Raw genomic sequence first — 70997 nt, forward strand, 5'->3', positions numbered from 1 at the left:
TTTACCACACACAGCACATGTGTCATCTTCTTCGTTAAATTTTTTTTCTGTAGCTGCGCGTTCTAAGACACCCTGACCTAGCTTGAAATAGGAGGGTACTGCCTCTTGAGCTATAAAACGTTTCCTTCCTGATCTGCCTTTTCCAGCATCGATATAGTTCTACACTATGCTTCTTTTCCATTGAATCTATCCAATTTTTACCTTCGACTTTTTTAACCTGTCGTTTAATGCTCTTTATTTCTCCTTCCTCGTCTCTGGCAAACTTACTGGCCAGCTTTCTAGTTCGTTTCCTCCACTGTGTGTCAACGCTCTTTCTGTACAGGTATTTAAATACCTTAGCTGCCCACCTGTTATCATCCAATTTCCTCAGGCGTTCCTCGCTGAGCTTCCTGTGCTTCGAACGTTGCCCAGCCCATATCCCCCTGTACTGCCTCGTTTGTGGTTTTCCCGTGGGCACCTAGTGCTAATCTTCCGACAGTGTGGCGAGCGCCGCGGCGCGGCCGGAACGAGAAAGGGCGACCCTCCTCCAGACCCAGCTTTCAAACTGAAGCTGATCTAACGACGTTGTCCCGACCCTTGTAGACGCGAACTCAACTTAACCCAGCCCTTTCGGGTTCAAGTGGCTGGAGAGCCTCCTTTGAGGTGTATTTGTCACTATTCTTGATATACCTTCACCTGAGTCATTGCACCCCAGCACGGGGGAGGAACAATGCTGTTCTCCCTCGTGGTACTGAAGGGGGTCCATCTTCCTGTGAGTCACCTGTATTTTGGTGCGAACAATGTCTTATTGTGCGCTGTAGGCAGGGGTGAGGGGGGCTTTTGGGTGTGACCTTGAATTCCACTTCCTTTTTGTGGAGCAGAAAAAAGAAAAGTAGAAATACTACAGAAATACAGCCCAAGCAAGCAAAAAGGAAAGAAGTCAAGGTCGTCCAAATTGTAAGAAAAAAAATTGGCGGTTTTTTAGCTCTGGTTAATTCTGGAGTGACGCAATAGCTACAGCTGGCCGAGTGCAACTTGTTCAGTTGAATTGCAAAGTCAGTCTTTTGCCGCTCCATTATGCTGGGCGTTCCTTCATCTTCGACCCACTTGACACGCCGCATGCCATAGCCTCCTCTATTTTTTCATGCACGCTCAACCGCGGGGAACGCCGTTGTTAGGCGCCGTTCGTGCTAGTACGCGAAGTTGCCGACGAGTGGCGCGCACAGCCTGGATGGAGCAAACGACGCGGCAGGAGTTGCACGCAGCGTAAAAGGCGGCGCGCAATTCTGCTACTTTGTATACTCCTCTCATTTTAGTAAGAGTGATATGCGGGAACGATCATTAAAGTGTTAAGTTGTTTTTGTTAAGCCATGTGCACATGTACCCTAATAAAAGCTGCTCATCAAGGAAATTATGAAAGTGGCGGCGGCCGGACATACGGATCGAACTTTGCTGCAGTACCGCGATGAATTCCTCAGTTTTCAGCTCTATCGACGGTAATTATTAGTGTGCTTCTCTGTACAAAGCACGCATTCTCAGCACAAGTCGTGTCTGATCCAATATATAAGCAGAAACATTAAAGAAGCCACCTTTTTTTTTTCTGAATAATACTGTCGTAGTTAGAATAAAACATACATGCACAAAAAAGTTTTCACTACTTGAACAGCTTTCTAGATAGAGGCTTTGATGTGAGCGGCTTCACTACGTCGTTCCTGTCAGTCATTGATAACGCATAGATCACAAAAACAGGCAGGAAAAACTTTGTGCAGATGAGTTTCAGAAGCTGGCCGTGGTGATCACTGCTAGCAAGTTCACATTTCAAAGCTCCATGTTCTGCAAGAGCATCGACTGCATTGTTGACTGCAGATTGCAGGGGTTTTGCTAAACACCTTCTTTTGTTGAGCAACACCTCGACGTAGTTCCTCAGGGCCTACAGAACTTACACAAACTGCGTTCAAGGATAAAGGAGGCCTCCTCTGTCCTGATGACGGATCAAACTCTCACTGGGCGCAGATGAGGCTGGTCGAGTAAGAGCAGTTCAGCTGCTGCAATCAATTTTTTTTTGAACAACGCGAGCTAAATAACTTCCTAACATCGCAAGTGCTGCAGTGTCTGGCGATGGCAGCAACGTTTCCTTTGTCCTGAGAAGGTCTTCGATGAGACTTTTCGCCAGAATTCGAGGAAGCGCGTTTTTGCTAACTTGTTCCGGCTCCGAACATGCTGGTTTCGTCGAAATTGATTGTCTGTCTTGGGGAGGTTTCCCTTTGTGCGGCTGACGTTGTTCAGGGTCGTTTGAATGTGCCAGGATTCGAGGAAGCGCGTTTTTGCTAACTTTTTCCATCCCGCCGCGGTGGCTCAGTGGTTAGGGCGCTCGACTACTGATCCGGAGTTCCCGGGCTCGAACCCGACCGCGGCGGCTGCGTTTTTATGGAGGAAAAACGCTAAGGCGCCCGTGTGCTGTGCGATGTCAGTGCACGTTAAAGATCCCCAGGTGGTCGAAATTATTCCGGAGCCCTCCACTACGGCACCTCTCACTTCCTTTCTTCTTTCACTCCCTCCTTTATCCCTTCCCTTACGGCGCGGTTCAGGTTTCCAACGATATATGAGACAGATACTGCGCCATTTCATTTCCCCCAAAACGAATTATTATTATTATTAACTTGTTCCGGCACCGAGTATGCTGGTTTCGTCGAAGTTGATTGTGTGCCTGAGGAATGTTCAGTTACAGGACTGCACTTTCTTGCATAGTTATGGACTTCGTTTTGGTGTTGCTGAATTCATTCTTTTATACATTTTTGGTTTCGCCGATGTCGCTTGCGTCGCAGTCGGCGCAAGGAATTTTCTAGATAATACCTTGGGCTCTTATCTCCGTGGCCGATTTTGGGAGCACCTGGTAAGCAAGCGCAGCAGTGCTTGCAGACTTGGGCGCAACCTGGAGACCACCCTTTCTTCAAGATTCGGCCGATGGTTTCGCTGGCACTTAGGCATAAGGCAGAGTGACGTATTTTTTGTGGTGGCGGTGACTGTTATGAGTTGATTTCTCGGCGGTGAGCCCAATACATGTTCCCTCAGAGTCAGCAAGGGAACGTTGTGCCATCGCGCTCCTTTCTCTGTTAATGAACAAAACAGAACACTGCTAGGCATATGAACAAGGTTGACTTCGAGAGAAGTATTGCAAAAATTGTAAAGAAGAAAACACACAAGAAAAATTTGGTGTCGAGGCGCTCGGCGCTTCTGACTCACAATTAACTGGCGTTTATTTTCCACATGATATAAAAGAGCGTTCCCACGTAAAAAAAAATACGTGACAGCGTGGCGACGCTGCCACGCTGAAGGCTCGAAATGCTACCGTAATTTAGCTATCGCTACAAAACCTTCGCTCACGAACACAGACAATCAGGGGGTTGGTGGTAGAGTGTAGTAGCGACAAAATAGTCTGACGGCTGATGGAGCCACGTCGCGTCAGTTATATTTAGAGCGCATTTCAAATACTCGCAGGAAATACATATAGAACTTTCAGAGCCTTTCAGAGCCCGACAGTCCATAAAGCATCAGTAGTGAAGACGTTGTTCAGAAGAGTTGAGACACACTGCAGCACAGAACTTGACAGAAAAAAAGAACAACGCACGATATTAAAAAAACTCATCATGAACGGCTACCAAAAACTTTATTCAAAAAGCCATTCGACGTCAAAAACACGACATTCGCCAAGAAATCGACGCACAAAGACGAACGCCACCACCAAGATATGCCACTCTACCTTATGCCGGAGGCGTCAGTGAAACCATCGCCCGAATCCTGAAAAAATCGGATCTCCAGGTTGCGCACAAGACCACAAACACTGTTGCGCTTTGCCTGCAGGTTCCCAAAGACCGGCCGCAGAGAGAAAGAGCCCAAGGCATTGTCTACAAAATTCCATGCGCCGACTGCTACGCAAGCTACATCGGCGAAACCAATAACTTCAAAGAAAAAATTCGGCAACATAAAAACGACGTCCGCAACTTCGCAAGAGAACGCAATCCAGTAGCCGAACATTCCGAGGACTCCGGACATAGAATCAACTTCGAAGAAACCCGCATCTTCCGAACCGTAACAAGTTATCACAAAAGGCTCCTTCTGGAATCCTGGAACACCCAAACCACCCCGAACAACATCAACCGCACAGAAGAAAACCTGCCCCCACTATATGCCCAAGGACGTCGCCCTTCAACTCAACGAAAAAAAAAGTCGCCATTGACCGCCTTCCTGAAGTACCGCAACGTGACCAGCAGCCTTAATGGCGCGTTCACACTTGGATATTCAGCGGCGAGAGCGAGCGGAATCCGCTTCCGCGGCAGAGATTCCGCCGAAATACCCAGCGGAAAGGCCGATCGGTCCTGGACCGAATTCTGGCGCCGGAAAAAAATCCGCCGAATTTCGTCAGCCAATAGGAATGGCGCGTTCATACTTGGAAATTCGGCGGCGAGAGGAAGCGAAATCCGCTGCCGCCGAAAAGCTGCATCGTTCACACTTCCCGGCCACCGCATCGCCGCTCATCGTCTGTGTGTCGTCTGCTCATGGCGTACACAGATGTGGCAAGAGGTTAATCAATGCTGTCTACATACTAAAACCGTATGCACGCTTGCGTACGCTAAATGCAGCTATTTTGTCGGACGTTACACTATTTCTAACATTCTCACTTTTTAAACGCCTAGTGGCGCCATCTGGTGGTTAGGAGAGGAATCATTGTTTTCAACAAACCGACGCCCCTCTTAAGCCTAAAAGGGGAAGAATCGTCACCCGAAATAAAAATTAAAGTAAATTTATCGCTCCAACGTTTTGTTATGGGGAGATAAGACAAAGCGAAAGACCGCTGGCTCTTTTATGGCCAGTGAACGCGCTGAAAAAGGCAGTAACAGCGACGAATTCAGTCCGAAGCGAGGCGTCCTGCATCGAAGGGCGCCGCCATGTTTGTCGCCGCGGGTACTCGCCTTCCTATTGGCTGACGAGATTCGGCGGATTTTTTTTCGGCGTAATAATAATATTTTTTTCCGGCGTAATAATAATAATTATTATTATTACGTAATAATAATATTTTTTTCCGGCGTAATAATAATAATTATTATTATTACGCCGGAAAAAAATCCGCCGAATCTCGTCAGCCAATAGGAAGGCGAGTACCCGCGGCGACAAACATGGCGGCGCCCTTCGATGCAGGACGCCTCGCTTCGGACTGAATTCGTCGCTGTTACTGCCTTTTTCAGCGCGTTCACTGGCCATAAAAGAGCCAGCGGTCTTTCGCTTTGTCGCGGCGAGTACCCGCCGCGACAACCATGGCGGCACAGAATCCGCCTTTTCATGTTCCTGTGCTGCCACCTCGCGTACAACGCTGGAAGCTCACTGGTAGGGTACTGCGCGCCCAACCCGGCCGGAGTGAGTGCCGCTGCGGAGCACGTTTTGTAGGAATCTGTCAACGATGGCGTGTCCTGGGCAGCACCTGGTGCCTGGAGGATTTCTAGGATTGACTGGTGGCTGTGTGCGAAGTCCGAGGCAGGCTGCTGAGCCCACCGAAGAGCAAATTCTTCAGTATATCCGATCATGTGGCATGCGATGCGATCGCCAGCTGAGCAAGGGCCGCCACTTCAGAGATGAAGGCTACATTCGGAACATAATGTTCAATGAAATATCCCCGATCAGTGAGGTTGGCGTTTTCCGCTGTGTATGCCTGCCATCCATGAAAGGTGGATACTACATCATGCACGCCGTAGCACAGAAAACGACTGGGGACAACAGTTTTCACAATCCCGCCGCGGTGGCTGAGTGGTTATGGCGCTCGGCTGCTGGCCCGAAAGACGCGGGTTCGATCCCGGCCGCGGCGGCAGAATTTCGATGGAGGCGAAATTCTAGAAGCCCGTGAACTGTGCGATGTCAGTGCACGTTAAAGAACCCCAGGTGGTCGAAATTTCCGGAGCCCTTCACTACGGCGGCCCTCATAGCCTGAGTCGCTTTGGGACGTTAAACCCCACTAAACCAAACCAAACCAAGTTTTCACAAGCAATCGTTGTGCTCAAGCGCTTCCGAATATCTACACGAGCGATAAAAGCACACGCGTACTCGCATTTTACTTTATTTTCCCACAGCACACCGCTGCATAGGTTAAACAAGCATGCGCGTCCATAAAGACGTACGCGAGAAGCGCACATTGAGCCATTCCGACGAAACCAGGCAGAGCTAGCTTTTCATCATGGATATGATGCGAACACACGCACAATGGACCTTCTGCTTCTTCTGCCTCTTAATATATGGCACGTATCCACATGGTGGTATTGGCCAAGATGTAGTGGCATAAACAAGGAAATTTCCTTAGGAGATTACGACAAAATTATAGCACCATGCGTGAATGCTGTCGTAGCTTCTTTATCGTTTTCCGCTCCACCGCGCGTTGAAAGCGGCTCACAGCACTTGCCCATTTGGCATTCTTGCTTGGGAAAGCTAAAAGCGTCGGAACGAAGTCTGGGTGCCGCGGTGACATTCGAGGCCTTCCTGCCCATCAATAAAACATTTCGTGATGGACTGCACACGCATTTAACCACAGTACCTCGTCCGCACCTGTCACAAAGTGATTCCCGCACAGTCTTGACGGTGCCCAATGGCGGCCACGATCGTCGAGCCGGCGAACAGCTTTCATCCACGCTTCGCGCCGAAGGCAGTCCCGGGAAGCGTTCGGAAAGCGAAAGAATCCGAGTTTGCTTCCCTTTACATATTGGGCAATGCAGCTGTATGCAACACATGTCGTAGGCACTGCCAAATGCGTCGCACTGAACGCTCGACGGCTGCAGCAACGCACCCCGCGTAGGAAGCCGGTTTGTTTACACTGCCACGGCCGGCCTCGAGTGGCGCGCGACCCTTCCAATATGTTTCGCGACATCGCCGCCAGGGGATGGGCGCATGCGCAGTCGCGTCGTGCAAAAGGCGGTGGACCGATCGGCCTTTCCGCTGGGTATTCCGGCGGCATCTCTGCCGCGGCAGTGGATTCCGCTCGCTCTCGCCGCCGAATGTCCAAGTGTGAACGCGCCAGAAGGCGAGTACCCGCGGCGACAAACATGGCGGCGCCCTTCGATGCAGGACGCCTCGCTTCGGACTGAATTCGTCGCTGTTACTGCCTTTTTCAGCACGTTCACTGGCCATAAAAGAGCCAGCGGTCTTTCGCTTTGTCTCATCTCGCCCATAACAAAACGTTTGAGCGATAAACTTACTTTAATTTTTATTTCGGGTGACGATTCTTCCCCTTTTAGGCTTAAAAGGGGCGTCGTTTTTTTGAAAACAATGATTCCTCTCCTAACCACCAGATGGCGCCACTAGGCCAGTGCCGGAGCGCTGCGAACACTGGTGTACCGCCGTCACTTCGACGCAACACCAGAAGCACAGGCAGCAATATGCCGAGCGTGTGGCGACGCGGAGGAAACCATCGAGCACCTGGTGATGTCGTGCCAGAGACTCCATCCAATGCCGACAGAGGGCACCACATTCCCACAGGCGCTCGGGTTTCACGGTCCTGCAGTGGACGACGAAGGAGACAGCTCCAAGGTCAAGAGCGAGGGGGTGCTGCGAACCAAGCGTCGACTAACTCTTTGGTGGAGCACTGTGTTTAAAAGCGCGAAGCCGCAGAGTCGGAAGTGAACGAGGTCGATGAGCGAACCCCCCCCCCCCCCCCACCTCCTGACTTTAGCCTTTGCGTGTTTTTTTCTTTTTTCTTCTTTTTCCATTTTTTGTGCGGTTTATCTTTCTTTCTCTCCTTGTGTGCTTCCATCTTCTTGTTTTTTTGGCCGGGTGCCCAACCTAGTGGTGCCCACCCGTTACAAAGGGCAAGGCCTCAAGTATCTATCTATCTAAAGTGAGAATGTTAGAAATAGTGTAACGTCCGATAGCTGCATTTAGCGTACGCACGCGTGCATACGGTTTTGGTACGTAGACAGCATCGACAGCATCGCCTAGTAGCGGCAGAATCGCCACGTTAAATAAAAAATAAAGCAAATTTACTTATAGGTGACGTGAGACGAAGTGATGGACCGGTGTCCCATTTGTTCATCTTTGTTCATCTTTTTCTGGAAGTGCTATCATGTTGTTTACCACTGCAATGTGGGGTGCGTCGGTCTCATAAAGCCTTCCCAATGGCTTTTTGTCGCCACACCCAACATCGTCATGATGTTAAATAAACATAATTCTGATTGTGATTCTGATTTATGACCAGTGAACGGGCTGAAAAAGGCAGCAACAACGACGAATTCATTCCGAGGCGAGGGGTCCTGGGTCGAAGGGCGCCGCCGTGTTTGTCTCCGCGGCTGCGGCGGTGGCAGACATCGGTCCCGGACCGATCGGCATCGCCGAGCCGCTTTCCGCCTTCATCGGCGTCAAAAGGCGCGTTCACACTTGGACATTCGTCGGCGAGAGCACGCGAAATCCACGGCCGCCGAAAAGCGGCCTCGTTCACACTTCCCGGCCACCGCTTATCGTCTGTGCGTCGTCTGCTCACGGCGTACACAGATATGGCAAGAGGTTAATCGATGCTGTCTAGGTACCATAACCGTATGCACTCCTACGTACGCTAAATGCAGCTATTTTGCGGGACGTTACGCCATTTCTAACATTAGAGAGTTATAGCATATCGTTACCGTGTTTACGTTACCGTTTACCGGGCCCGGCAAGCGACGTCTGCGCATGCGCCGCCACTTACCGGTCCGCAAACACTTTACGGTATCCCTTTTAGCATTGCGGAGAGTTAGCGTTCGCTTGTGTTGTGTCTGCACTTCATTTATTGCACAACTAAGAACATGGTACAATACTGACTGACACACAACATTGAAGCCATGCCGCCGGCACCACCCACACACACAGCGTCAATACTTGGTCAATACGCACGCATGCAGCTTGTGTCCACAGTTGCCAACACACGCACGGTACGCCGCTGCTTTTGGCACACAACACTTCCTCCCTTGTAATTTTTTTACAAGTCCAGTTTCGATGGTGGTCGACGTACCCTCACTGGGCGACCTGTGATAGGATCAGGGAGGCTCACGGGAACTGCTACCCGAGGAGTATTAAGTTTGTCTTCTGGTGCACTCACACATGGATCACGTCGAGGTGATGCAGATTTGTTTTCATCTGGAACACAAGCAGTTGATGTCTCGCTGTCCGGGGAGGTTTGCATACTGGGTAGGAATTCAGGTTCCGAATCCAGATGGCGTTTGTCTTCGGTGTGACCCTTGCGCAGTTGATCAGTGTGACGTTTCCAGGTTGTTCCCCCAACTTCCACTTCATATGATAGAGGCCCTGTTCTGGTTGCGATTGTTCCGGGCACCCATTTACTTGTACCCCTATAGGAGCGCACAGAAACTTCTTCCCCCTCAGAAAAGGAGCGCTGAGGCTTACTTGGTTGAGATGACCCTTGTTTCTCATACGTACGTCCACCGGGTTGTGGGCGTAATAGTGCCAGTCGAGTGCGTAGCTCGCGCCCGAGATAAAGGTTTGCTGGTGTCTCACCAGTAGCACAGTGGGGTGTCGTACGGTATGCCAAAAGGAAGTTTGTCAACTTCTTGATGATGGATCCCTCTCCTTTCATGGCCTTCATACTGTGCTTGAAGGACTGCACGAACCTTTCAGCGAGACCGTTCTTCGCCGGGTGATATGGCGCGCTAAATGTGTGTCGCACACCATTCTGCATGAGAAAGGTCCGAAGCTCTTCCGATGTGAATTGAGGACCATTGTCCGTGACAATGCGTTCTGGAATGCCATGAGATGCAAACATAACGCGCAGTGCATCCACGGTGCACTCTGCCGTAGTTGAACTCATCACATGTATTTCAGGCCATTTTGAGAATGAGTCAACAGCGATAAGGAACATTTTGCCCAGGAATGGCCCTGCAAAGTCTAAATGAACTCGGCGCCATGGTCCACTCGGCACTTCCCACGGGTGCAGAGAGACCTTTGGTGGCATGTTGCTCTCGCTGGAGCACCCTGCACATTTCTTAGTGATGGCTTCGATATCGGTGTCAACAGATGGCCACCACACAAACGAACGTGCAAGCGCTTTCATTTTCACAGTGCCTTGATGTCCAGAGTGCAGGTCGTTGAGGACTGTTTCTCGCAATACAGCTGGAATGACAGTTCTTATGCCCCAAACAATGATGCCGTGGTGTAAAGTGTGGGGACCTGCCCTGCAGCCCCCTGAGTTTGCTTTCCCGCGAGGCACCGTGCAGCAGCAGTCGTACCCCGAGGATGAGCGCGTTCCCTTGCCAGTTACATTAACTGGCAAGAGAGGGCGCCAGCGTCGCTGCGGGGGGAGACTGCTGAAGCCTGCCCGCGGGAGATGGGCTCTCTTGGGCCGGGATAATGAGCCTGGGCGGACGCGTCGCTCGGTGCTCCGCTCTTCGCCGACGGGGCGAAGAAGCGACGGGGAGACAGGCTCCCGTACTCGTCCCGTCCGGCCTGCGGAGTTTATATCCCTTGCCCTAGCGCGGGCGAACATTCGCTCGGAACCTTGCTGGTGAGTCGGACGCCCTCGATTCATTAGCGTACCTTGTTGCTAGCTGGCGTTATTGTTTCTGTGGCAATAAATGCCTGTTTGTGTCAGCCAATGTGTCGTTCCTTTGTTCCCCCAGAGCAAGGCCCGCCGTGGTCGGCGTGCGCTCGGTAGCGTACGCGATCACGGGGTGGGGTCCGGGCGGCTTTGAACCGTGTCAGCCGCGATTGAGTGGGGAGAATGTATTTATCTCCCCAATTCAAACCCCACATCTGGCGCCCAACGTGGGGCCTGCTCTTGGAACGTTGGACGACTGTCGGTTCGGTTCGAGGAACGCTCTTTGTCCGGACTTGACAAGTGCTAGGCCTAGAGTGAATTTTGATCGCTAGGACCTGCGGCATGCTTTCTTGAGTGCGAGGTGTATTGCGCTGCAGCATGTTTGAACTTTTCGACATGCTCAGCACATTTTTTTTCCCTGGAGTTTCTTCGTGAGAATGACTTGGTCCGCATCGAGGGAGTTCGAGGCCTAGCGCCCGCGGAGTCGCCGAGCCCGAAGCGAGTGAGTACGGAAGCCGCGTGGGTGGTCCGAGTTTCTGTATATATTTTCTCTACTATCTCTTTTTCGACTCTGGGAGTCGCGGCTCCGGGAGCCGGGTGGCCTGGGGCCACGGGTGCCGCTACGAGCTCGCTGGTATTGCAGCTCGGCACCGGGCGCTCCGACACCGTCCGATACGGTGGGCGCCGACCGCTCAGAAGCTGCTTTGTGCAGTGAGCGGGGTAGGACCACCCCACAAAGCTGATGTCTCCTCGCGGCTGCGCGCACAAAACCCGTTTCGGGTCTTTCTTGTGGTCACGGTCGTTGTCGGAGTGGTCGTTAGGCCTGAGGCTTTTCGGAGCTGCCTGCACCACATTAAAAGAGACATGACCACCGGTCCGTGACGTTGAGAGGGGGCGCACTTTGCTGCCCGTCCGTTTTTTTTGTAACCTCGCACGAACTGAGCAGTCTCGTTCAACTCAAGAAAGGGCTTTCTTCACTCGAACTTTGCGTTTGCACAGCCGCCGACACGTTTTGCTAGCGAGTTAGGCATTGTGCCACGAGGCCCTTGCGGATGCCGTTTCCCCTCCCGTGACCTACGTTAAAGGCACGCCGAGAGCGTTTCGACAATTTTGCAGATCCGGTGGAGCCACCCAGGCTTGCTGACCGGTGCACATCGTCTCGCTACCACCTGCTGCGACGGAGCGGCCTGTATCCTGTTCGCCGCATCCATCCGGGGCAGCTGTGGCGAGACCAGTCAGCAGTCACCTCCGGCTGCTGCTGCCCTGGCGACTACTGCAGGATCCTGGCCTGCAGTTTTCCCACCGGCCTTCGATTCGCGGGCCTGCGGACACGGTAGTCCGCGGGCCATACGAGTCATCCCAGCGGAGACCGTCACGCCGCCTTCGGAATACCGCGGAAGTCTGCGTGGACGCTGTCGGCGTGACCTCCGCTGCAAGACGTGCCTCAAAGACATGAAGACCAGGAGACTCCTCCATAGCATGTACTTTCAGGCGCGTGGGTCTATTTAAGGTTGGGGGGATGTGGGGACCTGCCCTGCAGCCCCCTGAGTTTGCTTTCCCGCGAGGCACCGTGCAGCAGCAGTCGTACCCCGAGGATGAGCGCGTTCCCTTGCCAGTTACATTAACTGGCAAGAGAGGGCGCCAGCGTCGCTGCGGGGGAGACTGCTGAAGCCTGCCCGCGGGAGATGGGCTCTCTTGGGCCGGGATAATGAGCCTGGGCGGACGCGTCGCTCGGTGCTCCGCTCTTCGCCGACGGGGCGAAGAAGCGACGGGGAGACAGGCTCCCGTACTCGTCCCGTCCGGCCTGCGGAGTTTATATCCCTTGCCCTAGCGCGGGCGAACGTTCGCTCGGAACCTTGCTGGTGAGTCGGACGCCCTCGATTCATTAGCGTACCTTGTTGCTAGCTGGCGTTATTGTTTCTGTAGCAATAAATGCCTGTTTGTGTCAGCCAATGTGTCGTTCCTTTGTTCCCCCAGAGCAAGGCCCGCCGTGGTCGGCGTGCGCTCGGTAGCGTACGCGATCACGGGGTGGGGTCCGGGCGGCTTTGAACCGTGTCAGCCGCGATTGAGTGGGGAGAATGTATTTATCTCCCCAATTCAAACCCCACAAAAGAGAGTTCATCTCTACGCCTGTAGAATGGAAGGATTTCGTTGTCTTGTTTGCACGAGTCCCACCCGTTCAAAACATGGTAGCGGACTCTCGATAGCAGACGGTCACGCTCTGTGGCTTGTCTGACTTGATGAGCTGTTACAGGTAGTTGCTCCATTTGGTTCAGGTAGAAAAGTTCAGCTTCATCTGGTTTATCTTCAGGACTGTCTGGAAGAGGAAGGCGTGACAATGTATCTGCATTGGCATTATCCGATGACTTGCGGTACTGTATCTCGTAGTCGGGCCCAGCTAGAAACAAGGCATAACGTTGAATGCATGCAGCTTGCATCGCAGGAACACTGCTGGTTGGGCCAAAGATATGTGTCAGAGGCTGATGATCTGTGATCAGCTTGAAGTTTCTTCCACACAGGTATGCATAGAACTTTTGTATACCCCAGACAATGGCTAGTGCTTCTTTATCTCTCTGAGAGTACTGCTTTTCCGAAGCCTTCAAGGTTCGAGATGCAAATGCGATGGGTTTTTCACTCCCATTAGGCATTTTGTGCGAAAGGACTGCTCCGAGTCCGTGGGGGCCAGCATCACATGCTAGACGTACTTCCAGGTTCGGGTTGTAGTACACAAGGACAGTTTCTGAGGCTATAATCTTCTTTGCTTGCTGAAATGCCACCTCACATTCTTTTGTCCACTTCCATGGTGATGATTTCTCCAGAAGTGCATGCAGTGGTCTGAGAAGATTAGCACTGTCTGGAATAAACTTCCCGTAATAGTTCACAAGGCCAAGGAATGACCTCAACTCAGACGTGGACTTGGGTGTAGGGGCACGTATCACTGCCTTGATCTTGTCCTCTGTCTTGTGTAACCCGGTTCCATCGAGCTTGTAACCACTGTATGTTACGGAGTCTTCAAAGAACGAACATTTCTGGAGGTTAGCTCTGAGCCCATACTCTTGCAGTCTTCTGAGCACTAGCTCTAGGTTCTTGAGATGATAATCTTCTGACTCACCAGTGACAAGAATGTCATCTTGAGTAGCATGGCACATTGGGATTCCCTGCAGGATTTGATCTATTGTTCTCTGCCACACAGCTGGCGCAGAAGAGATGCCAAAAATCATTCTGTTGTACTGATACAGCCCTTTTTCTGTGTTGATGGTCAAGAGCGGCTTGGACTCATCGTCTACTTCCATTTGTAGGTAGGCTTGTCTCAGATCTATCTTTGAAAACTTCTGTCCTCCTGCTAACTTTGCAAAGATGTCCTCAATGCGGGGTAAGGGATACTGGTCCACCGCCAAGTGAGGGTTGATTGTGGCTTTGAAGTCTCCACATATGCGGACAGTTCCATTTGCTTTCACTACAGGCACTATGGGCGTGGCCCAATCACTGTGATTCACTTTTGTCAGGATGCCGACTGCTTCCAACCGTTCAAGCTCAGTGTTCACTTTCTCCTTCAAGGCATAGGGCACCTTTCGTGGCCTGCAGAACTTCGGTTGCACACCACTTTGAAGACGCAGTTTCAGTTTGATGTGCTTGAGTTTTCCAATGCTATCATCGAAGACGTCCCTGCGTTCTGCGAGGATCTTGTTCAGTTGATCTGCACGTGGCCCCCGTTGGTTGTCGATCCTCAATACACTGCTCAGCTCGAGAAGGTTGAAACGATTAATCCAGTCTCTTCCAAAGAGCGGAGGTCCTGGAGTGTCGACTACAAAGAACTGCACGCGTAATTGCGTTGACTTCCCAAACGTGACATTGGCTGTTGCCACACCATTAGGGCTGAAAGCTTGACCAGTCAGCGTCTTGAACCGTACTGAAGTTCCCTCCAGAGGCAGATGAGAGAGATGCGCTTCGTACGTGGTTCTTGGCACAAGAGAATACTTGGATCCAGTGTCCATCTCCATTTCGAATGTGTGCCCTTCGATCTGTGGCTTCAGCCAGATCGGACTGCTTTTGTTCCCATCGTCGACATGTGCCAGAAGTTCAAATGCATCACTGTCTTGTAAAATGGCATGCACTTGACTTTTTGAAGCCTGCCTATTCTTGTAAGTAAGCTTGACCGGCGTGGTGCTCTATTGGCGTCGCTTGACTTGCTTTTACACGCGGTACTAATGTGGCCAACTTTATTGCACTTGTGGCAAACACTTGTGAGAAACTTGCATTTCGACGGTGGATGCCCCTTGCGGTCACACCTGTAACATCGTCGTGCTTCCTTCTCGACATGAGCCACGGAAGCCGGCACTTCTTCCCTGCTTTTGAATTCGGCGATGTCCTTCACGGCAAGTTCATGTGCTACTGCTTCGTCAAGGGCGTGCTCTAGCGTAACCTTTTTCGCGGTTAGCAATCTCTGCTGGACTTGCACGTAGCGAAGACCGCACACAAATTTATCCCGCAGTGCCTGGTCCAAAAATGACCCAAAGTTGCAGTTCTGTGAAAGCCGCCGGAGTTCTGCCATATATTCGTTAGCAGACTCACCTTCTCTCTGAAGTCTCTTGTAGAACCGATGTCGCTCAGACATTTCCAGAGGCACAGGTGAAAAGTAGTCTCCCAGGTACTTTTTAATGTCTGCGTAAGTTTTCTCTGAGGGTTTGTTCGGCGTGGTCAGCTTGCGAAGGATAGCGTAAGTTTTCGCTCCCATGCTTGTAATTATAGCCGCTACCTTCTTCTCTTCCGGTAAGCTGTTGAGCGCGAAGTATTCGTCCGCCCTTTCTATATACGACGACCAGTCTTCAACAGTGTCATCGAAACTGTCGAGCTTACCGATTAGCGCTGCTTGAGCTGCCATTGTTCTCCCGCCCAGCGTAGGGCTCGCAGAGTTAGGCCTGACACTTCGTGTTTGTCAATGCTCTTCTTGCGGCTGCCAGTTACTGTCGCTTGATGTGGTGATCTTCAGGCCGTTCTTGGAGCGTTCTTGATCCGGTCCTCGTCGCCATTTGTTGTGTCTGCACTTCATTTATTGCACAACTAAGAACATGGTACAATACTGACTGACACACAACATTGAAGCCATGCCGCCGGCACCACCCACACACACAGCGTCAATACTTGGTCAATACGCACGCATGCAGCTTGTGTCTACAGTTGCCAACACACGCACGGTACGCCGCTGCTTTTGGCACACAACAGCTTGTAAACAAACATGGCGGCGCCCTGCACGGCCGCTTCGGACCAAATACAGCACCGCCGCCGCGTTCTTCGGCGCCATTTCTCGCTATACATGAAGGCATTCGCTTTTAATTTGCAAACTCTCACTGATACGTTGAGATTTGAGTAACAACTAGGCCATGCTTTTGAGATTACTTGCCGATTTTTGAGCAGTTAAGCCTGACCATATGTCGTGTACATAGCCAAATAGCAACGACTACACTGCAGCTCTTCAGTTTCGTGCCCGATTTAACATTTTTCTATATTTTCATTTTTTTCCTCGAAAAAAACGACTGGTAATTCTCTTGGTATATTCATGAGTAATTTCAGAAAATAAAAAAGTTTCTCCTGCCCGGGGTTGGCGCGCTTTAACTTACTGCCACTAATTGGCGCCACAGTGTTCACATCCAAACACATAAAGAAGCGACGTTGCGGCACGGCGAACAGGCGTCGTAGTTGTGCTTTTTTTGAAGCCGCTCGCGACGCAACGTGCGCTGTGTATGCAAGCTTACTGAGGTCTACGTAGTGAAATTGTCTACTGGCCATGGTAGGCAAAGGTGTTTAGCTTCACGTGCACATTTGAAAAGCCGCTGAGTCGGCTGTTAGCTGAAGTGTAGTCGGTACGTCTTTATATGCACAGAAAAAGATTATTAAAGTGTAGCATTTAACTTCATAGAAATGATTGCAATGCATCCGTTTTTTTAATCATTAAAAGCTGGGCATCTGCCATCATCATAACTCGTTTTAGCCCTACGGTAACTTGTTACGGGGGAGACGGTACGCTAGAAGGAGTGATGCATTCCTTTGCCTGCCTTGGCCAGTAGACAATTTCACTACGTAGACTTCAGAAAGCTTGCATACGCAGCGCACGTTGCGTTGCGAGTGCTGTAAAAAAGCGCCACTCGACACGTGTTTGCATTGCCGCAACGTCGCTTCTTTATGTGTTTGGATGTGAACACTGTGGCGCCATCTAGTGACAGTGAGTTAAAGCGCGCCAAATCCGGGCTGGAGAAACTTTTTATTTTCTGCAATTACTGATGAATATAGCAATGGAATTACCAGTGTTTTTATTCTAGGAAAAAATCATGAAAATAAAGAAAAATGTTAAATCGGGTACAAAACTGAAGAGCTGCAGTCGCTAGCCGGGCCCGGTAAACGGTAACTTAAACGATATGCTATAGAGAGTTATAAGAGAGTTATAGCATATCGTTACCGTGTTTACGTTACCGTTTACCGGGCCCGGCAAGCGACGTCTGTGCATGCGCCGCCACTTACCGGTCCGCAAACACTTTACGGAATCCCTTTTAGCGTTGCGGAGAGTTAGCGTACGCTCGTAAACAAACATGGCGGCGCCCTGCACGGCTTCGGACCAAATACAGTACCGCCGCCGCGTTCTTCGGCGCCATTTCTCGTTATACATGAAGGCATTCGCCTTTAATTTGCAAGCTCTCACTCGTACGTTGAGGTTTCAGTAACAACTAGGTCATGTTTATGAGATTATTTGCCGATTTTTGAGCAGTTAAGCCTGACTCTATGTCGTGTTCATAGCCAACTTCTTGAATAAGCAGCGCGAACAAAGACGAGCACAAAAGACAAGAAAGCGAACGACACGGCGCTGACTAACAACTGAGGGTTTATTGCTGATCACACAAGTATAAATACATAGATGTCGGGAATGAGGGAAAGGTTTACAAAGTGCAAAAAAACAAAAACAAAACATAAATGTGACAACAGCAACATAAGCACGCTAGAAATCAGCAGGGATTATCAACCCCCAGGAGTGACAGCTCTTTTTGCAGAAGTGTTAGCGAAGGGGTACTTATACATGCATTTCCCGGCTTGAATATGTTGTATGCCTCGATAATTTCCCTCGCAGTTTTTTCCCGATTTTTTGCAATGACCTTGGTTTCATGATATAGCGGTACGCACTGTTTTTTCTCTTTCTTTGCCCATTCACAATCCCGGCAATGAATGCCGAGATGACCTGAAACTACTTTTGACACCTTATAGCTGTGTTCGGTCAGCCTTTTATTTACGCAACGTCCCGTCTGTCCAACGTACTGCCCTCCACAGGGCAGAGGGATGTTATAAACAACCCCCTTATCACAAGGGACGAAGCGTGACTGGTGCTTAGTTGTGCACTTCGCCACTTTTCCTTTGAACTCATTAACAGATCGGCTCAAACCGGCCAGACGATCAGGCGCGGAAAACACATCGACACCTGCTTTTTTCCCCACTTTTTTCAGGGAGTGTGAAATTCCATGTAGATATGGAATCACAGCGACACGTTTGCGGTTGTTGTCCGAACCCTGGTCGTCTCGTGTAGCTGGTTCTGACTTGCTCTTCTTTAGGGCCGACTCAGCTACTGACGTGATAAGTTCTAGTGGGTACCCTGCCGAAAGCAATCTCTTTACCTGGTGTGAAACGCTGGAATGCAGTCTGTGGTGGCAGGATTTTGTTAATGAGCTGTTCAAACAGGATCCTATGATACCCCTCTTAATAGCAACGACTACACTGCAGCTCTCCAGTTTCGTGCCCGATTTAACATCTTTCTATATTTTCATGATTTTTTGTCACGAAAAAAAAGACTGGTAATTCTCATGGTATACTCATCAGTAATTGCAGAAAATAAAAACTTTCTCCGGCCCGGAGTTGGCGCGCTTTAACTTACTGCCACTAGATGGCGCCACAGTGTTCAAATCCAAACACAAAGAAGCGACGATGCGGCACGGCGAACAGGTGTCGTAGTTATGATTTTTTTGGCACCGCTCGCAACGCAACGTGCGCTGTGTATGCAAGCTTACTGAGGTCTACGTAGTGAAATTGTCTACTGGCCAGGGTAGGCAAAGGTGTCTAGCTTCACGGGCACATTTGAATAGCCGCTGAGCCGGCTGTTAGCTGATGTGTAGTCGGCACGTCTTTATATGCAGACAAAAAGATTATCAAAGTGTAGCATTTCACTCCATAGAAATGGTTGCAATGCATCCGTTTTTTTTTTATCATTAAAAGCTGGGCATCTTCCATCATCATCACTCGTTTTAGCCCTACGGTAACTTGTTACGGGAGAGACGGTACGCTTAAACGTCTTCTGGCATGCGCCGCGCTAACCGGAAAATCCGACGTCCGGTAACACGGTAAACGGTAACGTAAACACGGTAACGATATGCTATAACTCTGCTATAACTCTCTAGACTCGCTTTTAAAACGATAGGATTAGCATAGTGGCATCATCTGGTGGTTAAGAGGGGAAGCATTCTTGTGAACAAATCCATGCCTTTTAAGCCTAAACGTGGGAAATCGTCACCCCAAATAAAGAAATAAGCCATATTTATCAATCACATGTTTTCTTAGGGGCGAGATGAGACGAAGCGATAGACAGCTGTCTCTTGAATGGCCATTGAACGCGCTGAAAACGTCTGTAACAGTGACGAATTCAGTCAAAAGCGAGGCGTCCTGCATCGAAGGGCGTCGCCATGTTTGTCGCCGTGGGAATCCAGCTTCGTACTCGCCTTCCTATTGGCTGACGAGATTCGACGGATTTTTTTCCGGTGGCAGAATTCGGTCCAGGACCAATCGGGCGTTCCGCTGGGTATTTCGGCGGAATCTCTGCCGTGGCAGCGGATTCCGCTCGCTCTCGCCGCCGAATGTCCAAGTGTGAACGCGCCTAAAAGCGGCCGAATCTGGCCGAATCCTCTTCACTCACCGTTTTTTTCGACAAGTGTGAACGCGCCCGTAGTCGGGCCGGCACGGCTCCTCGCGTGGCGGCGGCGGCGAACTCTGACGTCATGCGCCGCGCAGCTGCTGCACCTCTGGTTTCGCACATGCGCACCATCGGCCTCCCAGGCTCACGGCAAAATGCTTGATTTGGTAGCGTAGTGTAGCCCTCGCTACAAAAGAGGAGAAATTTGGAAATATAGCTTGGTTTTTTTACGAGATGACATGAAAGACAGGAGCTGCCTGGTGGCTCAGTGGTTATTGCGCTGGGCTGCTGACCAGAAAGACGCGGGTTCGATCCCATCCGCGGTGGTTGAATTTTGATGCAGGCGAATTTATAGAGGCCCGTATACTGTGCAAAGTCAGTGCACGTTAAAGAACCCCCACCGCGCAAGAGGAGACATGACTTCAGAGAAATCATTAGAGCGGTGATCGGCCTGGTAAAACAAAACCACCTTGTGATTGTAGGAGATTTCAATGCTCCGCACAAAGAGTGGGGCTACAAGATGAATACAAAGAAAGGAAAAACCATCCTAGATGGAGTGGACACGCACGGGCTGGAAATCGTTACCGATAGCAGATACCCTACTAGGGTCGGAAACAGCGTTTCAAGAGACACTAGCCCTGATTTGACCATCATAGGAAATATCCTAGACTACGAATGGTCTAACACCGGGGAGCAGTTCGGAAGCGACCACTACGTAATTCAAACGCAAATTAAACTTACAAGGTTCAGCACAATCCAGAGGAAGACAAAAATCACAGATTGGAAAAAATTCCGACAACAGTTGGAGAATGAAGGCGGAAGAAATGCGATAACGGACATCGAAAAGTGGACCAAACGACTACGGGAGGTCCACAGAGACAATACTATGACGCTAGAGGTTACCGATGAATTTCCACGTGCGGATAAACGATTGCTACATCTTTGGGAGGCTCGTAGGGGGCTGACGAAAAGATGGAAGAAACAAAAACATAACAGAAAATTGAGACTCAGAATAGCTCAAATCAATAAGGAGATAGAAGACCACACCGCAAACTTACTTAGAGATAATTGGCACCAAATTTGCGATGAACTAAATGGCAACTTGGGTAGCGCTAAAACATGGGCGCTGCTCAGGCACCTCATAGACCCGACAAAATCGAAGAGAGAAAACAGCAAAACGATAGAACGTATCACGCACAATTTTCAGGGCACGGACGCCCAGATTACAGATTTTCTTTGGTCCAGGTACGTCGCAAGCACGCAGGTGCCACCCTGCACCATGGTATATTCAGGGACAAGGAACTCGAAGCTGGATGACCCGATAAAAGAATACGAGGTATACGCGGCTGCCAGGTCATTCACGAGGAACACAACACCGGGAAAAGATCAAGTAACCAATGCAATGATCAGAAACCTCAGTGATGACCAAATGGAAAGCCTGACCGGACTAATCAACGAGCACTGGGAAAGGGGCACGGTCCCGGCGGAGTGGAAACACGCTGAGATTATCGTGATACCTAAACCAGGGAAAACACCCAGTTTAGAGAACCTTAGGCCGATATCGCTAACTTCATGCCTTGGTAAACTATACGAGAAAGTGGTCAAGACTAGACTGAGCAACTACATGGAGGACAACGGTCTGTTTCCGGATACTATGTTCGGGTTCAGAACGGGACTCTCCACGCAAGACGTGATGCTCCAGTTAAGAGACATGGTACTAAAACAAATATCGGGGACTCGAGAAGGCGTAATCTTGGCTGTAGACCTCAAGGGGGCCTTCGACAACATCAGCCACAACGCCATTCTCGCAGAACTCTCGACAACAAACTGTGGGGAGAGGATCTTCGCATACGTAAAGGCCTTCCTGTCTAACAGAACAGCAACGATCGGCATCAACAACATTAGGTCAGAAAAGAAGACGACGCCAAACAGAGGGACACCACAAGGATCCATCATCTCACCTTTGCTCTTTAACATAGCAATGATTGGATTAACTAGGAGACTGAAAAACATCAAAGATGTAGAACATTCAATTTATGCGGACGACATAACAGTGTGGACGACAAAAGGATCGACAGGACACAAGCAAGAAATACTGCAAAGAGCGGCGGATGAGATCGGTCAATTTGCTTTATTTAGCGGGATGCAGTGCTCTCCAGAAAAATCAGAATTTATTAGACTTCACAAAAACAAAGAGGACAGGGGATCGATAGAGTTAGAGATCGATGGACAACCCGTAAGAAGGACACATAAGCTTCGCATCTTGGGAATGTGGCTGCAGGAGAAAGGCAAACGAGACCATACCATCCAGCTCTTGGAACACTCCACGAAACAGATATGCAGGATGTTAAGCCGGATTACGAACAAGAGAAAAGGGGTGAAGGAGCGAGATGCGTTACGGATCACTTCTGCGCTCATCATACCGAGGATGACGTACGCGCTTCCGTACCTACAACCTAATAAAGGGGAAAAGAACAAAATGGAAACATGCATCAGAAAGGCGTATAAGCAAGCCTTAGGCGTCATGACCTGCGCCTCGACAGAAAAGTTAATGAACATGGGTGTGTACGGCACCTATGAGGAGCACAGTGAAACTATGCTCAGATTTCAACTCGAAAGACTTAAAAGAACAGCCACTGGCCGCGCACTACTGCTAAAGCTAGGATACCCGGCAGAAGGCGAGGGCGAAGACAAGACAGACATTGACAGCCAAATTAGGAGCACTTTCTTGGTTAAACCAGTGCCCAGAAACATGGACCCGAAGAACCACGAAGGAAGACGGGCGGCGAGATCATTGGAGTTGGACAGGTTCCTAAAGAAGAAACAGATGGTTCTGTATGTTGACGCGTCCAAGTACAGAACGAAGGAAAACGCTAGGGCGGTAGCAGTAGTGAACGCCAATGGGAAGATAATTACTGGTGCATCAGTGCGCACAAGGACAACTCAAGCAGCGGAAGAGATCGCCATAGCTCTAGCCCTGACTGAAGCCCATCGGCAGGGACTGAGTTACTGGATAGCGACGGATTCTCAGGCTGCAGCGAGGGCATACAGAGATGGCAGGATCGGCCAAAAAGCCGCGAGGATTCTCTTCGCACAAAACCAACACAGACATGGATCAAACAACACACACATTCAACACACCATCATTTGGGTCCCTGACACTGGGGTTGAGGGAAATCTCATGGCAGACACCGTTGTCCGAGGGTTCACGAACCGGAGGGCGGGTTTGCCGGTCGAACCCTTCAGCACGCCAGAATCGTACGGGGAGGCAATGAAGGCGTTGTTGGGAGCGCGCAAGAAGTACTCGGCTCCGGCGGATATCCTCAACAGAGAGCAGGCCACCACGCTCAGAAGACTACAAACAGACACCTACCCAAGCAGAGCCATGTATCATAAAATGTGGCCGAACAGATATGCAAAAGAGTGCGTGTGGTGTGGGGGCTACGCCACAACGTACCACGCCACCTGGGGCTGTGAAAAAAGCCCTTTACTACCAAAGATAAATAGCCCTAGTCTAGAGCAGTGGGAGGCCCTCCTGGCTGACTCCGACCCGAGCACACAGCTTATGCTGGTGACGAGGGCCAAGGCAGCGGCGGAGGCCAACGGGATCCTGGACTAGGGAATACCGACCACTGCAGCTCCACTTCTATCTATCCCCAACACCCTACTCCCTTACTCTTCCTTCTGTGAAAATAAATGTTTTTACTACTACTACTACTTAAAGAACCCCAGGTGGTCGAAATTTCCGGAGCCCTTCACTGCGACGTCCCTCATAGCCTGAGTCGCTTTCGGAGGTCAAACCGCATAAACCATTAACCAAACCATGTGATTTGTAAAAAAAATGAAACTTAAGAAATAAAATCTTTTAACAATATTTTTCTACTCCCTAAAGAATTAAACGCTGCCAAAAACTGCATTAAAAAAGAACCATATTTAGAAGCGCTACAGCTTCTGAAAGTTCCCATGTACTTGCTATGGACACTGTTAGTGAAATGGTATCCTGCGTCGCATGTCTTGTGTGTAGTGCATGTCACCCAGCAGAGATACGTATTTTTCAAAAATGGCACTTAACAGAATAGGAGCATGCATGTATAATGAGGTGTTCTTGGTCAGGCTCATTTCTACATCGATTACCCGACCATCTGCATCCCTCTTCCCAGTAAAGCACACCGGTGCCATGACTCTACACTTCAGCCAATCTACGAATGCTGCTATATACATCATCACAAAGAATGCAGACGTAATGCCTGAGAAGAGCCTGCACTGTTTGCTGCAGTACAGTATCGGCGGCAATCATTGCAGAGTGCGCACCCTCGATATATATAGTTGAACCAAAGGAATATAAGCTGCGGACCGGAGCGGCTGCACACATAAGGCGCAACTATAAGATGACATCGCGCAACACCCGGACACCCAACTTTAATAGCTCAGCTGGCCAAGGCAGTGTCCTTGGGATCTGCATAGTTGGTTCGACTCCTGGTAGTGGTGGCCAGAATTCAATGGCGGCCGAACGCAGAATTAATTGTCAGTTACAGCGCACGTATGAGCCCTATACAGTTGTAATTATTCCGAAGCCCTATAATGCGGCGTCTGTGATAGCCAACCTACAGCTTTCGGAAGTTAAGAACCACAAACCATGCCTACACCTGTCGTGTATATAATGTCAACACTTGTTAAAAAACGCCAAGTAATGAAGATGAATCTGGGTTCATCCAATACATCACATATCAGATCTAACACTACTACATTCAACCACAAACCCGCAGGGTAACTGCCCCGAAATCACACGAATATATACAGCCACCAAGACACGTGTGCAGTGACTAATGCTCACACAGTCCGCATTAAGTTTGCTCCACCACACAGAAAAGCACACCATCATTGCTGATTGTGGTGACTTGGGCTGGCCTTGCCACTAGAGCCATCTAGATGTGATACAAACCATGACACGTGGGCTTGTACAAGTTCTGCTTTGTTGACTGGTTCAAAGCAGCTTGAGAGGGATGGTGTAGCTGGTGGCAGCGTGCTTTTCTGCGCACTGCCACAGCTACCATACTCCATGAATTCGTCAACAATGCTGAGGAGCTGGTCAACGTAGCCAGTATTAATAGATGCAAATGGAAAAGAACCCATGAAAAATTGTGGAATCGTAAGCAACCCTGCAAATAGCCGCAAATTGGCCCTGTTCCTCGACCTTTTTTATATTTGCGTACATATTTCGAGCTCTACAACATTTCCTGTGCATCTGAAAGTGAATAATTCGCCGATAATTTGTAGAAACTAATTCTTCATTTCCCTCAAATAAAATTTTGGCCGCAAAAGAGACTTTATTGCATTCCAAATTTTAAACATCTCTTACTCCTCACACACAAAAAAATGTTGGGGTTAGCAGCACTGAACTGAAACACGCTATATGGTCTAGTTCAGTCCAGCTCTCTTTAAGGCAACCCCTGCTGAGTTAAGTCAATGAATCGTATGCTTAATCTTGCTGCCTTCATCCTGCACAAGCTCACAGAATTTAATCCAGGCATCAAGATCACTGCCCCACTAGCATTCTCGAAAGTCCGTGTTGCTCAGCACCGAACTGTTCACTGTCAGAACAAATTTTGCCCGCCGCGTCAGCTCAGTGGTTATGGCGCTAAGCTGCTGGCCCAAAAGACGCGGGTTCGATCCGGGCCGCGGCGGTTGCATTTCTAACAGAGAGTCGAAATGCTAGAGGCCCGTGTACTACGCTGGGTCAGTGCACGTTAAAGAACCCCTGGTGGCCGAAATTTCCGGAGCCCTTCACTACGGCGTACCTCATAGCCAGAGTCGCTTTGGACATCTGCATAGAAACGTAATTTTGGGACCATGTTTTCTTTTCTACAATGATGCGGAAAACACTACTACGCAAGAATCACCTTTTGGTATACGCCTACGACCACGAAATAATTTATAATCGAATTTTTTTCAGTCGTGCTGTTTCGGTTTCAGTTTCAAGAGGTGAACGATGGCTGTGACGTCAAAGAGTGTTTTGTGTCACGTGAGGCATGGAAAAACATCTATATAATAGAAGATTCATCGTTTTAATTTACTGCAGTGATGGAGCCAGAATTCCTCAATAGCCGGAATTACAACGAGTGCGAAAGCAGTGATTATATTGCAGTTTTTTCATGTCTCGCGGGACCTGTACACACACGTCGACGTCACAGTCCTCTTTCGGCTGTTGAAACCGAAACCGAAACAGCCCGAGAAAGAAATGCGATTTTAAATTATTTAGCGGCCGTAGGAGAATACCAGGTGGTAATCATGTATAATAATGCCTTACGTATCATTCCAAACAAGAACTCACGCACCGAAAAGCTAGGTGTCTACACTCCGTTAAACTGCCATAAACCATAAACATACAAACTTCAACAACCTTTTACTTATGGAGGAAGTTAACAGTAGATGAATACTTCTGTGAGTACTCCCTGCTGTATGCAATAGAAATTTCAGTCTCTCTCCTTTTGGAGCGAAAGCTCCGTATGGCTCGCTGTGGAGAGGCACCGTTGTTGTTGTCGTTCGGAGCCTCGCCGCTGCTGTACCACGTTTCTGGCGGGGTATAACAGCTGCCTCGCTTGTGCTCGATCGCTGTCTCGCCATGGATGAGGCGCGCTCTGTACCGAGTCCGGCGCCAAACCATATGTAACTATGCTTAACAGAGCTCTCGCTAGTGCCACTAGGTCTAACAATCGCTAAACCTCTGCTAGTTTTTTCGCTGGTGTACTCACCATAGGTTGGTGGCTCTTTGACAATTTTTCTATGTACGGTCAGTATTATTAGAGACATTTAGTATAGCGTATGAGCACTTGCGTACGCTATACGCAAGCATTTAGCGGGAGGTAACAGAGGAGGTCGCACGACCACTTTTAGTTTATCGTATGCCAACCTAAACGCAACGATAGCGTAGGTTGCAGTGGCGCCATCTGGTGTTAAATTGCGGAAATATGTTGCGACAAAGATTTTTCTATTTAGCCAAGGCATGACCAAGGTTATCCAAGTCGCATCACGCAGATAGCCGGTTGCGTGGCCAAATGGTTTCCAAACATTTCCTTAAGAATCCAAATCAAGGCAATCCACAGTCGGTTCTGTCTTGTTAGGGTAAAGAGCTGCGGAATCGTTACACAGAATCGTAAATTGGGCAAGTTTATCCCTCTTTCTTTATGCTGTTGGCGAGGCGAGGCAAAGCAAATATCACGTGTGCCATTTAAAGCAATGAATATGCCTAAAAACCCAATAACATTGACGAATTCTCTCCGAAGCGGGGGACGTGGGCGCCGCCATCTTGAAAACGCTATTTTTCCCAGCGTACGCAAGAGCACGCACGCTAAATTCGAGAAATAGCGTACGTAACGCGCACGTACGCTAAACCTCGGTTTGGAATAGCGTTTAGCGCATGCGCAGTACGAAGCACGCTATTTCATAGCGTACGCTATGTCTTTGCGTATGTCTGCGTACGCTATACTAAAAGTCTCTATTGCTGGAAGTTAAGGCTATACCACCACCATCAAAGGCACGACTTGCTGCGCAGCTGAGTGAACCCGCCCCCTAGGTTGCTTCTCTGGGATTTTTTCGTGGATTTTGCGCTAACGATCAATGTTGCCACAGCCGACACTGACGCTAACGAGGACGCCCCATAAATGAACGTTATTTTCGTCATCATGGGCCTCACGGTCGGGGAGCAGCATTTAGGTGGTGGTACCTACCAGCCGGCTCTCAGCACCGGAGACCGCGGAGAGAGTGTTGTAGTGAGCTGTCTCCACCTGACTGATGATGAGTCTTTACTGATCCGGGTCGTGGCTCAGGATCAGCTCTTCCCAGGTGGCAAGGTCTGAGATACTTTGTGATTTAGCCCCAGGAGAATCCTGAAACTCCAAAATTAAGTGATTTAGCAAAGTCATTCTGTGGCAGCTACTGCAGAGCTCAGGCTCCCCAGTGTCTTCATCGTGTAGTATAGAGTACGGGAAGAATCTCTTGACCTGAAGCCTCCTCCAGGCCTTGCACTCCTTTGGAGTCAGTGACCTATCCAGAAGTGAACACAAAACATTGTTTTGCAGTGGTTGAATTTTGCGGGCTCTTCCAAATCAAAATTTGTTGGAATATTGCGCCACCTTGTAGACAGAAAGAGAACTGTTTGGGCAAAAATTTCTGTGGGCAAAATACTTTGCTTTGAGAAGTTGTGACCTTATTAATGCAGGTCACTGGTATCCCTCGGGTCAAGACACACGATCGTTGGCTTTCAAGTAGGGTTCCGTGGATATAACGCCCTGAATTGCGGTCCACTTTGCTCCCGATGTGACCGTACCGTTAGTTCCGGCGTGGTCTAGTGGCTAGGATAGCCGACTCTCACCTAGGAGGCCCGGGCTCAATTCCCGGCATTGGAAGAGTTCCTATCAGGTTGCATGGTGGAATGGTTAGCACACTGGACTCTGAATCCAGCGATTCGAGTTCAAATCTCGGTGAGACCTGAGGCACGCATTTTTCTTTGCTTAGGTTACGTTAGCATACAAGTGAAGGGAAAAGAGGTGCTCGTTTATGACATGAATTACGGAAGCCAACAGTCACCGAAAGCAAAGCATAGGGGATGTCTTTTTTATGTTCCGCCCTGATCTACCTTCTGCTTTTCGGTCGAACGGGCATAGTTGAAAGGTTCGAATCTCCCTAAACAGCACCTAGACGGTGGAGGCTACAGGCAGACGCAAACGGACAGTTTTTCTCTTTATGGACCTCCTAGAGCTATCGCATTAAAAAAGAAAGTGTGATTGTTGTCTCGTACAAGACACATTAGCTACGTTGCACCCTGTTCCAATTAAGCTCCCTACTCGAAAAGCACAGTAACGCCACCTATATCGCTAATATTTCAGAGGCATGAAAGAAGAAGCAGAAGACGAGCGCGTGAACGTTCCTTCCTAGAGCCGTTTCGTGACACTCGCAAGAATCTGTACGTCACCAGCTGAGGTCCAGCGAAGCCTACTCGAACCCTTGTAAAGACGAGCGCATCTTCAACAGCATCGGTGCCCTGATGCAGCTGGAGGCATTGAGCGGATGTTCCCAGCAGGCGCTGGTCGACGCTTCACGGCAGAACCTGCCTTCCCAACGTTCGAATGTGCACCACCTGGGCAGCCACAAACGCACCCTAACAGCCTTCTGCATGGCTGCGGCGGCGCTGACGTTGCAGGTGAGTTGGCCGTCACTGAGATATGCGCTGGTGTGGGAACAGGCAATAAGGGTCAGCGCGGCCAGCCTACGCGAGCCAAGCTCTGATGGAGCCGTTGCACTTACTGCTTTACAGCGGTAGTTGAGGGACTTCCTACAGAGTCCAAAGATCATCGAAGTGATACCTGTGGCAGAAAACTCTTCGCACTGTTAGCCGAGAGAAAGGTCAAAGGCCATGCGGAGAGGTTATATTGAAGACAAAAGCGCAAATAACACGAACAAAAACAAACGTCATATATAAAGTCAGGCATAATTTCTGGTTGGCTACAGAACATGTCCACTTGGATCCGAAGTAATGATAGAACCGAGAGTTACAAGGTGCACGACGAGAAAAGAGCAAGCAGCCTTCGTTAGCTGTCAATTACCCTGAAACTCCTTTACTATATAAGGCGTAAGAACCTAAATCATGATTGAAATGCTCTCTATACGTGGAACGCGGCTGCAACATAGCCTAGCAAAAATTGGAGGGGACACTTAAGTTCCATCTTAACGGTATGACGCGATAGCGTAGTGGGTTAATTCCCATATCAGCAGAAGGTCATTCTGTACTCTACATTCATAGATCTCTCGGGGTTCTCACACACCACCTGGCGCAAGGATGCAGCGGTTAAGCAATGCGCCAGTGCCCTGCAATGGCAGGTGCTGCCACCGGTTAGGCTTGTGAGGCCCATGTTGCTCTCCCTGAGCCACCAATCATTCATTTCACGGCCACCTGTCACGGTGAGCAGTTTTCTCACTAACCGATGGCCACGTAGTGATAACGCTGCAGCGTCAAGTGACCCACGTGGCCCACCTGCCTCCTAGGTTGTTCTCTGGAAGACACCTGCCAGAGTCATATGCTCGTGATTTTTCGCTCACAACGTCGATGCTGACAACGCCAACACCGAAATTTCTGGACAACGACAAGCTTTCTCCTGGCCTGGTGATCGGATTATCTGGAGTGAAATTCTTGGAAAATGGGTCTTTGACCCAACCTTGAGTAGTTGAAAGTACCTTGTGCCATAGCGCTATATATGGCCATAGATGCCCTTGGGCCATAAAAATTCATATGCATCAACATTTTTATCAGCACCATTTTCTGAACAACGGGGCCTTTAACATTCACAGCTCGACAGTACAGGCAGACGCTCATGTTTATGGCTTCTAGATATCGAACAATTATGTCACCTCCTGGCGCGAAGAGAGTAAAGTGCCGTTCCTGGAACCCTGTGGATATTATCAACGTGCATCGAAGCCATAAGAGACACAAGACGAAGCCCATTCGATAGCACATCTGGAATCACGCGATTCAGATCACCCTGGAAATTGGGCTTAAGGGTAGTACAGCTACCGGTGTCACTCCACAGCCCTAGCGCGACAAGCCTGAGAATTTCCTTTTCTCCGACATGCCGCCGTATTGTACACCCAGGCCATCTGGACGCATCACCTGTAGTTCCCTCAGCAAGTTACTTAGTTGACATTAAAATTAGGAAGTTCATGACGGTAATATTTTTGTGGCATATGTGCGCAGCAGTTCATGGTGAGATATTGGATAGTACACAGTTTTTTCGAGCAAGAGCGGCCGGTAGACTTCAAGACAGAATAAACTAGACAGTTTAGTTCATGACGTGAAGCATTGTTGGTGCAAATGCACCGAGAATTACGTGAAATGTGATTTTTAAATGTTACTTGCTCAGGGTCTCAAAAATCTGGTAGGCTACATACACTTACATTTCTTCAGAGAAGAAATTCCAATAAATGCCTCGAAGAAATAGAACTGTCTCATCCAAGACATCCAAGAGGCACCCATAGGTCCTACCCTATGCACATAGCTTAATAACCTGAAAATGAGGTATTTTCTAGTGCCTCCAATCCAAGAAGCAAGCCGGGGTGTTAGTTCAGTGTCATTGAGATAGATCATTGCGATTCACATGTGTTGCGCCGACACATCCGTGTGAGGGGAATTCGGTTTCGATCTCTTTTTTTTTTTTGCGCAGGTGGCGCTGGTACTTGTGTTATTTCGTCCGACCAAAGTGACCTCGGAGGAGGCTATTTCTTTCAAGAGCCTCTCTGATGTGAGTACTAGAAAGAAATAAACTCCGATGTGCCAGTCTGATGATGCTCGACAGTGTCCAAACAAGAGCTGAGCTTCGATTAGATGTTTTTCGAACTCTTATCAACCGATACACTTCAATTGGCTAACTGGTCGATTAATTTGCCTGTGCAGTGCTAAACAACAAAGGAAAGGAAAAGAATGAAATTCACGGTCCATTTTATCTGACATGTGACCAATTTATTTCGCTACTTATGCTATTGCCGTCAAGCAGTTTCAAAGACTGAAAATTTCATTCGGCTTGTGGAGGGTAAGGAAAGCTGATTCCGGTTTTTAAGCGGGAGCTTAGTTGCTGGTGCAGGCATTGCTTGTTGCAGTTAAAATGCGCTCACATAACACTTTTGCCGCCAATTCACATATCACCGTTTGCTGCTAAAATAAGAGTTCCTTTCAAAGAAGAAAACTCCACTCTCAGTGCCGTTCAAGTTTGTCCTCAGTCTAGCACTGCGAACGAGCAACACGCAACGGCGCATTCTATGCTTGTGTCCCTCAGTGGCCATTGTATCAAACATTCTTAGCCGTTGGCTTCAGTAACCGAGCATACTGTGCTTCACTGCATCACATGACTACTTTCTGACCTACGCCAGTAACTTCCTCTTCGCATTGCCTTCTCACGCTCTCAGTATTGTCTATGCTGTTGCCCTCCGCTCCACGTCTTTCACCGACGTGCATAAGCTTGCTTTATCTTCAACACCACCGCGCATGCAGTCGCGATTAAGCTGACGTGCCACCTGTCAAGAACGGTACAAAATGAAACGCCGGTATCCCAGACGAGGTATGGTCTCTAGAAACGTTCCCTATATTCCGTCGTGGGTGGGACATTGCCGATTACTACCAGGGCCCGGATTACGGAACTCGCTCCGACCGCTCTACAATTGAGAGCGCTCTAAAATGCCCGCTCCTATTGGTCGCCGGCGCCATTTTGAAAAGTTGCGTCACGGGAAGCTGCAATGGCGTCACGGACAAGAAAAAACGCATGACGTTGAACACCTAATTATGCCCGCGGTTTTAGACTGTTTTTTGCGACCGCGAAGAGTCGGTCTACAGAGTTTTAGAGGGAAAATGGCGGCGGCGTCGTCTGCTGTTTATTGGTGGCGGAGGCGGCAACGTCGGCGCCAGCAACGACGATGGACGGTGTACGAGGACGAGCTGTTCCGTCGGTTATTTCGACTCGATAAGGAGAAAGTGGAGTGGTTGTGCGGCGAACTTGCAGACGAACTGCGAGGCGTACGGACGAGCGTTTTGTCGGTGCGGCGGCAGGTGCTGTGCGCTCTCCGTTTTTTTTGCCTCCGGGGGCTTTCAAGTGTGCGTCGGCAACGAGCAGACCGTCGGCCTCGCACAACCGACGGTAAGCAAGTGCGTGCGGCGTGTGGCTGAGGCCATCTGCAAAGTCGGCGCACAGAAGGGATGGGTGCGTTTCCCGGCGCACCCCGAGGAAAAAGCGGCAGCGAAGGCGACCTTCCTTCCCCGCGGCACCATCCCAGGCGTCGTCGGCTGCGTCGACGGCCCGCTGATTGCCATAAAAGCGCCGAGGGGAGACCCAGCAAACCGGGCAGCATTCTGGAGCCGCAAAGGATACTATGCGATGAACACCATGATCGTGAGTAGACTGGCTTTCTGACCGCATGGGTTCGAAAGCCGCGACCTCGACAGTGGAAGTTCACGTCCAAGATTGTCTGCCTGTGTTTCTCGCAGATCTGCGACGCAGACATGAAGATCCTTGCGGTCGACCCTCGCTGCCCGGGGTCTTGTCACGATGCCTTTTCTTGGCGCTACTCACGGCTGCGTCGGAAGGTGGAGCACGGGCTGCTGGAGGATGGAGAGTTTCTTCTGTGTAAGCAGCACTTCGACAGCACGTATTAAGCTACAGCAGTGGCTCATACCTAAAAGAGGCGGGTTATAACATGGATGACATGCAACAATATGATGTATCGTATTTATTTTTGTGTATTTACTGTTACTGCTGGTGCAGAGGCACAAGAAACATTGTTATAAAGTGAATCGTATTTCAAGCGTAAAACATCAAGGCAGAAGAGGTGTGCACATCGTTATTGTCGTGTAAGATATCACAGTACATCATTAACCTAGAAGGCTGTGCTTACAGAGGTACCCCTTAGTCATGAATATTCTGCATGCCTATGAATTCTGGTTCAGCATACTGGGTTTGAGCTGCTTGATATGAATCATTTATTACATAGGCAACAACACACTTCACTGCAAATTTTGGTCGTGCAGGAGACAGTGGATATCCACTGGAGCCGTGGCTGCTCACACCAATGTCAGGGCATCCTGGTGCAAACACTGCAGAAGGGCAGTACAACGCAGCACACGCCTCAATGCGATGTGTTGTGGAACGCTGCATTGGTGTTCTCAAAAGCCGCTTCCGGTGCCTTCAAAGGTACCGGACACTCCACTACGAGCCGGAGCGGGCGGTGGTCATCATTGCAGCGTGTGCTGCGTTGCACAACATCTGTCTTGAAGAAGCCCTGGCTGCAGACGAAGACGACACTACTGATGACCCTGACAACAATGGACCACCTCTGCTTGCCGGGTACTTGGCGGGGACACGATCCCGCATGACCTACCTGCGTGGTAGAGCCATGCGAGACCGTATAATTGGCCTCTTTGGCACAACCCGTCCGCAGAGGCAAGCACACCTGCAGATGGTGCGGCGACAGCAGCAGCGGCAGCAGCAGCAGCAACAGCAGCACCACCGGCAGTAAGCCCTAGACCATCTGGCAGCTGTGGCTGCAATGACTCGCCGTGCTGGCGTGGCGAGTTGTCGTAGCCACTCTTGCTACGGGCAGTGCCATTGCCCTCTGTTAGTGCGCGAGCCCCTGTGTGATATGATGCCCTTGGCCACTGGTAGCCACATTCCAGCATTTGTAAATTACTTTTTCTTACGTGTGCTTGAAAGCCTCCAGTGTCAAGATATGAAGTGCACACACCAACTGCTGCTCCACCGGCAGTGGTCACCAGTACGCCTTTCAGTGCATCAGCAAGCTTGCCGCACAGCTACTGCACTTTCTCCTTCTCAAGTCGAAATACACGCCGAAACAGCTCGTCCAACAAGTGAAATGCATCCTTGTACACCGTCTTTCGCCGTTGCTTACGTCGACCTGCCCACTTAGGCAAACAGTTGCTTGCTGTAACTATGTGTTTGATGAATGTGCACGAGGGAAAAGTGTGGTGTGGAGACTGCTAGGAACCAGTAAAGCGTTTGTTTTTGCACCACGTTTATTCATTGGTCCCAATAATTTTTTTCGCCACAGCTGTTCATACTAGTTTGCCAACTGTAACACACAGCAGGGAAACAAAAGCATGCAGCATCAACAGTGATTTGCATATGCCTTGTCGAGTGCTGCGCAGAGATTGCACAATAACAGTTGTATCTTACACTCTGGCCAAACGGGCGAGTTGGCTGTACATTTTTAAGGCGAACAGTGCGAAAGACATAGCCGGAAAGCACAGGAAACACAGGATGAGCACTCGTCCTATGTTTTCTTTGCTTTCCGTCTAAGTCTTACACGCTGTTTGCCCCTTAAAAAAAAAAGCTTCATCTTGACTGCCAGCTTGAATGCTAGTAATCACAGGTTTGGCATGTTGTGCAGACTTGTAGGCCCGATGTAGCCCTGGTTTGCACTTTGCTGAAACACATTACATAACTGGTGGAATGCACAGCAAGTGCTACACAAGACATTGCTCTTCGTAGATTTTACTGGACTAAAAAATCATGTTACGTGTAAAAGACACACGAGTATCACAGACGATGATGCCAACATGGCTGCGTTTGAAGTTGTAAAGGGACCCACAAACGAGAGACATTAACATTGTTGCATCATACTTTTAAAGGCGGAGCTCAAGCATCCGCCAAATTTTTTTTTGCCTGCATTCAACACTAGTTCAGAAGCGACTTTGGACGAATGCTGGCAAGCCTCATTTTTCCTCGGGTCTACTGAGGATAGAACATGTTACAATGCACACAATGGACACTTTACGGAAAAGCAGGAAAAGTAATGCGAAAAAAAAACGACTCAGGAACATGCAAACAACCTTAACAGACACAAAATCGAAGTGTTCAAAATTTATCCAGAATCCCCATATTATGGTGCCCTTCATAACTACAGTCACTTCAGAACAACTTTGCCCCACATATTGCAATGAAAGAAAACAAGCACTAGAAATTGCACCTTGTGCACCTGCCACAGCTGCAGGTAAACATTTGAAAGGAATGGAAAATAAAAGAGTATAGGAGGCTTTCACACCTGGCAGAGCTTAAATTACATAACTGGAAGAAAATAAACAGTGTGAAGCATCCGGGCCAGCAGAGCTTACAAGAAATAAAAAAATGATGCTATGGCACAGGACAGAGATGATCTTGAATAAATACAAAAACAGAAACCTGACAGAGAAGCAGACAATGTAAATAAACAAACACATAAAACAAATTTTAACAAGCAAACTAAAAATAGTTCAATGAGTCTGCACCTGGCAGAGAAGTAAATAATGTTCTTGAATAAATATAAACATATGAAGAGATTCTTTCATAAAAATAAAAACAAGCAAATAATGACATAAATATGAACAATTCAATGTGGTGCAGGTGGCTCAAGCTGCTTTTGTAAGATTAGCGTCAGTAGGTTCACATTCTGGATGAGCAGCTCTTGCTGACCATTTGACGCCTGCACAGCATCTGTCACCTCCCATATGGCCTGCATGTAAAAATACTTCCAATTACAAATTATTACTGACAACCAATTTTGAGATCTCGCTTAAGCTTTATGTAAAATTTCAGGTGCTGAGATATTTTGGACAAAGTATGGCTGTAGAAGACTCGTGTCAGTTTCATAAACTCAGCTGTCCCAACCACCTCCCACAAGAGGCGTCGAAACAGAAGTAGAGGTGCTCAAAAGAGAGCACTGATATTTATGCTTCAGGTGACGGCTTCGACTCTTCAAAGTGCAGTGTGCGCAGCGAGTACACACCTCCAGCATGCTTTGCTGAAAAGCAGCGTCCTGGCGGTTCCGGGCGTCAGTAAGGGAATCCAAACGATGCGATTCATACAGCATCTGGCGCAGCACCTTATTGGCCCCATCGTCTCGCCGTCGCTTCCCAAGAAGGCTAGGCGTGGCACGTGTTGAGGGCTGCAGTGGGGGCTCTGGTGTGTGCTGCTGTGAGGGCTGCGGCGAGGGCACCGGTGTAGCTGTCGGGAAAGAAAATGTGCTCATCACGTGGTGGAATACGCAAAACATTTGGTACAATGTGTTAGAGGACTTGACATAAATATACAGGACAGCAATCTTGGGCAGCATTGTAGTAGCATATTTCATGTGCACATTTGCTAGACTGCTAGGAGATGTCACAGCCTCACTGCAAGAGAAATAAACATTCTGCACTGCGTGGCAAAGCCAGAGAGAGATAGTTTTGTGTGTACTGTAGAATCTCTGCAGTATTTTGGCTACTGCTGCAAATGCTGCCAGAGAGTATAGTGCTATTACTTTCAATCAGCTGCCAGAAAGGGTAGTATGGAGCTTGAATAATGGAAAGCCAACTCACGGTCTGTGGGGCTCCGTGTGTCTTGTCGACAACTTGCTGAGGCTCCCCGTTCATCTCCTCTGCTGTAACAGGGTAAAAGGTGCGGCTGATTGGTACTGGCAAACCATGAAACTAAAAGAGCACTAGCAAAAGAGAAGCAATCAATAATGCTCAACCACTTGTCTATGCATTCCTGCACCTCCTCCGAGACTAAAATACACCACAGATGGAATAAACAGTGCTAGCAAGGCGCAAGGCAAAGACATCATGTTTTTAAACGGCCGACCCCTTGTTGTTGAGAATCGACGCAAGCTGGATCCACAGCTCGCGCTTTTCAACAGCTGTGTATGAGTTTGTTAGGTCGGCAGAAGCCCGAGCCAAGAGCGGATGGCTCTTCATAGACTCTATTACGATTAGCTCTTGCTCGCTCGGCATTCTTCGTGTTGGCGCCATTTCGAGACTATAATTACCGCTTAGAGAATTGCAGCAGCGAACACAGCGGGGAAAACAAACAGGGAATAGTTTCTGTTCCGCTTTTCGAAAGCAGGGAATAACAGGGAAAAACCTTTGCTCTGAGTTCGGGCTAATATGTTTTTACAGGAACATATGCGTGTGCTGCGCTGCAGCAACTTATAGCACAGCCAAGAACGACCGAAAACGAGCAAGGTTGTTAGCGTGCGCCCAACCGTCTTGCTTGGTTCTTGCTCCTTCCCAACTGAATCATTTGTGCCAGACGTTTATGAAGCCAAAAAAGTTGATTTTATCCAACAAGCCGTGCTTCGTGGACGTCTTGTATTTGCTAAAGTGAAAGAAACAGAACCCAAATCATATGCTTGGCATGTGGCATCTTTAAACCAATAACACAGGCTTACCTCAAGTTGTCTTCGTCGATTTTCGGGCCCGACGTTTCGTGCAGGTTCCTTTCTGGAGGCCCGTGACCTTCACTGGCTTCGATAATTGTTATCCGCTCACTTTGGACAACCAAATAGAACCTTGATTTCAGACGACGCCTAAAAAAGCAGGAACTAGCCGTGGGATCAGCTGTTTTTTAGAAGGCCGCCATGTTCAGTGTTTACATCTGCCAGCGCGCCCTCATGGCAACAAAACTTACCCACGAAAGCAGTTATTTGCAAAAGTGAATGTCCTTCTTGTTTTACTTCATGGCAGTGAGAGTGAAATACACTTTTATGAAAGAATAAAACAATGTTTATTTTATTCACTGCGTATTCTTATAAAAAAGTTAGCATACGGCCCCTTGCCGTGCAAATTGGCCTCTTGTCGTTCAAATAAGCGCTTCCGGGGCGGCACCCTACTAGCCATTGGTTGATTCCGCGTTCCGTCACGCGTTGACGTCTAGCCTTGTCGTCATGCTGTCGTCATTTTGACGTAACGCTCTACAACTTTAGAGCGAGTTCCGTAATTCGGACAGCGTTCTAACAAGACTACTTATTAGAGTCATCTTACCACTGATTAGGCGGCGCTCTCTATTGGACGGGCCACGAATTTTCGCTCATATATGGGACAGTAGCCGCTTTTTGTCACCAGAGTCTGCTCACCTGCTTTACTACAAGGTTCCAACAACACACGACTGCGACGTCGTTTGAGACAGACTTCTGCAGAGTTGTGGCTTTAACTGAACTATGGTTTTTGTGGCACGCAGCGGAGGCGTCAGGTCGCGGACGACTACTCTGACGGCATGGGCGACTTCGACATGGGTGATGGCCCACCGGCGACCGGCGGCGCTTCATCCGGCCGGCAGCTCTGGTGCGTATTCGAGCCTGGCCGCGGTGGCTACTCGCTGCGCGACGTGCCGGTGCCGCTGTGCACCGTGGTGCTCTACTGCTGCGTCCACCTGACGGCGCGCGGGGTGCGCTACCGGAAAGCAGAGGACGAAGGCCCCGACGGGGTGGACGCCTTCGCATCCCTGCGGCGCCGTCGTCTCAACCTGCCGCTGTACGCGCTCTTGGGAGACGGCGTCCAGACCACGGCGGTCTTCTGCAACCAGGTACACGTCTTTCTCGTCTACTGCAGCGATGGATATGTGTTTTGCTCTTTGTGAAGCAGGACATTGCGTGGTATATATTAACCATTTCCACGCGTTTCTATGACAGCCAATGGACGATGAGGTCAACTTTACTTGAAACCAGAACAATAGGGCCGAGTGAATAGGTGTGCTTGCTGAGACGGCGTCTGTTGAAAGTTCACCGAGTACTTATGAAGGAAGCACCCATACGGAGGACTGGATGTGGAAAACAGGGAGAATAATTGGCAGCGTAACATGGGAATAGAATGTGTTCTGTATATCTACCCAGAACACAACCAAGCACCCAGAATCTGCACACGATACATAGGTGCATTCAAGTGAGCTGTTTCATACTACCTGAATTCGCTAAGCATTTGTGGGGTGAGGAGAGTAGCTGTCCTTGGTCAGGACTTGTGCCTGTTCAAGCTAGCGACGGTGGCCTGCACGTAAGCGTCCTATAAGATGCCGGCAAAATAGATGGCTCGCGCAGTGGTTTCCTAGCATGCCAATTCACTATCGATGAGAGACCAGCTTTCCCGCCAGTAGAAATACATTACGAAACCTATTGCTCTTGCCACCGAAATTTTCGCCTCAATGTGAAGTGCGGCGGTGGATTTCGTTGGGCGCTGACAAATGAGTGCTCTGGTGTCAACGTACCATAGCCATGCTGAGGTATCAAATGTAATGCAGTCCCTTTTCATCCCGTCGTATCCATGCGAATGATCTGACGCAGGTGCGCGGCTCCACCGCGAATGAACTCAGCGCTCTGGCCGGCACGTGGCTGCACTCGAAGCAGCTGGACGGGCTGCTCTTCTTCTACCGGTCTCACCGCACGTCCACGGCCACGGACGCCGAGTTCTTCGCGCACATGGGCCGCATGCGGGACGACCTGGGCCGGATGGGCCTGTTCGTGTCGGCCGTGGTCTCCTTCCACAGGGAGCAGCCCGACGGCCCGCTCTCCCCCAGCAGGTCTGTCCATCACCCTTATTTTCGTTATGCCTTGTATTCCGTAGCGCTCCCCAACGCAAGGTTTAAAGATTGACCCTTAGACGATTGAGCAACCGGACCAATGCATTAGAGCCCCTGCATACTTGAGTCTTGGGACATCATGGAGGTCTCATCACAATATCGGTTCGAATGCCACCACATGAATGGCGCAACAAGGAGTTCGGCCAGTGGCGAGTATGCATAGACGAACGACATGCGTAGGATTCAAGAAGGCCCTTGGCTTGCTGCGTGCGTCATGAAGCAGCTTGATGACGTCGCCCTATTTTTCTTTTCGTTTCATCGCCGAGGTTTTCTGTGCCATCTTCGAGCGCACACACGCCGCCGGCATTTCTCGTATTGGCACTAGTGAATGAATTAGCCTTAAAATAAAATTTCCAAAATACAAGCACTGGGTAGTAGAGTACACCAATACTGCAGGACGAGAATAGACCCTGCTCCACGCGGTCAGATTCGTCCACAGTGATTCCCGGCGTGGCCTCTGGGGGGAGCAGCGTGCTGTCGCTGGTGCAGGACATCGTGATTCTACGCACTCACGACTTGCCACCTGCCCCGGAGGGAGCGGCAGCCTGTCCGATGCCGTTCGCCCTGGGTGGCACGACGCAGGCGCCGAGCCTTTCACGGCTGCTGGTCGACCTCCGGGAGACGGTGCCCTTCTTCGAGCAGTCGATGGCGCCCCGGCTGCTTTTCAGCGTCACCTTCGAGGCGGCCAGCTACTTCCTCAACAGCTCGGGCTCTTTCCACGTGGGTCTCTCTCTCCTTATACATGCTTGCATACGTCCTCCTTTTCTTGTACCAGGGGGAACCTTGCATTATTATTTAGAATGAATAGTCGGGAAAGCTTGTATACTGCATTATCGCAAACAGCCCTCTAACACAAGATATTGCTGGAACTTCTTGAGGGTGGTAGTTAAAACTTTATTGCATGCACTGGGGTAGTTTTAGGGCAGAGTGGGGGGTTTCACAGCTCCCTTTCCTGGGTGGTAGTCCCTATTCCGGGACACCGTTGGAGGTAGCCGCTGCCCATGTTCTTTGGACCAGAGCCCTCTGGGACTCCAGGCCCAAGCAGTCGGACAGGGTTGCCTCCCAGCCCTCTCTGGTTGGTTGGCTTTTGCTCTTTAATCCCAGATTTTTTGGCACGCCCCTACAACATGATGTGCGTCTGCCCACGTGTCACAAAACGTGCAGTACCCCGAAAAAGTCGGGTCTATGTGTTTTAAAATAGGGGAGCTTAGAAGCTTCTTGGCGAAAAGAAATATTAGTGCTAAGCCGCCCAGCTTAAGCCAATAATCAGCGAACGGTGATAGGCATTAGCCGCCGAGAAGTCTGGAGTGGCAGGCCCGTTTTAGCATTGCCAAAGTGACTGCCTGGTAATTGAGCGTCTCGCAGTCCTCTTTAGGCGTCTTTAAGCTCTCAAGTGTACTTGGCGTTCCGCTTGTGGTTCGATCGCGTTCCCGGCCCACTACGCGGACTATGTATGCCGGTTGAGCTTCACGATGCAGAGACCACCGTCGCTGCAACGCTACACTTTCACTGTCCTATGCAGAATCTTCCGAACTGATTGCTAAACACCGGCGGACCGACCGATACAACACGGAGCAAACGCAGGGCAACAACAGCGTATATCGTACATGTGGGGTCTAACGTACGCCCCGGTACGGCATGTGCGCAGGAAGGGGACCCCGCGGTCAAGATGACGACCGGCTCGAACTACTGGCAGATGTGCGAGATGGCTGCCAAGATGGGCTACAACCGTCACTACTCGCGCCACGGCGACTGCCAGGTGGTGCACAAGGACCGCTTCTGGCAGGCCGGCTTTGGGCCCAACTCTTCGCGCTTATTCGGGGCCACGCGCCATTTCGCTGGCGTCGTGGTCTTCGCTATGCACGCCGACGACACCAGGGGTAGCTGCGGAGAGCCGAACGGCCTGGCCAATCACGTGCGGCGGTCGCTCGATCAGTTCGCTGCGCCCTCTAAGCCCGCCAGAAGGGGTTAGCGACGATGGTGCTTTGCGGCAGTTGAGATTTAGTTACGAAGTCTCTTCTTTTATCACTACACGTGTGCAAACCTCTGGCTTAGCGCAGCTGCTTGAGCAGTAGCGGTGCATTGCTTATCGTCCACGCTGTTGTGGATGAAACTTTAATAAAACAACGAAAAACTTGTTCAAACGCACGGATGCGGCGGAGGATGACGCGTGCTGTCTATCGCACAATGGTGACATGGCCGAGTTTAAGCAGCTGCAATCTTTTCATCATTTTTTTTCTTTGTGCATCGATGATCCTTTGGGGGCAGAGCCATCTGCCGTTCTATCGATGCACCTTATAGAGGGCGCATATAAAAGACTGAAGTGTAAGGTGCTTTGCGTTGCATCTATCAATAGTATACAAACGGTATAAGCCAACAACAACACGTTTGTCGTATAGGACAATGCATTCGTCGGTAGCACGGCATACATCGCACACATTGGGCCAATAACACCATTCCTGCCGCCGGTTTGGCAGAGTGAGTGGCACGTACAGTACCCGGAGCGAGCAGGATGCTCCACAACAGGATTCCTTTATCCCTCTTTTAATGGTCGTTGAACCTCCTTTTATTAATGAACCAGTCATTCGATTCGCCTCGTCTCCTGTCGTCTCGTATAGTCCTGTGCGGGGCACAATTTAGTCCTAGCTTTCCCTCCGGCAAAACGCTCTGTAGATGCATGCGAAGCTTGCAGCACCAATAACGAAGAACAATGTCGTACAGATGGTCAACCGATGCCAAAGCTGGTTCTCCTTGTCAGCAGTTCTATTACCATAACGACCGCTAAACCTCTGGCATAGGATAATTGCAGCCGAATGACAACACTGAAAGGACCTTGCCTTTATTTTTTTTTCTTCCACCAAATGCGCGCCAAACTTCTCCCTCTCAACGTGTTCCTCCTTCTGAGATTGTTTTGTGAATGCACAGGTGTGTGATCTGCATGTCCACCCGCCGCGGTGGCTCAGTGGTTAGGGCGCTCAGCTACTGATCCGGACTACCAGAGTTCGAACCCGACCTCGGCGGCCGCGTTTGGAGGCGAAACGCAAAAAGGCGCCCGTGTGCTGTGCGATGTCAGTGCACGTTAAAGATCCCCAGGTGGTCGAAATTATTCCGGAGCCCTCCACTACGGCACCTCTTTCTTCCCTTCTTCTTTCACTCCCTCCTGTATCCCTTCCCTTACGGCGCGGTTCAGGTGTCCAACGATATACGTGAAAGATACTGCGCCATTTCCTTGCCCCCCCCCCCCATAAAAAACAATTATTATTAATATTTAACTATCCTGGAATTTTTACGCCTACATGAAGCTCGCCGCGCACAGAGATGGGCGGATGCGTTGGGTCAGTGCCTCCTCTATACTATATGCATAGAGGAGGCGCTGGTTGGGTGCCGAAAGAATCAGTGTATGCTGTCGCGGAAACGCACCTCCGAGACTTGGACGAACCGCCCATCCACCCTGATGGGGCTGGGCTGGGAGCAATATAGCGGAACACAGTAGCAAAGGGGGGGGGGGAGGCATGGGGATGCTGTGGCACCAGGAGTTGCAGTGGCAGACGCCACACTCAGAGCAAGACTGCGCCGACCGCCAGTGGGTCTTTAGGCGATGTTTTGGGTGTGTCGGTGGCAGTGTGGTACACAGAGAAGGATTGCGCAGAGCGTGAGAGCAGCGCCTGTGTTGTGTTCTCCGGCAGAACGCAAATATCCATGATCTTATACATAACAGTAACTACAAATGAATGAGTCAGCTGAAAAAAAGTTTTAAAGAAAGTGCATTAAAAACATTGCTTCGATTCCACATATGTATGACCATGTTGTTCTGGAACTTTGGGTGTGCACTTGTCATGTGCGCGCAATATAATCATGACTGTAACAAGCGACCTTCCAGCCGTGACAGACAGCAGGTGCCACAGCTACTAAGACTGAAGAGTGCGCTGAAATGTCGCAGTACCGACTCTCGTAATCGTCTGTGACTTTCCTGTTCTCGAACCTTGGGTTCAAGGAAAACTTTTCAGTTGGAAGCAAGATTTTAGGACATATATTTTTACGTGCCAGCCAGCCAAAAAAAGAGGCGCGATAATCGATGGCAATGAGGTGATTTATTGGCCGCTGGCCTAGCGCGAGCCCGCGCCACTGCACAGTTCGTCGTCTTCTTCGTCACACTACCCGGGGCCACAGAGCGATCGTCCCCATCGGTGACAAAGAGACGCGAGAAATGGTTACGGCCTTCAGAGAATGGTAGGACAGCAACAAGGAAGTGGCGAGGTCCTGGCCACCACGATGAATGAGATGGCTGATTGAGTCCTGGTCCACGATGCTTCCGGGCCGCAGGTCACCAGGAGCCGACGGTCGAGGCCCTAGGACGCGCCGAGCGGCCAGGGCAGGGGAACCTTGTCTTCAGATGTAAGCGGCGTCTGGGGTCGGTAGGTCAGATCCTTTCGTCGGGTTCAGTTGATCGTGTTGAGTGGTCTAGGCGGGGGACACGGCGGGGGGGAACAACAGCGAGGTCGGTTAGGGTCTCAAAGGCTGGGGCATGGCCGAGGGACGCAGGCCATAAACACACGGCCGACGACCATGGCTGACGCAGGACGCCAAGCTCCAGGACAAGGGTGCCGATGATATCCCGCATCTCACACCAAATGTTACGTGGCGGCCAGCCAAAAAAAGAGACGCGATGATCGATGGCAATGAGGTGATTTAATAGCCACTGGCCTATATAGCGCGAGCGCTCCTGCCCGCGCCACTGCACAGTTCGTCTTCTTCGTCACAATATCCTACAATTCTGTACAAAAACATTGTTGAGCGGGAAACCGTTTATGAATGCAATTTTTTTCTTCATATCATGTACGATTTCACTATAACAATCACAATAGTTGCATATCACCCAACGGCAGTCTTGTTTTATTATTATTGTTATTATTAACGTTCTGGCTATCTTAAAAATCGTTCCCCATTGGTTTTCTATTGCAGGCTTAACTGTCCGATGTGATCGATAGAAACACTTTAAAAGAAAGATTTTGCTACATATCATAAAAATGCACCACTACCTACAATATTTCTATAACAGTGTCTTACAAGTTTGAAATTTTCCTAATTTTTGTCCGCGAATGTTGGACATAATTTTTTTTAACTTAGGAAGTACACTGACATCGCACAGTACACGGTAAATTCTAGAGGCCCGTGTACTGTGCGATGTCACTGCAAGTTAAAGAACCCCAGGTGGTCGAAATTTCCGGAGTCTTTCACTACAGCGTCCCTCATAGCCCGAACAGCCTTGGGACGTTAAACCTTCATAAACTATAAACCAAAAGGCCAGTAACATTTATGCCCTGTGGTTACCAAAATAGTGGTTACCAGAATATGATATCCATAATTTGTTCGCCATTGACGAACACTATAGACTTCGGGAGAATGATAGACATACGGCAAAACATATACGTATCGATTGCCATCTCTTATAGCGCGGTGTTACTGATCTTGGAGTGAAAAGAAAATTTACAGCACAGCACAGATTTGTATAACAGATGTACCTTAGTTATATTACATTGGTTAAACAACTGATACGAGTGGTCCTTATAGGAAACATTTCCCACGACGCGTGGAAAATGACAGTAATGAATACGTGATAGTAATTGGTGACAATGATCTTGCGAATTCATAAGTGCTTGGTATGTCTGAGCGGCCCGACAGCATATGTTATCAAGACAACCTAGAAGCATGCAGAGAAAACTTAGAATCAGCTCTTCCAGTGTTGATATAGCTTTATTTTTATGTGTATATATTTGCCACGATCTCTCAGTAGCGCCGTAATGGTTCATGCCATTTCTGCAGAGTTGCCAAAAGCGATTTGTATCAAGCACGAGACAAACAGAATATCAATAAGAAACGATGTCAAGCGCGGGAGTTGTGCTCCCAAAACTTATCTGTGTCGATAACTATTTTCCTATTATATTGCAAAAGTTGGCATAACATCTCACAGCTCGTTGAATACTTCTCAGGGCAAAGGCGTCACTATCTATTTTGCTCTTCCATTGTCGAATGTGAAGCCGATGCGATATAGTGGAAATAGCTTCAGTGCAACTTGCTCTATTTTCTTCACCGTCACACTGCAATGCAGTTTTGTGTACTAGCTGAATGATTCATTCTTTCCAGATGCAATAGCTCGATAGAATTTCCTGCCGGATGAGATTGCCTCGTAAGCATATCGAGCAATTTTTCGTGCTAAACTAGCGAGTCACCTGTGTTTTCCATGATGTCTTTGGCCTTACCAAATAATCTGATCCTGTGATACTCTCTCTTTCATGATTTTTGATTTGTTTTGTTCCAGTGGTTATCCTTGGCTCTGCAGGCAGCGTAACCACACACACAATGGATGGCTACGGCAACGACCACCTGCCTGTCTCGAGCAAAAAGCAGTCCCCTCGGTTGGCATCTACAGGGCTGGATTCCAGTGAAGAAAGCCTCGTCGGGAACGCGCTATGTTACCCAGAGCAGGCAATGGACTTGTCGTGCAAGAGAACGGCCCCCGCCCTGTGCAATGAAGACTCCAGGTCCATCATGGCCACCCATGTCCCCGAAGGGAACAACATCAACGACCTTCCCCATCCGTGCACGGCGTCCCCAGTAACCCCCGAGATGCTGGGCCTGGCGTACCTGTTCCCTGAGGATGACGCCACGCTATCCTTCGGTTCGAAGACGTATGCGAACCAATGGTCGCCAGGAGTGGAGCAGCACCCCTACCGACGTGAAACCACAGGGCCTGGCGCCACCTGTGGCGCAAGTACCAACCTGGGGCAGCTCTCTGAGCCGGCGTCGCACCAGGACCACCCCTCCAGCGAGACGAGTGGCCTGCACCCGAGCGATGTGGTCTCAGCCATCCTCCGTCTCCGGGCTCAGCAGCCGGCCTTTCCAGGGATGCAACCACCGCACGCGACCGAGTCCGTTCCCCCGCCAACCTACAAGACATGGCTGGCCTCGCAACTCTTCCACCTGGACCCTCAGGCCCAGCAGTCCTTCCCAGTGTCTAACAATGGGGCGCAAATGCCGCGCCCGACATCGGTGGTTCCAAGCGAGCTGCCCTTGGCTCAGACCCGGGCTACAAGGCGTTCAGGGAAAACGTTATCGCGAAGAAAGAAAACAACGGAAGAAACTTCGAAATGAAGGCAGGAATAAGGGAAGGGCCAGGACAGCGTGCCCCTCCAACAACACGTGCTTTCGTTCAGCGGGAGCGCACTGGGAGCGGCGGACGGAAGTCACAGAGTCTGCCAAGAGATGGCGCGACGTCCGCAAGAATAAGGAGGAGACGATGAAGTTCAAAGTTGCCTTCTTTTAGAACGAGTGCCGAAAGCTTTCGATGAACGTGTAGGAGCTATACAAGGCAGCTGGGCTCTTGCTACACGCCCTACACCGGAGATCACAAGAGCAGCATTCTGACAAGTCGATCCCCTTCTCGAGCCCTTCCCGACTTGTTCCTGCCCTTTTATAAAGCTTTATTTTTCTTCTCTTTACAGAAACACCGACAGCTCTAGTCACCTTACTTTTCTATTCTTTTTTGAAGTAAGCGCCTTTGTTATCTTACTTCATGTCTAATAAAAGAGTGTTCAAATTAGATAGCAGACTTCGGTTTTATCATGAATAATCGGAAAAGCATCTTCTCGAGAGCTTTCCTAATAAATTGCAGCCGAAACGAGATTGGCTCGAGTCACAATTAATCACGCTTTTTCAATCTACGAGTAGGATGACATTTGAAATCGTCCGTAGTGCGTTTTTACACATAGATCATAAGGTAAGAATTGAATACGCGCGATAAATAATTTGTCGCTGAATTTCCTTTCCCACAATATCTCGGTTTCAGCAGCCTTACCGTGCCTATGAAGTTAACGCCTCACGTAACCAGATCTAAGCATTGACGACATAGCCACCCGTCAACTTTCGGAGCCGAAAGCGCATGAGAAAAGAATTCATTTCCGAAACTTTTGACGAATCGTTTAAGCTCGAATACGCTTCATCAACCTCGCACCTTTCACATGCATGCCTTACCAATGAATTAGAAACGGGTTAAAACCGAGCTGCGCGGTTTATCAGGTCAGAGCACTCGCGTGATACTAGCGTCACTGCATTAAAATGAATCTTTTCCCTCCCAAGTCCCAACCACGTCGCATATGGGATAACGCCTATGCCTGCTTCACTACATTTTCTACAACCCCATTAACAGACACCCTCTTCTATAGCCGCCATCAACGATATTCCCTCGCCTAAACCACAGTCATCCAATAGCTCTCAAGAAATCCTGCACGTCAGCAATGAATGATTCATTATTCCCAGATGCAAAAGCTTGATTGAATTTCATGCTTTACAGTATTTCTTCGTGCCCATATCGAGCAATTTTTCGCACTAAACTATCGAGCCAAGTGTGTGTTACTTGATGTTTTTGGCCTTACGAAATAATCTGGTCCTGTGTTACTAAATATTCTCATGATATTTTGCTCGGCTTCGTTCATTTGCTTTTTTGTTTTTGTTCATGCTGAACTGGTATGAATGTGATGTTCATACTTTTCTTTCCCCCGCCTTATGTGACGCCCACGGGCCCTGAAGGCTTGAATGAATGAAATCTTATGGGATATGCAGGTATTACGTCTGTTAATTTCCCGCCAATCATTTCCAAAGCGGACGCATGTCCGGACATTTGTCTACTAAGCATCTCGTGAAGCCAGAAATCACTGCCATTAGATGAGGCCCGCCGGAGCCGCATAAACTCACTGGGACTTTAGAGCTAGAGTGCATGCAATGCAATCGTTTAATACACCTCACCGCCCAGGGGCCTTTTCTCTTGGAGGACCCAAACTGTGGGACATAAGCATTCAGTAAGAAATATGTTGTCCAACAGAAAGCGCAGGTTCATGCCTTGTACTCAGTCAGGAATGCCTCCACTATCGGCGGTGTGGAAAGCGTGCATTTCAGGAATACAGAAAAAAAAGCGCATGTGGTGCGCGAAAAACTATACTGTCCTAGTATGAAACTTCAAAAGAGGACAGCAGTCGACAACACTAACCGCGATCCATAAAGTCCTGTGTTTCTCCCCTGAGTGTTCACAGCAGTTAATACAATCAACATTTTAATGTTTGACTATTTTAAACAATCCAGGTGTTCGGAAATTCTTGACCTTATAATTTTGCCTCATGGTTTCCTTCTTGTTTAGCTTAGGAAAAAAAGTTCTAACAGCAGTTGCTAACGCTGGGCGCGGTCCACAACGTCCAGTTTTCCTCTACTGGCCATTCAGAGCAGGTAACACAAACCGTATTTTAACGACGTTTGACTATATTAAACAAGCCAGGTGTACCGAAATTCACCTTATAATTTTGCGTCATGATTTTCTTCTTGTTTAGAATAGAACAAAAAGTTTTAACAGCAGTTGCTAACACTGGGCGCGGTCCAAAACGTCCAGTTTTACTCTACTGGCCGTTCACAGCAGTTTACTGCATCAGTATTTTAAAGTTGGACAATTTTAAACAAGCCAGGTGTACCGAAATGCATAACCTTATAATTTTGCCTCATTACTTGCTTCTTGTTTAGGTTAGAAAAAAAAGAGGTTCAGCAGCAGTTGATAACAGTGGCAGCTGTTCACAGCGTCCTGTGTTTCACCACTGAGCATTTACAGGAGCCATCAAAGCCAAATCTTTAATATTTAACTATTTTAAACAAGCCATATGAACCAAAATTGTTGACCTTATAATATGTGCCTCATTCTTACCTACTTGTTTAGGTAAGAAAGAAAAAACTCTACCAAAGGTCTACTTTTTGCCACGGAGAAATTCTTTTCGCCGGTTTTGATTTCAGCGGAGATTGACTGCAGACTTTGAGTTGTGTCTGACTGCAGACATGCAAATGCTCCCCGTAATCCAGGGTCTTATGATTCCTATTAATTTCGCTGATAGACTCACTCAAAGTTGTAAGCGGATGGCCCAACTGGGTTTCTAAGAAAGTTATTCTACAAAAGTTATAAACCTTGCACCAGTTTGACATAAAAGCACAGCAAGGCTGTATAGACCGCTTAAAAAAAGCAAGTTCAAAGGCACATAGCAATTAAAATTAGCCAAGTTGGCGTTGTTGGCAACCCAACGCTAGAGCGCTCTAATGAGGTCCGCTAACGGATGTATGTAAAAGGACAATCTTTCCCGACTCATTTGATTGCCACAGGCAAATGCTTCCAGGGTTCAGCTTGCTTGATTGCAATCCACGTACCCTACGGCCCAAAGCAAAACCAATGTGCACCATTGTAGCTTTCAGCGTCATGCAATGATTTGGCAAATCCTCGCTTACAGTAGATAGTGTAGTAAGCCCGAGACATGTCTTTCCCGCATTTCACGAACTCCGCGGTGGTGTTCTTGACACGGCTAAAAGCATCCTCGATGCGGGCGACGATAGTGTGCGGTTTCGCATGCACTGTTGACCTTTGAAGACACATAACGACGGTTTCCACTTTGTCTTCAGTTGTGTGTGTCACATCAATTATTACAAAATGTTTGGCTAAAACTCGGCACCATTAATCAAAAGAGGTGGTTGAATTGTGCCATCAAGGAAACTTGTTATTGAGCCCAGAATAATTTTAGACGCAGACATTTTCACGTGAAAATGTCTGCGTGTGATATTACTAAATATTGTAACACATAAAACCGGTTCGTATGCAAATAAAATTGCCCTTACGAAATGAGTATATGTGATCATATTTTTCTGATATGCTTATTCCGCTTAGGAGGTTCACGTTTATTGCGGTGGAATACGCTTACGACGTTTTAACAACGCACAATACTGCTGCTTTGAAAGTTTCAAGAGTTACATTGCCCCCAATTGCTAACCGTTATACAGCAGCCAATATAACATGCGATGGTTTCGGCTGTTTTTATGTGATTACATGCTTAAATTGTTGAGTTTGTGAATGTGGACGTTCGTCCATTCGGCAACTGGGGCTACTTCTGTTCGGCGTCCCTTGTTTGCACTGATTTGTTGGGTTCGGCGTCCCTAAGCAGCATATGGACTATGAAAGGCGGCGGACAGTGGTGGGCTCCGGATAAGCCCAGAATATTGCAGGCTTGTTTTGTTTCCGACATCCGCAATCTTTTAACTTTCTCATTAACGCGGCCATTGGCAGTGTTAGCCCGTTCACACGGCCGATTCACACGAGGGACTGTTCGCCCGCGGCCCGCGCATTACGTGTTCGTGCGTCACCAAATCGAGAGGCGTCCTGTCGGCCCGCGGACTGGACAACCAAGGAAGTTCAAGTGCCTCTCCCCTCGCGGGAATTATCGGTAGCCCGCGAAGATGCGCTCGCCAGCTCTGGCAGCCACAACTGTTGCCAGTATTTCGGCTGCCCGATTTAGTTGAGTGGCGTTGACCTGTGAGTGGCGCGCTGTTTTGACAAGCTGCACTGCGTTCGCTAGGTTCCGTGACAAAGCGATCGACTCGGCTAGCAAGACGACTAAGCCATTGAGGAATTGGACAAAGGGCCGCACCTGCACCTTTAAATCGCAGTCATGGGTCGGGAGGAAAAAACCGGTTTGAGCAGCGTTGCCAAACGCTTTAAAATAATCTGGCAACAGTGGTACACCCAGCGCGTCGTCTGCTCTTTTGGTCCGTCGCATCCGCTTGATGTCATCGGTTCGCAGGCCAGTTTTTAGTGGTGCATGAACACGTGATGCGCGGGCGAACGGACCGTCGTGTGAATCGGCCATTAACGATGACATCGCGCACTTATTTTAGAACCTCATGCTACCAATCCTACTTCCGCGCTGATTACGGGCCCGCTGTGCGTCTGGCTTGTTGTCAAAAAAGGGAGAGAGAGAGAGAGAAACTTTATTTGGTCCATTAAGTGTTTAGCGTTCGGTCTTCTTCTTCATCGCTGCAGACTCTTGACCTTCAAAGCAGGGTTGGACCCCTAGTCCAGGGCTCCACTGAGTCGCGCTGCTTCGCTTGCGGGCTGCACCATTGCCCTTTGAGTGGCGAGCTCGCAGCTGGTGAGCCGGCTCTCCCACTGCACCGCACTCGGGGTTTTGTGTTGGTGGAACGTGTAGTTTCGCTTACACTCCCAGGTTGTATGGTAAAGCGTGGGGGTTGCCCCGCACCACGGGCATGAGTTCCTATACTGTGTAGGATACATCTTGCTAAGTATATGCAGGTTAAAGAATGTTCCCGTTTGCAGCCTCCGGCAACTAGCTGCTTCTTGTTGTGTTAGGCCCTTTTTCGATGAAGCTTATGCTTTGCAAAGACTTGGTGCCGCGATTATTGCCCACTGACAGTAACTTCGCCGCTCGACTTCGGAACCCTCCGCATTGTTAACGGGCATGATGCGTCATCTGGCTTGCAATTTGACACATAAACTTTTGTATTTGACGTAGTTCGTTTGTCACGCAGGGCGACATTTTTGAACGCACTATCGGATAATTCACTTGGCAGCTTCCTAATGTGCGACGCTCGCTTTAAAATAATAATAATTGGTTTTTTGGCGAAAGGAAATGGCGCAGTATCTGGCTCATATATCGTTGGACACATGAACCACGCCGTATGGGAAGGGATAAGGGAGGGAGTGAAAGAAGAAAGGAAGAAAGAGGTGCCGTAGTGGAGGGCTCCGGAATAATTTCGACACCTGGGGATCTTTAACGTGCACTGACATCGCACAGCACACGGGCGCCTTAGCGTTTTTCCTCCATAAAAACGCAGCCGCCACGGTCGGCAATCTCAGGACTCCGCATTTCCCGCGATTGATTTTATCGATGACCCGAGCAGCAGCGAGTGTAAAAATTCTTCCTATCCGCTGGGATTCCGTTATGACATTGGCGACGACGGAAACCAGCTTGTAATAAAGGGGGCCGCGCTCCAGCGCCCGACGATATAGGTTTCCAAAATTTTTTTTCTGATGCACGACTACTATTCACGATAGAAGAATTTTTTTTTAAATATAGTGGCCAATAGAGTGCCAAACATTTTGCATTTTTTAGAACATTGATAACTTTTCTTTTTCATTTTACATACAACCGTTTGTTTACAAGTTTTTTGCAATATTTTTCTAAAATCTTGTTTTTTTGGCAAGCAAAAATTTCTTTTGCAACACAAAATCTGTTATTCAATCTTACATGAGCCGCAGCGGTGGCTGAGTGGTTATGGCGCTCGGTTGCTGGCCCGAAAGACACGGGTTCGATCCCGGCCGCGGCGGTTGAATTTCGATGGAGGAGAAATTATAGAGGCCCGTGTACTGTGCGATGTCATTGCACGTTAAAGAACCCCAGGTGGTAGAAATTTCCGGAGCCCTTCACTACGGCGTCTCTCATAGCCGGAGTCGCTTTGGGACGTTAAACCTCCATAAACCCAATCTTATATGCCTATAAACCGCATTTATTTATCTTTATTTCTTTCTTTGTATTGTGTTTAATTTGAACGCCATAGTCCTTAGAGAAAAAAATGTCCAGAAACCTATAAAAAACGGCAATTTTTGTGGAAAAGTTTCATATTCGAGAAAATGTCTTTGTGCTCTATCGCCGAGCTTTTCTGACATTCTCATATGTCTTCGGGTATGGAGCGATGACTAAAATCGGCAGGAAAACGATAAATTTGTTTTGCCTCGATTATAACCTTTATTTTATTCCGCCTTGCCGTCCGGGACTCCCTAGTGGTGAAGGAGTCGTTCAATTCAATCTCGATTGCCGCAATGAGATAACTGTAGTTTATTCCGAGTTGAAATCATTTGCTTTCACTAGTGCATGATTGGTGCGAGTGTCCCAAGATGCACGACGCGAAGAAAGCCGACAGCCTTCGTTAACTCTATTTATTACTGCGCGCTTTGCCGAAGCCTTCAGAAAATGTCTCGAGTGTGAAATGTACGCTGAAAGTCTATCCAAAGGCAGTACATGGGAAGTTAAATCTTGTTCCAGCATTTTTCTGGATCCATGAATTGAAATTTTAGGTCCAGCGCCCACATCAAATTTGGTTCCTCACGACGTGGACTTTTGACTCCTCCACCCCCCCCCCCCCCCTCCGTCATTTTTTTTTTTGAAAGTGCAAAAGGAGGCCACGATTCTTTTGAGGCTCATGCACACACCAGCACTTCCAAATGTCGTCTCAATGACTCACTTTTCTCCAGCCGTCCCGCGCAGTTCTTTAAAAAGGTCTAGGGAACCAGGAGGGAAGGTCAGGTGTGAGGACTTCTCCACATAAGTGCCTGGCGAACAAAGGCAGGCAGGGGATACGCCGAAGAAAGATGATGACAATGTCAGAAGAAACAGGGAGTGTGACTCATGGTGCGCTTCCGGCCTTCCCAACATTTTTTAGCTGACTTTTTTGCTCTGGTGAACTGTGTCGTTTACCCATTGTTTTCTTTTCCGGGAAGACTCGTCGTATATTGGAGCATCAGCAGAGCAGAAACTATTCACCGAAGACTGCGCATTTGCACACCGACCGCGAACGCGACGCATCGCCCCTATAAAAAGCGGTAGAGCACACGAGTTGTTCAGACCTTCGTCTCGTTCTATTAAAGTTTGGCGGAAACCCTGAACGCTCGCAGCGCCGTCAAACTCACACGCCAACAGCAGCAATTCGATTCGAGTGCGCGGAAAGCTTGGCGCTGCTATTGCACTTGAAAAATCAATCTCGGCGCTATCCTCAGTATACCTGATGTAGCTTTCAGCCACACCAAGCTCGAGTGCTGCCAAGCAGTTTCTTTACGGCTTCGCGCGTTAGACAACCTCTCGCTAAATTTCTGCCGGAGACGATCAAATTGTGTTTTAATGTGAAAGCCTTACAGTTGCTGTCGCTTAAAGCCCCAACGATATTCGAGACGAAATTGCCTACTTAGCAAAATCATATCCAGCTTTCAGTACAATCCGGCCTCGTTTCTCGAGTTTTTGTCGTTATTGGCGCTCTCCTTGGCCTCTTCCGCGACCGCACGGTGCACTAATCCGTCTTTGACCTGTGAAAAGATTATTATCGCCTGGTACCTGGAAACAGCACGAACGCGAAGGTCTTGCTGCGTGATATTTACAGACGCGGTTAGTCCATGCCTTCTGCCTACTGCCTACACGATGTGATTTTCAAGTGCACGCTGCACTGCTGCACCCATCGAGTTTGCTCGGTGTCTAAGGCGTGGCCCTTCTTGTGGCTCTTACTGCGAAGGTTGGTCGCATGTCCCTACATCGAGGGCAAGGGGCCTGGGGTCTCATTGTCAGTTTTAGGGCCTGGCTTTACGAAAGAAAGAGCAGACTTTCAGATAAAAAGGGGTGACTATTCCTCTACATCTTCAGAGATGTTCTGTCCACTGTTGTATACCCAGGAGTCTTCTCTGTCGAGCTCGTCTACTTTTAACCAATGGTTGATTGCCCTCAGTCCAGGACTCCGCTGGCCATCGAGTCCGCCCGCTGAGGACGCTGTACCAGACCTTCTTGGTCCTCACAGCGGTCTTTCCCATTGCTCCGCACTCGGGTTTTGCATTTTGGGGACCACATCAATGTTTTTACAGGCCCTTGTGATGTGATATAGTGCGGGTTTTTCGTCGCACCAGGGACATTTGTCCGCGTATACTGTAGGGTGCATTTTGTTTAGTAAAAAAGAACTCTGAGAAGTGGAATGGGGGGCACGTTATGTTAGTCCCTTTCTTCTGCCTACGGTCTTCTTGATGAAATTTTGAAGTGCAGCGGCACATTCCAGCTCTGGCGTACACTATAGGTGAACGGTGCCACGTGGCTTCTCCCAAACGAGGAACCCGTCACGACTTTACCATGCCACACCTTCTCGAAGGCGCTGCACAGTGTTTGTTCTTGCTGTCTCCAGCTGCAAAGGATTAGTCATTCCACTGCACATTCAAGGAGAAGGGAATGGCGTCCCAAACGCAGTCGTTGAGCCCACTTCTTCACTCTCTCCCTTTATTTCCTTCCTTTCCTTCGGATTATCCTCGTCACCAGAGGCCTTTCTTGTAACTCTTTTCTACCCTTGTCCAATCACATCGGGGAGGGGCATAATCTCGCATCCCATTGGCAGCTATCAGTGAAGACACCTCGAATAGGTGGAGAGGGCACCCGCTGTTTGGCTACATATAGCAGGGTATCGACTCACTGGAACACTTTGCGACTTGCAACATCTGTGATCAGTGACATCTGTGATTTGCGACTGTTTGACGACACCGTGAGATCTTCGGTAAGTGCTTATTTGTATACAAATCGGTGCACTCCGATAATCGCCCCTTGGGCAATTCAAGCGCTATTCTTTCTTCTATGTATCAATATCTTCATATGTAGGTGTGGGCGTTGGATAGTTACAATATTATTATTGCTTTTAACGAATGGCACGCAGACGGAAGACAAAAGGGCTATCGGTCGTAAACATATCGGAAAGTCTCAGAATTTCAGAATGGCATTTCTGTCACTGGCTGTTGATGTAACTATGAGCGTTTTTTGTTGATGCACGTATTTTCGCGGCTTTTATTTTCTGCGCCGTAAAGCAAAAACATGCCCCGTCTCTACTTTACTTTGTTGTCGCATGTCGTAGCACTAAGACAACGGTAAGCGTATATTTTAGGATATGGAGTCGGTGTCTGTGGCCGTCGTTAATTTTTATCGACTAATCTAGAATCGTAAGCGCAAGCAAGAACATCTGCTTTCTTTTTTTCGTGAACATCAAAACTATATTCTCTTCGCTATTCAGTTGCCGGTTATTTCTCCGTCGTGCATTTTGTTCTTTGTTTTTTAGCAGTGTGTGTTTCGTGAGCGCGTCATAATTTACTTCCTGTTGGCCGTAGAGCAAAGTATGTTGAATTTTAGGGGCGATCGCGTCCTTCCCGTTCTGCTAAGAATCCGGGCAATGTTCGCGCTGCAGTACTTCTTTTTTAACTTGGGAAGTGTTTAGTTGCGACGTCGCTTCCAAGAAGACGCTTCCCGGTTTTAGGAACTCCGTCATAATCCATCTGAACGAACACAACTTCGACGAAAGTCCGTGTGGTTGGGTTCTTGAGACAGTTGAGAGAAAACTGAGGCCAGCCACTATTTCTAAATTTACCCAGCGTTTTGGGACCAACTCGGTTCCTTCTTCAGGGGTGACTAATTTTTATACCCCTGTCACACGGGACGTTGAATGTCATTCGCAGCGAATGACATTACGTTTGAATGGCGTTTTTTTCGCTGCTACACAGGCACAGTCAATGACATTCACAGCTAACGACATTCGCCCATTGAATGAGTTTCCCGAACTCATGCAAGCACGACCTGTGTAATCTCGACGACAGCGGCTTGGCGAAAAATTACAAAACTGATTAGTGAGAACAAAACGTATTCAAAGAAAACTTTATTTTAATTGCTGCAATGAACTTTTGAATCATTTTTTGATGTAAAATAAGGTATTTGAAGCGATTTGCGCAACTACACTCTTGTTCCCAATCGCCGCCAGTTACTGTAGAGACGGCCGCGTTTGTTTACAAACCGTCCTCCATCTTGCCTGAGTAGCTTGGTCGTCACTCCATTTGCCTTCAGTGCTCGCAATGGAAAACAACTCTGCAGCTTCGCCAGCCCAGCAGAAGGCGTGTGAACAAGCAATGTTCGCTTGCACTATTGCTCATCAGCGACTGTCAAGAATTCGGCACCAATTTAGCGGGAGGAAGTGCGGGCGGCATGTACGGGAGGGATCGTGAGCGGCTTTGAGCCTGTCTTGCTTTGGATATCTCATTGGATTGCTTGTTGACTATTGCTGCCGCAAGGCGTTGCAAAAAATTTTTAAAGAGTCTATTAATGTGTAACAGTGTGATACTAGCAATAAACATAAAATATGTGTATGAAAAACATGATTTGTAACGTTCTGCTGTCATAGCAGTTAGCCGATGGACATCGCCATCATTTGCAAATGCCGTTTTGTGTACCCGTGTAGAACGGGAACGCCAGCAGGCAATGACATTCGTTGTGAATGTCATTCGCTGCGAATGACATTCAACGTCCCTGTGACAGGGGTATAAAGTGTGCCAGCAGCTGCAGCGGGCTGCTGCCTTCGCTGTCCCTTTGTTAGCACGTGGCGCAGTCCACTAACTTACGCGGAGGGAGGCATTCCTGGAATCCTGTTCACCCCTCCTTTGTGAGCCAGATGTGTCATGACTCCACATGTCGCCTCTGGAACCTGTTTGGCTCCACGGCCAAGAGGCTCGCCTCTTCGAAGGCTATACGGTGGTCGGTGCGCTCGCAGTGTTCGGCGAGGTGGTTGGATTCTGAATTCATCAGACAGATGTCATTTTTGTGTTGCCTTAGTGTTTGGTGGAGGTTTTTTGTTTCGCCGATGCTTGAAGCCGGGCACTTTGAGATTTGATTTTGTAAACGACACCTGGTTGATTTTCTCTGAGGCCGCGGTCTTTCATTCGTGGTAAGAACCGGCTTATTGTCGAAACATGTTTGTGAGCAACATAGATTTCATGTTTTCCGAGAATGTGTGCGAGTGCCTCACTGGTTTCCTTCACACATGGATGCACAACGCGCGCGGGTTTCGGTGTTTCATTGTTGGCTGTTCCCCCTGTCATCTGAGCTTGCCGGTGTCCGTCACAAGTTGGCTGGTACACAAGGCGCAGCCTCTTGATTTCTTTCTCTGCTTTCTTTTTCTCCATGCAGCTTATCGTGGGCTTTGGAGGCAGCGTGATCACACGCGCAATGGATGGCTACGACAACGACCACCTGCTTGTCTCAAGCGAAGAGCAGTCCGCTTGGTCGGCGTCTAAAGAGCTGGATTCCAGAGTAGAAAACCTCGTCGCGGGCTCGCAACCATATCAAGAGCAGGCGCTGGACCTGTCGTGCAAGAGAACGGCCCCCGCGCCAGGCTCGCAACGTTATCAAGAGGAGCCGATGGACTTGCCGTGTAGGAGAGTGGCCCCCGCCCTGTGCGACGAAGAAGTCTCCAGGTCCATGATGGCAGCCCGCGTTCCTGAAGGGAAGAACATCGATGACCTTCCCCATCCGCGTGCGGCATCTCCAATCACCCCCGAGATGCTGGGCCTGGCGTACCTGTTCCCTGAGGATGACGCCACAGAATCATTTGGTTCGGACACGTCTACGAACCGATGGTCGCCAGAAGTGGGGCAGCACGGCTACGGACTAGGCACCAAAGGGCCTGGGGCCACTTGTGGCACAAAGATCAGCCTGGGGCAGCTCTCTGAGCCGGCGTCGCACCAGGACCACCCCTCCAGCGAGACGAGTGGAATGCACCCGAGTGACGTGGTCGCAGCCCTCCTTCGTCTCCGGGCTCAGCAGCCGGCCTTTCTAGGGATGCAGCCACCGCGTGGGGATGAGACCTTTCACCCGGAAACCGCCCAGGCATCGTTGATCTCGCAACATTTCAACCAGGACCCTCAGACCCAGCACTCGTTCCCCATGTCTAACAACTGGGCACAAATGCCGCGATCAGCATCGGTGGTCCCCAGCGCGCTGCCCTTGGCTCGGACCCGGGCTATAAGGCGTTCAGGGACAACTTCATTGCGAAGAAAAAAAACAACGGAAGAAACGGAATGATGGCAATACCAGGACAGCGCGCCCCCGAAACAAAGCGGGCTTCGATTCAGCGGCGGCGCACTGGGAGCGGAAGCGGGTCACAGAGTCTGCCAAGAGATGGCGCGACGTCCGCAAGAATAAGGAAGAGGAGATGAAGTTCAAAGTTGCGTTCTGCGGTAACGGGTGCCGAGATCTCTGGATGGAGGCGGAGGAGCTGTGCAAGGCAGCTGGGCTCTTCCGGGGCGTCTTAAACCGACGCACACAAGAGGAGCATTTTGACACGTCGATGCCCTTCTCGATTTCTTCGAATTCCTCCTGTACTTTTGAGAAAACTGTAGTTTTCGTCTCTGTACAGATTCACGTCGACAGATCTAGTCAATGAACTCTTCTGTTGCTATTCGAAGTAAGGGCCTTTCTTTTATTACTCGTGTCTAATAAACAGGGATCAAATACAAGAGCAGTCTCCTCATTTCTCATAACACATCGTGAAACGAACATCTCCATCGCTTTCCCAATAAATTGCAGACGAAGGACTATTGGCTCGTGCGAAAATTAAACCAGCCTGAAAAAATGCTTCTGAAATCTAGGGTGTATTTCAAATCGTGCGTAAGGCGTTTCTACACATAGATCATCGGGTAGGATTCGCCTACTAGTGGTGAATAATTTGTCGCTAAAATTCCTTTCCCACAATATCCGGTTTCAGCAGTATAACCATGCCAATCAAATTAACGCCTCATGTAACCAGATCTAAGCATTGACGTCATAGCCACCCGTCTACTTTCGGAACCGAAAACGCGTGAAAAAGGAATTCATTTGCGAATCATTTAACGATTGTGGTCGATTTGCAGGTATTACTTACGTCTGCAAATTTCCCGCTAAAAATTTGAAAAGTTGACACGTGCCCACACTTGTATCTATTCGGCATCTCGTGAAGCTAGAAATAACACATTATAAGAGGCCCACCAGAGCTAAATAAGGCCACTTGAACTTTAGAGCTACAGTTCATGCAATGTCATCTTTTTATACACCTCAACGCCCTGGTGCCTTTTCTCTTCGGAGGCCCAAAGTGTGGGACATGTGCAGTCTGTCAGAAATAAATGATCCAACAGAAAGCCCAGTTTCATGCCTTGAACTCACTGAGGAATTTATCCAGCATCATCAGTGTGGAAAGCGAGCATTTCTTGATTACAGCAAGAAGCGTACGTGGGTCATGAAGAACAAAATTATTAGTATGCAGTTATTTTAAACAAGCCCGATGCACCAAAGCTCTTCACTTTATAATTCTGACTCGTGATCAGTTTCTTGTCTACGAAAGAAAAAAGTTTTAATCGCAGTTGTTATCACTGGCCGCTGTCCACCAACGTCCAGTGTTACTCTACTTTCCATTAGCTGCTGTAAACAGAGGCAAGCTTTTAATGTTTAACTATTTTAAACAAGCGATACGAACCCAAATTCTTGAACTTAAAATCTGAGCTTCATTGTTACCTTCTTGTTTAGGTGAGAAAAAAATATCCAAAGGATTTTTTTTCAGCCGGAGAAATTCTCTTTGCTAGTCCTGAATTTAGCGGAGCTTCACTGCAGACTTGAGATGTGTCCGACCATAGGATAATTTCTGGAAATATAAATGCTTCCCATGATTATGTGTTATGATACGCATTAGTTTCGCTGATAGACTCACTTAAAGTTGTGAGCGGTTGGACCATCTGGATTTCTCAGGTCATGAGGAGGTTCTTCGACAAAATTATAAAACCATGCGTCAGTTTGACATAAAAACATCATGCGGCTTTATAGGCCGCTTCAAAAAACAAGTTTAAACGCGCATAACAATTAAAATATGGCAAGTTAGATTATAGGTACCATCTGCGGACTGGCGTTGTTGCCATTACACACCTAGAGCGCTCTGAAGATGTCTGCTCATGGATGTACTTAAAAGGACAATCTTGCCCGATTCAATTGATGTCCACGTGCAAATGTTACCGGAGTTCAGCTTCCTTGATTACAATTCAAACACCCAATGGTACAAAGCGAAACCATTGTGAACTGTTGTAGCTTTCAGAGCCATGCAAAGATTTCGCAAAGGCTTGCTTACCTCTAACGATACTGCAGTAAGCCCGAGATAAGCTTGCATTTTGCGGTCGTTCTCACATTGCATGAACTCTGCGCTGGTTGTCTGGACACCATTAAAACATCCTGAAGGCAGGTCACCATAGTGTGCAGTTCCACATGCATTGCGTACCTTTGATGACACATGTCGAAGATTTCCAGTTTGCCATCACTTATGCGTTTCACACCAATTGATACAAAGTGGTTAGTTAAAACTTGGTTCCCGCCTTCAATAAAAAACTATTGCTGAATCGTGCACTCGAGTTAACTTGTTAATGAGCCCTGGGTGATCATAGACGCGGTCCTTTATGCAGTTGACATCTTGGATGGAGCCCATTGCAGGTTATCATAACACCATAGCCCCTTGCAGGATATCATATCCCGTATGATATTATTAAATATTGTAGCAGATAAATCCGGTTCGTATGTGATTAAAATTACACTTCCGAAAATGTTTTATGTGATCACTTTTTTTCCTTGTGTGCATATTCCGGTACGGGGTATACGTTTACTGCAGTAACATACACTAGGGCCGTTTTCAGACCACACAATATTACTGCTTTTAAAGTCTCTAAAATCACATGACCACCGATTGCTAATTACTATATAGGCGCCAATATAACGACCGAGGGTTTCGGCTGTTTTTCTCTGATTCCATGCTTAAACTGTTGAGTTTCTGCACGTGCAGGCTCGTCCTTTCGGCAACTGGGGCTACTGTGCAGCAGTGAAGCTTAATATCCCAAAGCAATATAACATAAACTGTGAAAGGCGCCCTACAGTGGATGCCTGGGGATCAGACTCAATTACTACTGGCTTGTTTTGTTTGCCACATCGACACTCATCAAGAGGGGGACTTCATGCACCGATTTAAGACCCTTAGGATAGCCGCCCTGCTTCCGCGTTGCTCAAAGAACGGAAGTTTCGTTTCCGATGTAGCTCTGCGCGCTGTGAAGACGCAATGCCGCGCTCTTAGCCCGCTAACAGTGGCTTCTCTGCTGAGCTTCGATGCCTTCCGCACCGCTTACGGGTACGCTAGATCATCAGGCTTGTACTTAAAGAAATAAACTTTTCTTTTTGACGTAGTTTATTTGTTACGCAAGGCGGCATTTTTTGAACTCCCTCCGAAGACGCAGTAGCGGCAAACTCTCTCCGTAGGCTCCGCATGTGCGACGTGCGCTCAAAAACGTCGAAATTCTCAGGACTCCACATTTTCTGCGATTTATTTTATCTACCACCCGTGCAGCAGCGAGTCTGAAGACGCTTCCTTTTCGCTTGGATTCCTTTCTGACATCGGCGACGACGGAAACGAGTCTGGAATGCAGGGGGCTGCTCTCCAGTGCCCAGTTCTTTTGTACCAAGAATACTGTTCAAAGCTGAAGTGCGGTATATATATATATTTTTTTTTTCACATATAGCGACCAAGTGAGTACCAAACATGTTGCATCTTTCAGAGCATTGATAATATTTTTGCTTTTCACATACAACCGTGTCTTTACAAGTTTTGTTCGATATTTTTCTCAAGTCTTGTTCTTGGTAAGCAAAATTTGCTTTTTCAGCACTTATTTCCTTACTCAATCTTTTAGGCCTGTAAGGCGCATTTATACAACTTTATTTTCTTGTATTCCATTAAATTTGAACAGTTCTTACAGAAAAAAAAAATATCCCGACATCTAAACAAACTGCAATTTTCTCGAAAATGTTTCATTTTAGCGAAGCATGAAAATCTCGTCGAGTTCAATCGCCCAGCTTTTCTGACATCCTCATATATCTCCAGGTTGGAGCGATGAGTAAAATGAGCGGGTATAATTGTTATTTTTCTTTATTTATAAAATTTATTTTATTCCACCTTTCCCCGCGGACGTGCCAGTGATAGCGGAGTCGCTTATTTCAATCTCGATTGGCGAAAAGAAAAAAAAACTATAGTCGAATTCAAGTTGGAATAAAAATATTTCACTTGCCCATGATTGGTGCGAGTGTCCCAAGATGCACGATGCGAAGAAAGCCTACAGCCTTCCTTAACAGTGTTTCTTACCCACCGGTTTACCGAAGCCTTAAGGAAATGACTGGAGATTGCAATGCACGCTGGAAGTCTACTCGGATGCGGTACACGGCAGTACACATCTTGTACCTGCAATTTCTGGTCCCGTGAATTGGAATTTTAGTTACTGTGCACACATAGAATCTACCTCTTCGCGACATGAGTCTTTTGATCGCCCTTCCCTTCCCCCTTCCCACCTCTTTGTTTTTTGACAGCTGGGAATGAGCGCACGCCTTTTTGAAGCTCACACACAACAGCACTTCCAAACGTCTTCTCGCTGACTCAGCTTTTCTCTAGCCTTGCAGCATATTTACATAGCCAGTATAAGCGAACCGGTAGGGAAGGTCAGGTGTGAGGACATCTCCACATAAGTGCCTGGCGAACAAAGACAGGCAGGGGATAGGCTCAAGAAAGATAACAATGTCAGCAGAAACAGCTGGGGTGACTCATGGTTCACTTCCGGCCTTCCCAACATTTTTTAGCTGGCTTTTTGCGCTGGCGAACTGTGACGTTTACCCCTTGTTTTTTTTTACCTCTAGAAAAATGACCCCAGGAGCTCTTGTGAGGATCATGTGCCAGCAGTTCCAGCTGGAAGTCAGGTGCATTTTCTGAACTTGTGGTCACATTTAGAATCCCGTGCACCCAAGCACCTTACAAGAGCACCAGTGCCTCATCAGGAACTGATAAGAAGAAAGTGCCTTCAGAGAACGAACCTCAGCGCGATCTGCGTAGCCAAGTGTACAATGCGATTTTCCCGCCCACAAAGTTCACGCTAACCGATGACGCAAATGATACTTGCAGCCATTTAGTCAACGTCTGGAATCAGTCAACCTTTGCGATGTCTTCCTGGTAGGAAACATATATCGCAGAAGTTTGCACTCAGTGGCGCAAAGATAGGCCACTCATTCTCCTTTGCGGAAATAAGACAACCGCTCATAAATGAGTCCCTGCCGCATTGACACGTTGTATTCTGTACTGGGGTTATAGAAAACGTGGCAAACATTGCGGGCAAAACGAATCGCGGCATTTGAAAGGGGCTATTTGTCTACTGCAGGAGTATGCGCAGCTCAACACACTGGAAGATTTAATTACCCAGCGACAAACCAACAGAGCACGGAAAGTTTCTCTTCGTCCAATGTTCGAGCCTCTACCACCTCCATGGGACTACTGCCACATTACATCAAACAAGCCAGCTTGTCATAAGAAGTCGGAGTTCTCCTCTCCGCCATTACCATCAACTTTTTCTACCCAACATGATGACTGCATCCTTTACACAGATGTCACAATAACCTCAACGGGGGGATCAACTGTTTTTATAAGCCCGACACACCCTCAACTCTACAGCCCCCAGACCTACTGTACTGAAAATTCATCAACTCTTCCCTTGGAGCTCCAAGCGATTTTAAATGCCATAGCAGCTTTACCTGACGATCCTCCTTATAACCAGGTACACCTATTCACTCATTAACAAGAAGCTCTCAAGCACCTAAAGAAAGTGCGTGGTAAATTTCGGGTTTCCCAGGACATACATGCTGCTTTCAAATCTTACCCGGTCCCTATACTCATACACTGGCTTCAAGCACGCACAGATGTCGATAGCATCGCATCTGACATGTCATCTCGTTAAGCGGACGTACCGCAATCACCTCCTGCCTCTTTGCCACCAGATCCACTTCTGACACATTTAACATCTTCAGCCTCCCTCAGGCGTCGTACACGTGCTCTTATTCCACCGTGTACCCACCCGCTTCCTCCCAACCTATCACGGATGGAGGAGGTCTCTCTGAGGCGGCTGCGTGTCGGAGTGGCCTTTAGGCCTGCAGTTCGCCACCAGTGGCAAAGTGAGAAGGTTCCTGCGCCAGAAAAATGCCCTCACTGCGACACAACCGCTTCTGACAGCACTGTTCACCACCTATTGTGGACTTGCCCAGGAACTTGACTGGTGCACGCTCGCGTTCTGCAAGAGGCAGGCCTGTCCTCAAACAATGACTCCGATTTCAACTTGTGGATAACTAAAAACATTTGTGCCCGAGGATTATGTGAGTTTTTACACCTTACTGGACTCCATGCCTTTGGGTAACCTATTAACGTTAAAGCGTTCATTAATGGCATCACCTTTTATGCCGTGCGGCACATTTAGCGTCCTAAATAAATAGAAAGGGGCTATCTTGTGTGGGTCTTCAGAACATTAATCGGATACAATCAAGAACATAGCCGATTCTCCCCGTCAAAGGACCCCCTTCCAACCAATGGCGTAAGCCACACCTGCATGACCCTTCAGGGAGCGACACCCCAATGCGGAGAGAGTTATATCCCCGACCTTAAAAGTCGGGGATACTGACCCCAAAGTCGTTCCTCGCGGTATAAGGGAATATTGTACAAAGGCATGTTATGCCGTTTTACTCTCAACTTAATTGATGCCATTGTCCAGGCCGAACCCAACCTCAGTAATCGGAGAAAGGAAACAAAGGAAAAAGTGCATGGAATGCCGTATTGGACGACCGTTGGAGGCTCCGAGCTGCAAACATTTAACTAAGGCGACCGGGAAGGCCCGTCATATTTGAAGCATCGGCGGAGGAGAAACTATTCACCGGAGCCCGCGCATTTTCGCACCGACCACGAATGCGGCGCATCGCCCCTATAAAACGCGACAGAGCACTCGAGTTGTTCAGGCCTTCGTCTCGTTCTATTAAAGTTTGGCGGAAAAACCTGAACGTTCGCAGCACCGTCGATCTCGCACGCCAACCGCAGCAATTCGATTCGAGTGCACGGAAAGCTTTGCGCTGCTATTGCACTTGAAAAGGGGCTCTCGGTATTTTCCTCCGTATACCTGACAGACCTTTCAGAAACACAAAACTCGCGTGCTGCTCCGCAAATTGCTCATGGCTTCGCGCGTTAAACAAGGGCTCGCTAAATTTCTGCCGAAGACGGTAATTTTTTTTAATGTGAAAAAGTTTGGCCTGTTGTCGCTTAAATACCACAACGATGTTCCAGACCAAATTCCCTAGTTAGCAAAATCATATGCAGCTTTCAGTACACTGCGGCCTCGTTTCTCGAGTTATTATGGTTATTTGCGCTCTTATTGCCTATTCCGCCGCCCGCAAACTTTACCCTCTCGTTATATTCGGGTATTTACGGAACACCAATATGTCTGATTTGTCAGAGGATTATTGCCTAGTACTCGGAGACACCATGAAAGCTCAGATCACGCTACATGATATTCACAGACGTGGTTGGCCCGCGACTTGTGCGTATTCACTTTTTTTTTTCAAGGAAACCCACACTGACCCACTCTTCACGTTTCGTGGGCGTCCAAGGTGTGGCCTTTTGTCCCGTCTTATGGCCTATTGTTAGGAAGCCCTGGTGAGTTCTGCGCACATCGAGGACCAGCGGAAATTGGGTCCTGTCCCCAGCTGTCATCCTCCACTTTTGGAAGAAAAAACAGGTTTTAAGAAGGAAAGTCCTCACTCGTACCCAACACTGAGTCTTTTTACACATTCCCTCAGGAAAGTGCTCTGGAATCGACCTTTGTGGCATTCATGTGTATGCTGAGGTCATCATGGGTGTCCTCTTGCAGGACTTCTCTTTCCAGTCACATGTCATGACAGCGCTGGAAAACTTGTTCCGCCACGCCTCTCCGGGAACCTTATTCAACCACCACTTGCAGCCGTTCATCCTTGCCTCCCATTGGCTGTTATCAATGACGTCGCCACCCGGAATAGTTGTGGTGCAGAGGCGCGGCTCAGTTAACCACCAGAGCTGCATATCGACTCACCGAGAACAGTCCGTGACTTGCGACGTCTGGAATCTGCAACCGAGGGAAGACATCTTGAGATTTTCGGTAAGTGCTTGTTTTCTTACAAAACGGCATGCACTGTCACAGTCACCCCTTGCGCGACACGAGCGCTATTTTTTGTATTATATATTAACATTTTATCTATAAAGGCGTGCACCATAGGTAGTGCTATTATTGCTGTTTACGAAAGGCGTGAAGAGGGAAGAAAAAAAAAAGGCCACCGGTAGTAAACTACCAATGTGAAAAGTGAACATATCGCAGTGTCTCAGGAATTTCAACCTTGCATTTTTCTTCATTAGCTAGCTACTCCGTTCCATACATGAGGTGCAACCCTGGGAAAGATACGGAAGTAGTCCGCATGGAAAAATAAAGGGAGCCGTGTTACTCCGCGCTTGTTCTGTGGCCGTTGGGTCTAAGTCACTAGAAGCGACCGCGTGTTGTCAGCATAAAAGTGCAGTTAATCAAGATCATGACAAATGTGTCATGTAATAAACGTGCAGTAAAAGCATTAACTGTGGATCGCTTCCTAAAAATGAACGCCCTACATTTTGGTCGCGGATGCAGGGAGCGCAAACTAGAGAGCTAGCTCTGCCAGCGTTGCAGCGGACCTGAAGGATTGCTCAAACAAGCAAATCTGCTATTGCTTTTCTTAGATGAAAAGCAGCTTCAACGTTCCTTATTTAGCTGCAGGTTTGTCTAGCGTCGTGCATTCGGTCAGTCGCATATCGATCTGTCCCTGCGATGCGGGAGCCCGTTTGGGCGCGCATCCACCTTGCGAGAGTCTCCCTCGGGCGGATATTGTAGCCGGGTGCACCGGCGCGACCCCGTCCAGAATCACGTGACGCCCGCTCCGGCTCTCATTGGCCCTCTGGCGCTGCCCTCTCCCGGCGTCGGCGATTTTATCTGTACCGCCAGAATCCGACGATTTGGCAAAAGCGTCCTCTCCAGCGGCAAAAAAGCGCTCCGCTGCCATCGACGCCGACGAATCGCCCGGAAAAACGCTCCATGCGGGCCACGCTTGAATTTGGCGCTGTGCACCAATGATCACCCCCGGGGGCTGACGTCATTTGCGAGGCGTTACGTCGTCTGCCAGGTTTTCGTGCGAAAGCCCGGCACCGCGCGTCGCCGCGAGGTGCCAACGCGAGTTTTTAAAAATGTATTGTAAATTTCCCGCTCGCTTTTGAGGTCTCGTACGCGGCATGGACGGTCGGTGGCTTGTACTCAACATAGTGCAAGCATTTTAAAGCCATGCTCAAACACCCCTTTTTGTGGCCCTTTAACCACTGAACCACCATGGCGGCTCGAGTAGGCCATATGGACAAACTTAACTTACGGCATAAATTACTGTACAAGAGAATATAAGCGGAGTATAGTCCTCTAGTGAAATTCCTACTGGTAAAACGAAGCGCAGGAGGTTGCCATTGTCGGCAATTAAATTTGTCGCAAGGATGCGTGTGTTTTCTATGGTTCTGTTATAGTTTCTAGGTTGGTGGGTAATGCAACTAGTCGTCTGCAAACCAACGAATATGGCATAAAACTTGCTGACCACTTCTTGTGAAAGGTCAGCGGTGTGATACAGTATGCTATGGACCATGGCCAGTTTTAGCAAAATCTGTTTAGGATTTCGTTGTTACCTGAATGGCTATCTAACGTTGACGCAACATTTAAGGTGAGAGTTTTGTTACAACTTGCTTGTTTAAAAAAGTGAAGCATTAAAATATTCACTTTGTTTACTGCTGCCTATGGTCAGTGGAGTAAGAGAAGTGTATACCTACTGCTTTTTGCTTGCCTAAATAAGGAGGTAATAATGGCACAAAATTTTACAGCGGATAATTTTGGCACATCGTCCCTCTTTAAAATAGTCACACATTAAAAAGTTGACTATGTTCAATACTCTGAATGATCGATGGAGTAATACACGACGGTATGGATCGCTGCAAGTGTTATCAGCTATTGTCGAAGCTTCTTTGGCACCTGCATAAGAATGTGACCATGAGGCAAAATATTAAAGTTGATGTATTTCGTCCACAAAGTCCGGTTTTACTTTACCGGCCATTCACAGCAGTCACCAGCATAATATTTTAATGTTTGACTATTTTAAACACGCCCAGTCTACCGAAATTCTTCACCTCATCAGTTTCATTCATGATTTCTTTCTTAGCTTAGCAAAAAAAGTTTTAACAGCAGCTACTAAAACTGGCCTCAGTCCACAGCATCCACTTTTACTCTTCTGGCCATTCACCGATCTTTACAGGATCAATATTTTAATTGTTAACCATTTTAAACAAGCCAGGTGTACCGAAATACTTCACGTCATCATTTTATGCCATGATTTACTTCTTGTTTAGGTTGCAAGCACTAGCCGTGGTTCACGATGTCCAGTTTTACTCTGCTGGCCATCCTCAGCAGTTAGCAAAATCAATATTTTAATGTTTGACTATTTTAAACAAGCCAGGTGTACCGAAATGCTTCGAATGATAATTTTGCGTGATCATCTCTTTCTTGTTTTCGTAAGGAAAATAGTTATATCCGCAGTTGCTAATGATGGCCGCGGTCCACAACTTCCCGTGTTTTCTACTGACGATTTAAAGCAGCGAAGAAGGCGAACTTTTTAATGTTTAACTGTTTTAAAATAGCCATATGAACCGAAATTTGAGTTACAGCGCATATATCGAATTTGCTTCTTCGCGACATGGTTTTTTAACCCTCGCCCCCCTCCCTCCCCCACCGCCCCATTTTGACAGCACGGAATAAGGGCACGCAGTTTTTAGGCTGGCACACACAAGGACTACCAAATGCCTTCTCGATGATTCAGCTTTTCTCCAGCCTTCCTGTCCAGTTCTATAAGAAAGAGTAGAAAACGGCAGAAAAGGTGGAAATTTGGGGTCATAGCAATATACTGGTCTATAGATGAACCTTAGAGCGCGCGCATTTTAAAGGCTGTAAAGTAAGGTGCTTTGCGGTGCACATACTAAGGGTATACCAACCGTATAAGCCAACAGCAACACGTTTGTTGTAAAGCACAATGCGTTCGTCTGTGGCATGGCACACATTGCGCCATTGACACCATTCCTTCTGCAGATTTGGCAGCGTGAGCGACACGTACAATACCCGGAGCGAGCTAGATGCTCCAGAGGGAGATACCAAGTGACAAAAAGTGACTTTGTTCGCTCCTGTGAATGGTCAGGGGAGGAGTAGGGTATGTTGTAACCAGGAAAAGCCGCTGCGCTATTCTGTTGTACTCTACTATAGCAGCTGGTGACGTAATTTGGCATTCGAAAAAAAATCTTTTGTCAAAACTATTACCACCATGCACGTGGTAAGTATGTTAAGCTCGTATCTGCGGGGTATTATTGACAGACGTGTTCATTTCAGCGCAAACTTTGCACATGTGTGTGAGTGAAGTCGACAAAAATATTGGCGGTGGTTTAGTCCTGGTTAAACCTGGCGTGACGCGATAGCCACAGCTGGCCGAGCGGATCTTGCTCAATTGAATTGCAAAGCCAGTCTTTCGCCGCTCGTTTTGCTGGGCGTTCCTTCTTCATCTTCGTCCCGCTTGACACGGCGCATGCGCGCCGCTATGGCAGCTCGGTTTCGCCTGCGCGCCGCGCCGCTGGCAGCAGCAGCTGCTGCGCACGAGGTGGCTGGTCACGTGATCAGCCACGGCGCCGCGCCGCCGGCAGCTGCTCCGCACCACGTGACAAACCACGTGACAGCGTGGAGGCGGAGCCACAGGGTGGCAGAGTCGCCACGCTGAAGGTTTGAAATGCTGATGCAATGTAGCTATCGCTTCAAAACGTTACTATATTGAATTAGGCAAATTGCTATCGAATTTTTTTTCTTGGACTTAAGAATAATTGGGCTCGGGCAGGGCTGGTAATGCGAAGGCGCTGGACCCTAAGGTTTGGTTTGGTTTGGGGGGGTTTAACCTCCCAAAGCGACTCAGGCTATGAGGGACACCGTCGGGAAGCGCTCCGGAAATTTCGACCACCTGGGGTTCTTTAACCTCCACTGACATCGCACAGTACACGGGATTCTAGAACTTCGCCTCCATCGAGATTCAACCGCCGGGGCCGGGAACGAGCCCGCGTCTTTCGGGCTAGCCGGAGAGCGGCATAACCACTCAGCCGCCGCGGCGGCTGCGCGATGTTTTTACTTCCGTCATAATGTGATGACAAGTTTTGG

The 70997-nt window shown here is 48.7% G+C and overlaps 4 protein-coding genes and 1 long non-coding RNA gene across 6 annotated transcripts; 4 read left to right on the forward strand and 1 right to left on the reverse strand.

Moving 5' to 3' along the window:
* Nucleotides 1-31647: 31647 nt before the first annotated feature.
* Nucleotides 31648-34042, forward strand: LOC144133075 (uncharacterized). Its single transcript, XM_077665908.1, has 3 exons — nt 31648-32404; nt 32500-32638; nt 33040-34042. Exon 3 carries the CDS (start codon nt 33081-33083, stop codon nt 33525-33527), a length of 447 nt encoding a protein of 148 aa, XP_077522034.1. The 5' UTR covers nt 31648-32404; nt 32500-32638; nt 33040-33080; the 3' UTR covers nt 33528-34042.
* A 1125-nt stretch (nt 34043-35167) lies between these two features.
* On the reverse strand, nt 35168-37755 carry LOC144133076 (uncharacterized). 2 transcript variants are annotated; one of them, XR_013314975.1, is made up of 4 exons: nt 37212-37755; nt 36361-36422; nt 35790-36007; nt 35168-35516 (listed from the first exon to the last, which is right to left on the reverse strand). It is a non-coding gene; the product is annotated as an uncharacterized LOC144133076 (long non-coding RNA). The 2 variants fall into 2 exon arrangements; XR_013314974.1 differs by having other exon boundaries at nt 35168-36007; nt 37212-37754.
* Nucleotides 37756-38035: 280 nt separating this feature from the next.
* On the forward strand, nt 38036-39404 carry LOC144134386 (uncharacterized). The gene is made up of 2 exons (XM_077667307.1): nt 38036-38344; nt 39096-39404. Exons 1-2 carry the CDS (start codon nt 38036-38038, stop codon nt 39402-39404), a joined length of 618 nt encoding a protein of 205 aa, XP_077523433.1.
* A 492-nt stretch (nt 39405-39896) lies between these two features.
* LOC144135332 (uncharacterized) lies at nt 39897-41422 on the forward strand. The gene is made up of 2 exons (XM_077668030.1): nt 39897-40111; nt 41040-41422. Exons 1-2 carry the CDS (start codon nt 39944-39946, stop codon nt 41361-41363), a joined length of 492 nt encoding a protein of 163 aa, XP_077524156.1. The 5' UTR covers nt 39897-39943; the 3' UTR covers nt 41364-41422.
* A 2116-nt stretch (nt 41423-43538) lies between these two features.
* LOC144135333 (uncharacterized) lies at nt 43539-46971 on the forward strand. Its single transcript, XM_077668031.1, has 2 exons — nt 43539-43806; nt 45711-46971. Exon 2 carries the CDS (start codon nt 45752-45754, stop codon nt 46541-46543), a length of 792 nt encoding a protein of 263 aa, XP_077524157.1. The 5' UTR covers nt 43539-43806; nt 45711-45751; the 3' UTR covers nt 46544-46971.
* The last annotated feature ends 24026 nt before the right edge of the window (nt 46972-70997 follow it).

The sequence above is a fragment of the Amblyomma americanum genome, chromosome 5 (assembly GCF_052857255.1).
Source record: "Amblyomma americanum isolate KBUSLIRL-KWMA chromosome 5, ASM5285725v1, whole genome shotgun sequence".
In the NCBI taxonomy this organism is placed as follows: domain Eukaryota; kingdom Metazoa; phylum Arthropoda; class Arachnida; order Ixodida; family Ixodidae; genus Amblyomma; species Amblyomma americanum.

Coding starts and splice junctions, on each gene's coding strand:
- LOC144134386 (XM_077667307.1), top strand. CDS start 38,036: ATGGGCGACTTCGACATGGGTGATGGCCCACCGGCGACCGGCGGCGCT. Junction 38,345..39,095: donor CGGCGGTCTTCTGCAACCAG/GTACACGTCTTT, acceptor GATCTGACGCAG/GTGCGCGGCTCCACCGCGAA.
- LOC144135332 (XM_077668030.1), top strand. CDS start 39,944: ATGCCGTTCGCCCTGGGTGGCACGACGCAGGCGCCGAGCCTTTCACGG. Junction 40,112..41,039: donor ACAGCTCGGGCTCTTTCCAC/GTGGGTCTCTCT, acceptor GCATGTGCGCAG/GAAGGGGACCCCGCGGTCAA.
- LOC144133075 (XM_077665908.1), top strand. CDS start 33,081: ATGTCAGGGCATCCTGGTGCAAACACTGCAGAAGGGCAGTACAACGCA.
- LOC144135333 (XM_077668031.1), top strand. CDS start 45,752: ATGGATGGCTACGGCAACGACCACCTGCCTGTCTCGAGCAAAAAGCAG.